This window comes from Tasmannia lanceolata, unplaced genomic scaffold (assembly GCF_043159265.1).
Source record: "Tasmannia lanceolata isolate RefF3 unplaced genomic scaffold, GAP_Taslan_0.1 ptg000018l, whole genome shotgun sequence".
NCBI lineage: Eukaryota > Viridiplantae > Streptophyta > Magnoliopsida > Canellales > Winteraceae > Tasmannia > Tasmannia lanceolata.
Genome location: NW_027518695.1, coordinates 28,318,204 through 28,390,099, shown reverse-complemented (window position 1 = coordinate 28,390,099; position 71,896 = coordinate 28,318,204). Strand labels below are relative to the sequence as shown.

General features: G+C 37.4%; 3 protein-coding genes across 9 annotated transcripts; all 3 read right to left on the bottom strand.

Moving 5' to 3' along the window:
- Positions 1-11,549: 11,549 nt before the first annotated feature.
- Positions 11,550-19,731, bottom strand: LOC143850253 (uncharacterized). Its single transcript, XM_077359518.1, has 5 exons — positions 19,380-19,731; positions 13,372-13,436; positions 13,227-13,282; positions 11,764-13,138; positions 11,550-11,663 (listed from the first exon to the last, which is right to left on the bottom strand). The coding sequence occupies exons 1-5, from the start codon at positions 19,546-19,548 to the stop codon at positions 11,550-11,552; spliced, it is 1,779 nt and encodes a 592-aa protein (XP_077215633.1). The 5' UTR covers positions 19,549-19,731.
- Positions 19,732-32,187: 12,456 nt separating this feature from the next.
- Positions 32,188-71,629, bottom strand: LOC143851367 (uncharacterized). 7 transcript variants are annotated; one of them, XR_013236305.1, is made up of 6 exons: positions 71,199-71,629; positions 61,618-61,682; positions 61,473-61,528; positions 61,274-61,384; positions 32,631-32,797; positions 32,188-32,414 (listed from the first exon to the last, which is right to left on the bottom strand). XR_013236305.1 is itself a non-coding variant. In XM_077360770.1 (5 exons), exons 1-5 carry the CDS (start codon positions 71,365-71,367, stop codon positions 32,761-32,763), a joined length of 438 nt encoding a protein of 145 aa, XP_077216885.1. In that variant the 5' UTR covers positions 71,368-71,629; the 3' UTR covers positions 32,630-32,760. The 7 variants fall into 7 exon arrangements, 1 of the variants encoding a protein (XP_077216885.1); XR_013236307.1 differs by lacking the exons at positions 61,274-61,384; positions 61,473-61,528; positions 61,618-61,682; positions 71,199-71,629 and adding exons at positions 33,068-33,142; positions 33,447-33,545; positions 33,752-33,840; XR_013236308.1 differs by lacking the exons at positions 61,274-61,384; positions 61,473-61,528; positions 61,618-61,682; positions 71,199-71,629 and adding exons at positions 33,068-33,142; positions 33,447-33,545; positions 33,739-33,766.
- On the bottom strand, positions 52,624-61,267 carry LOC143851366 (uncharacterized). Its single transcript, XM_077360768.1, has 3 exons — positions 55,506-61,267; positions 54,729-55,181; positions 52,624-54,512 (listed from the first exon to the last, which is right to left on the bottom strand). Exon 1 carries the CDS (start codon positions 61,153-61,155, stop codon positions 60,001-60,003), a length of 1,155 nt encoding a protein of 384 aa, XP_077216883.1. The 5' UTR covers positions 61,156-61,267; the 3' UTR covers positions 52,624-54,512; positions 54,729-55,181; positions 55,506-60,000.
- Positions 71,630-71,896: the final 267 nt, after the last annotated feature.

Sequence of the window (71,896 nt, the reverse complement as noted above, 5' to 3'; positions counted from 1 at the left end):
GAGCCACAAAAGGGAGAACTTTCTCCTTCGGGAGAATAATGATAATGATGATGGTACCCCACAAGGAAAGAAAAGAAGATCCATTTAGAATCTCTTTCAGAAGACAGAAGAGGGAGAAGACCTTTCTGCTTTGGGAGAAAGATGATAAATACGACGATTCTCTAAAAGGAAAGAAAAGAAGATCCCTTTCGAATCTCTTCATAGAGACTTAAAAGGGATAAGACCATTCTCCTCCGAGATAACAATGATAAAGATAACGATTTCTTCAGAAGGAAGGAAAAAAAGATACCTTTAGATTCTCTTCGTAGAGACTTAAAGGGAGAAGATCATTCTCCTACGGGAGAAAGATCATAAAGATGACGGTTACCCAAAAGGAATGAAATGAAGATCCCTTTAGAAGCTATTCCTAGGGCCTGAAAAGGAAGAAGACCATTCTCTACTGGGAGAAAGATTATAAAGAAGATCCCTTGAGAATCTCTTCAGAATCTCTTCATGGAGAGTCAAAAGGGAGAAGGCCTTTCTTCTCCAGGAAATAGATGATAAAGATGACGGTTCCCAAAAAGGAAGGAAAAGAAGATCCCTTAACAATCCCTTTCCTAGAGACTCAAATGGGAGAAGACCTTCCCCCTTCGGGAGAAAGATGATAAAGATGATGACTCCCCAAAAGAAAAGAAAAAGAAGATCCCTTCAGAATCTCTTAATGGGGACTCAAAAGAGAGAAGGCCTTTCTCCTCAGGGAGAAAGATGATAAGCATGACAGTTTCCCAAAAGGAAGCGAAAGAAAATCCCTTTAGAATCTCTTATTTGAGACTCAAAAAGGAGAAGACATTTCTCCTAACGGAGAAACCTGATAAAGAGAACTGTTCTCTAAAGGAAGTAAAAGAAGTTCCATTTAGAGTCTATTCCTACAGAAGACCTTTCTCCTTAAGGAGATAAAGATGATGGTTCACTAAGAGGAAGGAAAACAAGATCCCTTTAGAATCTCTTCATAGAGACTAAAAAGGGGCAAGACAATTCTCCAATGGGAGAAAGATCATAAAGATGACGGTTCCCCAAAAAGAAGTAAAAGATGATCCCTATAGAATCTCTTCCACAAGCCTCAAAAGGTAAAAGACGTTTCTCCTTCAGTAAAAAATGATAAAAATGATGGTTTCCCAAAAGGAAGGAAAAGAAGATCACTTTAGAATCTCTTATTTGAGACTAAAAAAGGAGAAGATATTTCTCCTAACGGAGAAAGCTGATAAAGATGACGCTTCCCTAAAAGGAAGTAAAAGAAGTTCCTTTAAGAGTGTCTTTCTACAGAAGACCTTCTCCTCAAGTAGAAGATAAAGATGATGGTTCACTAAGAGTTAGGAAAAGAAGATCCCTTTAGAATCTCTTCATAGAGAGTTAAAAGGGAGAAGACCATTCTCCTACGGGAGAAAGATCATAAAGATGACGGTTCCCCAAAAAGAAGGAAAAGAGGATCCCTATAGAATCTCTTCCCCGAGCCTCAAAAGGTAAAACACCTTCTTCAGTAGAAAAATGATAAAAACGATGGTTCCAAAAGGAAGGAAATGAAGATCCCTTAGAATCATTTCTTGCACTCTCAAAAGGGAGATGACCTTTCTCCTCCGGGAGAGTAATGATAAAGATGACGGTTTCCTAAAAGAAAGGAAAAAAAGATCCCTTCAGAATCTCTTAATGGAGACTCAAGAGGGAGAAGGCCTTTCTGCTTAGGAAGAAAGATTGATAAGCATGACGGTTTCCCAAAAGAAAGGCAAAGAAGATCCCTTAAGAATCTCTTATTTAAGACTAAAAAAGGAGAAGACCTTTTTCCCTTGGGAGAAAGATAGATGATAACGATAATAGTTCCGTAAAATGAAGTAAAAGAAGATTACTTTAGAATCTATTCCTTAAGACTCAAATGGGAGAAGACCTTTCTCCTCAGGGAGAAAGACGGTGGTTCTCCAAAAGGAACGAAAAAGAAGATCTCTTTGAATCTCTTCTTAGAGACTTAAAAGGGAGATGACCTTTGTCCTCCAGGAGAAATATGATAAAGATGATGATTCCTCAAAAAAAGGAAGAAGATCCATTTAGAATTTCTTCCTAGAATGTTAAAACAGAGAAGACCTTTCTCCTCCGGGGAAAGATGAAAAAGATCACTGTTTCCCAAAACGAAGGAAAAGAAGATCCCTTCATAACTTCTTCCTGGACCCTCAAAAGGGAGAAGACCTTTTTCCTCTAGGAGAAAGACGATACAGATCACGATTCCTCCGAAGGAAGGAAAAGAAGATCCCCTTAGAATTTCTTCCTGGATCTTCAAAAGGGAGAAGACCTTTTTTCCTCCGGGAGAAAGATAATAAAGATCACGGTTCCCCAAAAAGAAGGAAAAGAAGATCCCTTTAGAATCTCTTCATGGAGCCTCAAAAGGGAGAAGACCCATCTCCTCCAGGAGAAATATGATAAAGGCGACGATTCCCTGAAAGGAACGAAAAAAAGATCCTTTAGAATCTCTTCCTCGACACAAAAGAGGGAGAAGACCTTTGTCCTCCGGAAGAAAGATGATAAAGATGGCAGTTCCCAAAAGGAAAGAAAAGAAGATCCCTTTAGAATCACTTCCTGGAGCCTCAAAAGGGAGAAGACGTCTCTCCTCCGGTTCCCCAGAAGGAAAGAAAAGAAGATCTCTTTAGAATATCTTCCTGGATCCTCAAAAGGAAGAAGACCTTTGTCCTCCGGGAGAAAGATGATAAAGATCACGGTTCCCCAGAAGGAAGGAAAGAAGATCCCTTTAGAATCTCTTCCTAGATCCTCAAAAGGGAGAAGAATAAGATCACGTCTCTCCAGAAGGAAGGAAAAGAAGATCCCTTTAGAATCTTTTCCTGGATCCTCAAAAGGGAGAACACCTTTGTCCTCCGGGAGAAGGATGATAAAGATCATGATTCCCCGGAAAGAAGGAAATGAAGATCCCTTTAGAATCTCTTCACGGAGCCTCAAAAGGGATAAGACCTATCTCCTCCGTGAGAAAGATGATAAAGACGACGGTTCCCGAGAATAAAGGAAACGAAGATCCAGTTAGAATCTCTTCCTCGATACACAAGAGGGAGAAGATCTTTGTCCTCGAGAAGAAAGATGATAAAGATGGCAGTTCCCAAAAAGAAAGAAAAGAAGATCCCTTTAGAATCACTTCTTGGAGCCTCAAAAGGGAGAAGACCTTTCTCTTCCGGGAGAATAATGATAAAGATGATGGTTCATCAAAAGGAAGGAAAGGAAGATCCCTTTAGAATCTCTTCCTAGAAACTCAAAAGCAAAAAGACCTTTCTCCTTTGGGAGACAAATGATAAAGATGGTGGTTCCTTAAAATGAAGGAAAAGAAGATCCGTTTAGGATCTCTTCCCGCAGACTCAAAAGAGAGAAGACCTTTCTCCTAAGGGAGAAAGATGATGGTTCTCCAAAAGGAATGAAAAGAAGATGTCTTTTGAATCTCTTCTTAGAAAATTAAAAAGGAGAAGCCCTGTGTCCTCCGGGAGAAATATGATAAATTTGACAGTTCCCCAAAAGAAAGGAAAAGAAGAGCCCTTTAGAATTTCTTCCTGGAGACTTAAAACAGAGAAGATCTTTCTCTTCCCGGGGAAAGATGATAAAGATTATTGTTCCCCAAAAGGAAGGAAAAGAAGATCCCTGTAGAATCGCATCCTGGACCCTCAAAAGGGAGAAGCCCTTTCTCCTCCAGGAGTAAAATAATAAAGATGACGGTTCCCAAGAAGGAAGGAAAGAATCCCTTCCTAAATCCTCAAGTCCTCAAAAGGGAGAAGACCTTTTTTCCTCCAGGAGAAAGATGATAAAAATCACGGTTCCCAGAAGGAAGATAAAGATGATCACTTTATAATCTCTTCTTGGATCCTCAAAAGGGAGAAGACCTTTTTCTTTCGGGAGAAACTTAATAAAGATCATGGTTCCCCGGAAGGAAGGAAAACAAGATCCCTTTAGAATCACTTGCTAGAGCCTCATAAAGGGGAAGACATTTTGCTTCCCGGAGAATAATGATAAAGATGACAGTTCCCCAAAAGGAAGGAAAGAAGATCCCTTTAGAATCTCTTCCTGAAGACTCAGGAGGGAGATGACCTTTCTGCTCTGGGAGAACGATGATAGAGATGACAGTTTCAAAAAAGAAGGAAAAGAAGATTCATTTAGAATCTCATCCTGGAGACTTAGAAAACCTTTCTCCTCCGGGAGAACAATAGTAAAGATGACTGTTTCTTCAAAAAGAAGGGAAAGAAGATCCCTTGAGAATCTTTTCTTAGAGACTCAAAAGAGAGAAAATCTTCCTCCTCTAGGAGAATGATGATAAATATGACGGTTCTCCACTGGAAGGAAACGAAGATCCATTTAGAATCTCTTATTAGAGGTTCAAATGGAAGAATCGCTTTCTCCTAGAGGAGAAAGATGATAAAGATGACAGTTGTTCAATGGAAATGAAAAGAAAATCCCTTTAGAATCTCTTCCTAGAGACTCAAGAGGGTAAAGACATTTCTCCTTCTGGAGAAAGATGATAAAGATTATAATTCTCCAGATGGAAGGAAAAGAAGAAACCTTTAGAATCTCTTATTAAAGACTCAAGAGGGAGAAAGATGATAAAGATAACGGTTCCCCAAAAGGGAGAAAAATAAGATCCCTTCATAATCTCTTCCTAGGTCTTCAAAAGGGAGAAAAACTTACTCCATCAGAAGAAAAGGGATAAAGATGACGGTTCCCCAAAAGGAAGGAAAATAATATCCTTTAGAATCTCCACCTGGAGGCTTAAGAGTAGGAGTGCAACTCAGGTCGGCTTGAGGCCAACCCGAATCCGACCTGACTTCCAACCCAATGAGGTTCAACCCGACCCGAGGAACCCTTTTTTCCAACCCGAACTCGAACCGACTTCAACCCGATCCAACCCGAGATTTTAAGCTTAGAAAATAAAAAATTATTAAAAATGTAAGGTTTCACTCAGGTCGGGTTGCCCATGCCCTCAACCCGAACCTGACTTGGACTCAACCCGGGTTGAGAAAACTAAACCCGAACGCGAAACCCGAACCTGACGCGAACTCAACCCAACCCGGCTTTTTTTCGGGATGAACCCGACCCGAGTTGCACCCCTACTCAAGAGGAAGAAGACGTTTTTCTCCTGGAGAATCAGGATAAAGATGATGATTCCCCAAAAGGAAAGGAAAGAAGATCCCTTAAGAGTCTCTTCTCAGATTCTTAAATGGGAGAAGACCTTTCTCGTCCCAGAGATAGATGATAAAGATTACGGTTCCCCAAGAGGAAGGAAAAGAAGATCTCTTAAAAATCTCTTTGTAGAGACTTAAAAGGGAGAACACCATTCTCCTCTGGGTGAAAGAACATGAAGATGACAGTTTCCTAAAAGGAAGGAAAAGAAGGTCCCTTCTCCTCTGGGAGAAAGAACATAAAGATGACGGTTTCCTAAAATGAAGGAAAAGAAGGTCCCTCTACAATCTCTTCCTGGAGATTCAAAAGGAATAACACCTTTCTGCTATGGGAAAAATATGATAAAGATGAAGGCTCTCTAAAAAAAAGCAAAAGAATATCCCTTTAGAATCTCTCATTGAAACCCAATAGGGAGAATATCCCATTAAACTCACTTCTTGGATACTAAAGAGGGAGAAGAGCTTTCTCCTTCGGGAGAAAGATGATAAAGATGATGGTTCCCCAAAAGGAAAGAAAAGAAAATCCCATTAGGATCTCTTCCTCTATACTCAAGAGAGTGAATACCTTTCTCCTCTGGGAGAAAGATGATAAAGATGATGGTTTCCAAAATGGAAGGAAAAGAAAATCCCTTTAGAATCTCTTCCTAGAGACGAAGGAGGGAGAAAAAATTTCTCCTCTGAGAGAAAGATGATAAAGATGGAAATTTCCCAGAAGGAAGGAAAAGAAGATCCCTGTAGAATCTCTTCCTGGAGAGTCAATAGAGAGAAGACCTTTATCCTTTTTGGGAGAACAATGATAAAGAAGATTCCCCAAAAAGAAGGAAAACAACCCTTCATAATATCTTCAAAAGGGACAAGGCCTTTCTTCTCCGGGAGATGGATGATAAAGATGACGATTCCTCAAAAGGAAGGAAAAGATCCCTTTAGAATCCTTTCCTAATGACTCAAAAGGGAGAATACCTTTCTCCTTCAGGAAAAAGATGATAAAAATGACGGTTCCCAAAAAGGAAGGAAAACATCTCTTTAAAATCTCTTCTTAAAGACTCAAGAGGGTGAAGGCCTTTGTCCTTGAGGAGAAAGATGATAAACACTATGATTCCCCAAATGGAAGCAAAAGAAGATCCCTTTAGAATCTCTTATTGGAGACTCAAGAAGCAAAAGACCTTCCTCCTTGAGGAGAAAGATGATAAATATGATGGTTCCCCAAGAGGGAGGAAGAGAAGATTCCTTTTGAATCTTTTCTTAGAAACATATAAGGTAGAAGACCTTTCTCATGTGGAAGAAAGATGATAGGGTTCCCAAAAAGGAAGGAATAGGGGATCCCTTTAGAATCTCTTCTTAAAGCTTCGAAAGGGAGAAGTACTTTCTCCTCAGGGAGAAAGACGATAAAGTTGACGGTTCCCCAAAAGGAAGGAAAAGAAGATCCTTTTAAAATCTCTTCCTCGAGGCTTAAAAGGGAGAAGGCATTTCTCCTATAGGAGAAAGATGATAACAATGACGGTTCCGAAAAGGACCAAAAAGGAGAAAGATAATAAAGATGAAGGTTCCCCAAAAGGAATGAAAAGATCCGTTTAGAATCTCTTATTGGAGACTCACAAGGAAGAAGATGATAAAGATGATGGTTCCCCAAACGAAAGGAAAAGAAGATCCCTTTTGAATCTTTTCTTAAAGACTTAAAAGGGAGAAGATCTTTCTCCTCCGGGAGAAAGATAACTAAGATGGCAGTTCCCCAAAAGGAAGGAAAAGAAGATCCCTTTAGAATCACTTCTTGGAGCCTCAAAAGGGAGAAGACCTTTGTTCACTAGGAAAAATATGATAAAGATGACGGTTCCCCAAAAAGAAGGAAAGAAGATCCCTTTAGAATCTCTTCCTGGAGTTTCACAAGGGGAAGACCTTTCTCCTTCACAAAAAAATGATAAAGATGACGGTTATCCAAAAGGAAGGAAAAGAAGATCCGTTTTCAATCTCTTCCTCAAGACTCAAGAGGGAGAGGACCTTTATCCTCCGGGAGAAAGAGGATAAAGATGACGGTTCCCCAAAAGGAATGAAAAGAAGATTCCCTTTAGAATCTCTTCTTAGAAACTTAGAAAACCTTTCTCGTCCAGAAGAAAGATGATAAAGATGACAGTTTCTTCAAAAGGAAGGAAAAGAAGATCCCTTTAGAATCTCTTAGTAGAGACTTAAAAGGGAGAATACCATTCTCCACCAGAAGAAGGATCATAAAGTTGATGGTTCCCCAAAAGGAATGAAAAGAAAATACCTTTAGAATCTCTTCCTAGAGACTCAAAAGGGAGGAGACCTTTCTCCTCCGAGAGAGATGATGAAGATGACTGGTTTCCAAAAAGAAGGAAAATATCCCCTTTAGAATCTCTTATCGGAGATTCAAAAGATAGAAACCCTTTCTCCTCCAGGAGAAAGATGATAAAGATGATGGTTCCCAAAAAGGACGGGAAATAATAGCCCTTTGGAATCTCTTCTTGGATATTCAAGTGGGAGAAGACATTTCTTCTCCGGGAGAAAGATGACGGTTCCCCAAAAGAAACGAAAATAAGATCCCTTTAGAATCTCTTACTGGAGACTCAAGAGGGAGAAGACCTTTCTCCTCCGGGAGAAAAACCATAAAGATGATGGCTTTCTCCAAAAGGAAGGTGTTAAATATAGAAGATCAAATAATACCATCTCCATCAGCTCAAGCTTTTGGAGTAACTGGTCGTTTCGCATGGTATCAGAGCCAATGGTCCTGAGTTCAGACCTCCTAGATAGCAAAAATCCACATGCAATTGCCAACCCAGCCGAAAAGTGGGGCCACATGTGCCACGTGTAGGTCAACCCGTGATAGAGGGGCTACACGTGAGGAGGAGTGTTAAAGTATAAAAGATTAATTAACACCATCTCCATCAGCTTAAGCTTTTGGAGTAACTGGTCGTTTCACATAAGGAAGAGAAGATCCCTTTAGAATCTCTTCCTAGAGACTCAACAGGGAGGGAGAAGACTTTTCTCTTTCGGGAGAAATATGATAAAGATGACGGTTCCCCAAAAGAAACGGAGTGGATTTTCTCAATGAAAACAAGAAAAAATGAATAAATATCTTACATTAGAGATTCTCAAATAGAACAAGGAAAAATGAAAAAAATATCTTACATTTTCTGAAATGTAAGATATTTTCAATTAACTAATCATTCAACTGCGAGCACAGCAATTTCCAACACCAACCAATGTAGATATCAACATGCCAAGCTAGCTCCCACACATGTGCCAACTAGCAATAAGTAGAGATGCAATCATAAAATAGATATAAAAGGAAACAGGGGGGAAATAATCTAGCTATAAGTGATTGAAATCTTAAATTAGGTAGAAATACATAGGGAAAAATGAGCTTGGGAAGCTTCTGTTGTCAAAAAATGACTACACAAACATTTGGAATGGTGCCCAAAAATGAGACTCATGGAAGATTGTACAAGCACATTAAAAGAGAGGACTCCCAACATATTCACAAAAACATATGCTAATATTCGTTAGCAAATGGTCATGACCTCCCAATTGTAAAAATTAAGAGCTAGCATGTAAATGAGTAACTACAAGTCAAACTTGAAAACATAAAGAAAAAATTGAAGAACGAATTTGAAAAACTTTTTTTCTTTAAGCGGGTCAAGAATCAGGTTTAGAGCCTCAGATTCTCTCATTTACACTCTTATCCTAGTAAGGAGCCGTTTGTTTTGGATTTTAAGAATTGATATTGCGTCCAGAACTGACATTTTGGGTCCAATAATCAGTTTTGGACTCAAAATCGATTCTCAAAAACCCAAAACAAATAGGGCCACTGGATTTTGAAAAAGGATTTCTAAGACTGATTATTGAACTCAAGAGTTCATTTAATTTCAAGTCTACTAATCAGTTTTGGACTCTCAATCAGTTCTCAAAATCCGAAACAAATAGGGCTGCAATGGCACAAAATTAATTGATTAGTTCAAAGTGCATAGTAATGCACTGCAGAATAATGTATACTTGCATATAAAAGATGTGCAGGAAAGAACATGTGATGTATGATAAATAACAACTAAATATGTAATATTTGACTAAGCCGCTCTTGAACTGAAACAAGAAATTATCTTAAGAAGAAGTGTTCACAAGCTGTTGACTGAGAAATGCATGCAGGTAGAACTGACGAATGGATTGCTTAATATATTAATAAAGGTTGCAAAGATCAGATAACAAAGAAAAGGGATTTAAATAGAACATTTAGAAATAGGATCATGTCAGATAATAAGAGAGGAAAGAAGCTCTAAACTCCACTACTTGATTTCTCAAGCTTAAAGCAAGAAGGATCTGGTGCTCTAAATTCTAAACACTACCATGTGATTTGTAATGCATCATAATAAATGGTTTCTGTTGCTTAGAGCTATAAAAACAAATTATTAATATTCAAGAGAGAGAGAGAGAGAGAGAGAGAGCTACAGAAATATTATGTCACATACATTCATACCTAAGGTTTCAATGATCATGTGACAAAGAAAAAGGATTTATAAAGAGCATTTAGATCGTAGGAGCGTTTCGCACGGTATCAGAGCCAATGGTCCTGAGTTCAAATCTCCCGGATAGCAAAAATCCACATGCAATTGCCAATCCCAACTGAAAAGAGGGGCCACATGTAGGTCGACCCGAGAAAGAGGGGATACACGTGATAAAAGATTAAATAACACCATCTCCATCAGCTTAAGCTTTTGGAGTAACTGGTCATTTCACAGAAGGAAAAAAAGATCCCTTTAGAATCTATTCCTAGAGACTCAATAGGGAGAACACCTTTCTCCTTCGGCAGAAATACGATAAAGATGACGGTTCCCCAAAAGAAAGGGAGTGAATTTTCTCAACGAAAACAAGAAAAAATGAATAAATATCTTACATTTGAGATTCTCCAATAGAACGAGAAAAAATGAAAAAAAAAATATCTTACATTTTCTGAAATGTAAGATATTTTCAATTAACTAATCATTCAACTGCGAGCACAACATTATCCAATACCAACCAGTGTAGATATCAACATGCCAAGCTAGCTCCCACACATGTGCCAACTAGCAATAAGTAGAGATGCAATCATAAAATATATATAAAGGGAAACAGGGAAAAAATAATCTAGCTATATGTGATTGAAATCTGAAATTAGGTAGAAATACATAGGGAAAAATGAGCTTGGGAAGCTTCTGTTGTCAAAAAATAATTGCATAAACATTTGGAATGGTGCCCAAAAATGAGACTCATGGAAGATTGTACAAGCACATTAAAAGAGAGGACTCCCAACATATTCACAGAAACATATGGTAATATTCATTAGCAAATGGTCATGATCTCCCAATTGTAAAAATTAAGAGCTAGCATGTAAACGAGTAACAACAAGTAAAACTTGAAAACATAAAGAAACAACTGAAGAACAAATTTGAAATTTTTTTCTTTAAGCGGGTCAAGAATCAGGTTTAGAGCCTCAGATTCTCTCATTTACACTCTTATCCTAGTAAGGACAGCTTTGTTTTGGATTTTGAGAATTGATTTTGAGTCCAGAACTGACATTTTGGATCCAATAATCAGTGTTGGACTCAAAATCGATTCTCAAAAACCCAAAACAAATAGGGCCACTGGATTTTGAAAAAGGATTTCTAAAACTGATTATTGGACTCAAAATTTAATTTCAAGTCTACTAATCAGTTTTGGACTCTCAGTCAGTTCTCAAAATCCGAAACAAATAGGGCCGAATTAATTAATTAGTTATACCTGCATAGTAATGCATTGCAGAATAACAACTAAATATGTAATAGTTGACTAAGCCGCTTTTGAACTGAAACAGCAAATTATTTTAAGATGTAGTGTTCACAAGCTGTTGACTGAGAAATGCGTGCAGGTAGAAGTGAAGAATGGATCACTTTTGCAAGATCATATAACAAAGAAAAAGGGATTTACGTAGAAAATTTAGACATAGGATCATGTCAGATAATAAGAGAGGAAAGAAGCTCTAAACACCACCACTTAATTTCTCAAGCTTAAAGCAAAAAGGATCTGGTGCTCTAAATTCTAAACACTACCACGTGATTTGTAAGCATCATAATAAATGGTTTCTGTTACTTAGAGCTATAAAAACAAATTATTAAAATTCAAGAGAGAGAGAGAGAGAGAGCTACAGAAATATTATGAGACATACATTCATACCTAAGGTTTCAATGATCATATGACAAAGAAAAAGGATTTATAAAGAACATTTAGAACGTAGGATCATGTAAAATAATAAGAGGAATGATGCTCTAAACACCACCAGTTGATTTCTCAAGCTTAGAGGGAGAAGGATCTGATGCTCTAAACACTATGAATCAATCATTACAACTGCTCTAAAAATTCCAACAATGGTTCAGTGAGACCTATCCAACTAAAGTTCCGTACTTCCGAAGCAAACAGGATAACCTTCACTCCTATAATTAAGCACTTAGATTCCTACAATTAAGCATGACAGACTCCACTAGATAGACTCCTATCCAGCTAAAGTTTATCCCACCCTACTTTCAAAGAAAACAGTCCCCTACTTCTACCATACGTCCTTCCACTTGGGTCTCTTCACCTCACTAAAAGGCAATGGAGTTGCTACTTTTGGATTATGAAGGCTTTGAATGGGTTTCTTCATCCCACTGAAAGGCAAACGATTCTGAATGGGTTTCTTCATCCCACTAAAAGGCAAACGATCCTGGCCAATTGCCTTTTCAGTTTTCACCACTCCATTCTTTGGCAATGGAGCAGTTACTTTTAGATTCTCAAGGCTTTGAATGGGTTTCTTCATCCCACTGAAAGGCAAACGAACCTGGCCAATTGCCTTTTCAGTTTTCACTACTCCATTCTTTGGCAATGGAGCAGCTACTTTAGGATTCTCACGGATTTGAATGGGTTTCTTCATCCCACTGAAAGGCAAACGAACCTGGCCAATTGCCTTTTCAGTTTTCACCACTCCATTCTTTGCCAATGCAGCTATTTTTTGATTCTCAAGGCTTTGAATGGGTATCTTCATCCCATTGGAAGGCAAACGAACATGGAGAATTGCCTTTTCAGTTTTCACCACTCCATTCTTTGGCAATGAAGCAGCTACTTTTGGATTCTCAAGGCCTTGAATGGGTCTCTTCATCCCACTGAAAGGCAAACGAACCTGGCCAATTGCCTTTCCAGTTTTCACCACTCCATTCTTTGGCAATGGAGCAGCTACTTTTGGATTCTCACAGATTTGGATGGGTTTCTTCATCCCACTGAAAGGCAAACGAACCTGGCTAATTGCCTTTTTAGTTTTCACTACTCCATTCTTTGGCAATGGAGCAGCTACTTTAGGATTCTCACGGATTTGAATGGGTTTCTTCATCCTACTGAAAGGCAAACGAACCTGGCCAATTGCCTTTTCAGTTTTCACCACTCCATTATTTGCCAATGCAGCTACCTTTCGATTCTCAAGGCTTTGAATGGGTCTCTTCATCCCATTGGAAGGCAAACGAACATGGAGAATTGCCCTCTCAGTTTTCACCACTCCATTCTTTGGCAATGAAGCAGCTACTTTTGGATTCTCAAGGCCTTGAATGGGTCTCTTCATCCCACTGAAAGGCAAACGAACCTGGCAAATTGCCTTTTCAGTTTTCACCACTCCATTCTTTGGCAATGGAGCAGCTACTTTTGGATTCTTAAGGCTTTGAATGGGTTTCTTCATCCCACTGAAAGGCAAACAATTCTGGCCAATTGCCTTTTTACTTTTCACCACTCCATTCTTTGGTAATGGAGTAGCTACTTTTGGATTGGGTTCCAGATTTGGTGTCACTAATTTGTACCTTGGAGGATCATTAGATGCTTTCATTGTCTTCCTGATCATGTTTAATATTGCCATCCTTTCCTTGGCAGATTTCGCAGGTGCAGGAAGTGGACGACATCTCGCAGTGCAACTGAAAGGCAAAGGAGATTTTGTCATTGAATTGTTCATGGGAAATTGAAGAAATAATAATAATTCAATGTTTAAAGAACTTAAAATACCGTGATGTTTGTCCCTTTAGTGAGTTTTGAAGTCTTAGGCTCCTCGCTGCCATGACCTGCACGATTTAAGACTCAAGATGTCATGAAGTTACATGAACAACAATATCATCCATTCACGTAGGACAAAGAGTGAGGCATAACATACCCGAAGTTCAAATTTTCTATGGAGAATATCAGGATCATCTTCTTCATCATGCTTTTGGTTGCATCCTGTAACACAATAGCCCAGAAAGCACATCCATAAATTTCATATTTATAATTCAAGAGAAAGCATAAAACTCGAATAAAAGCATTCAAACATTTTAAAATCAGAGAGAGAATTTGAATGGAAGTTACATAGGAATAAGAAAGAGCGTTAGTAAACATGTGCAATCAGTTGAATTTAAGATAAAATCAGAAACTGCATACGGCATCAGTGCAACAGAGTTTCAAGATTCTCTCCAAAGAGATGAGAACGATTGCTCATGCATAAGGAATTACTATGCAGAAAAAGGTAAAAAGGGAAAAGATCAGGGAGAATTCAAAGATTATGTAATAGCTTACAGAGTTGAGGATTCAAATTTTGTCTGTGAACATGATGCCAAAGAGGATGAGTCTCTTGTGAACTATGATGAGACAAATGTCTATTGTGAGAAGGCTCAAGAAGCTGAAAGGAAGAGAAACAAGAACCAATCAAGCTGTCAAGGAAGAAGTTGAATGTGAAGATCAGGGAGAAATTTGGATTGATCAAGAGGAAATTAATTGCAAAGATCACGATCAAGTGGAAGAGGTGAAAGTATGTGGTGAATCAGCTCAAAGGGAAAATGAAGATACCAGAACAAAATTTGAATCTGAGGAATGTGAAGCAGCTGCCCATATCGAGCCTAACAAAGCCTCGGAACAAGAAAATGAGGAAATGAGTGCAGCTATCTGTGCTTGAAATGTCCAAGCTCAAGAAAATGAGGAATTGAGCAATGGCCCAAGTTCCACCAGCAGGGAGGGAATCTGTAGATGATAGTACAGTGGGGATTGAAGATAATTCTTAGATTGAAATGTGCTGCATGGAAAGTCTAAGGAAGTGGAAGGTTTTGGGAGTAGAGAACTTTAACATATGAAGCTCTGGCAGCTGCTGAAAATTCTGCTGCAGCTTCTCCTTTTAAGCTTGAGATGGGTCTAGATAACCAAAACTTTGAGGATTGCAGAGAACTTTCCAGGTTGAAAGCATTTGCTAGAACAAGTTCACAGAAAATTAGTGCGTTGGCATATCAAGTTTCTATCCTAAAATGTAGTGCACATTCCCCATACAAGCAGATTGTAGATCGTTTCACTGGATAAGCATGAAGAATGAGAAAGTAAGGGAGAAAAGTCTTCTAACATAGCATCTAATGGTGAAGCCGATTCTTCAGCCAAATCAAGGGTTAGAAGGCTGGGTTTGGAGTGGTTTGATTTCCTCCTGCCGTAAATTGTATTTTTGTTTTTCTTGTATTTATTCCTTCTGTAATGTCTGTGCCTTTGTGGACCATCTTGGTTCCCTTTAATTCAATATATCACTATTTCAAACAAAAAAAAAACATAGCTTCTAACGAGTTCTGCAACTTGGATACTGATTTGTTTTCAGGACACGATGTAGAAGAGAAAGTGAAAAATTTGGTTTACAAAAATATAGTAGTTGTTGGTTTAACAATGGTAGATGTGTCACCTGTTGAGAGTCATCGCGGACTCTCCACAGTGAAGGAGAGGATGGGTCGGCACGAACGCGGGCCGAGGCGGGCCCATATGGATCTTTCCTATTCTAAACTAGGACTTGTCAAGTTGGTAGTTAGAGTTGATTCTAAATTGGGTTTTGGAAACAAGTAGCTTTAGGATGTTGGATTGTTTTAGGAAACATAATTAGTTACTAATTTTGTTTTGGAAAAGGGTAGTATATAGAAATAGGGAAGTGGTTTAATAGGTTAGTTTCTTATTAGTGTCATGAAATATTCACGAAGATCTGTCATGCAATATCACAACTCGATGAAGAGTCCAAGATTTCAGAGACGGGGATGCAGAGGATTATAATCCGACGATTGAAACCTGAGTACAGTGGTACGGTAAGATAGCGGAGTATCTTGCTACATTCGAAGGGTTGGAGTACAATAGGTTTGTGAAGTTTAGAAATGAACTTAGCATGACTTGCAGAGAGTCAGCAGTGAAGGGGAGTGATAAAAGTTATCGTTGACTCTCCATGGCGCTGGAGGGGATGGGTCGGTGCGGACGGGGCGCGGGCGGACGCGGGCCCACATGGATCTTTCCTAGTCTAAATTAGGATTTGTCAATTTAGTAGTTAGAGTTAGATTCTAATTTGGGTTTTGGAAAGTGGTAGCTTTAGGAGATTGGATTGTCTTAGGAAACATAATTAGTTACTTATTGTGTTTTAGAAAAGGCTAATAAATAGAAATACGAAAGTTTTTTAATAGGTTAGTTTCTAATTAGTGTTTCAAATAGTGTTTTTTGAGGGGGAGTGTTGATGTAGGTTCCATGGATGGAGTGGTGTATTGATGTCTTGTGTTGTCTTGTTGTTGTCGTGTTATAGTCTTGTTGTTGTCTTGTGGGTAGTTGTTCCACATGGAGTTCCTTGTTGGTGCTCCTTTGTTGGTGGTTGTTCTTCCTATTATGTTTTGTCATGGTCTTCGGGTTAGTGTAGTATCGTCCTCCTTGTTGAAGTGTAGTGAGGTTTCCTTAGTTGATTCATTGGTTGGTTGGTTAGTTTCTTTTTTGCATTGTTAGTTGTTGGTTCTTCATGTTGCTAGTTGTTTCCTTCTGCTTAGCGTTTGTTGGTGTGTTGTTGGTGACTTAAGTTGATGTTCTTTCACCATGCTTCGCGTTCTTGGTTAGTTGCTCCTTCTATTTGTTGTTGGTTGGTTGGTTGGTTGGTTTGGTTGGTTGGTTGGTTGGTTTTTTGGTTGGTTTTTTGGTTGGCTGGGTTGGTTGTGGTTGAGGTTGGTTGGGTTGATCGTGGTTGAGATCATTGTTGTTGTGGTTGGTTGGTTCTTCGCGCTTGGTGTTATTGGTGGACTCGCTTTGCGAGTCCTGTTTGTTGATGCTTCTACATGTGTGTAGTTGCCTTGCATAATTTTGCGCATTCATTATTGCTGTAGAGGTTTGTGTTGCAATCCACTTTATTGGTTCTTCTATATAGTGTGTGTAGTTGCTTTGCGCAGTTTTACGCATTCGTTGTCATTGTAGTGGTTTGCGTTGCAATCCACTTTGTTATTGTGGCTATAAGCCGAGTAGTTAGCGTTGCTCTCGGCCTTGTTTTTTTTTTGTAGCTATATGCCCAGTCATTAGCGTTACTTTCAGCCTTGTTGTTGTTGGTGGCTATATACCAGGTCGTTAGCATTGCTTTCGGCCTTATTGCTAGTAGTGGCTATATGCCCGGTCATTTGGGTTGAATTCGGCCTTATTGTTGTTTCTCCCAGGCGACGTGTTGTGTGGCCTTCTTTGGTTGGTTGTTTCCCAAGCGACGTGCTGTGTGGCCATCATTGGTTGGTTGTTGTTGTGGGCTGATTTTCTATCGCCCTGTTGTTGGTTGGTTGTTGGTCCTGGTTGGGCTTCTTCTTCGATATGATGTTCTCTTGATCTCTACTCGTGGTGCTTCGTCGTTGTTCGTGTGCGCGCCTTTGGTGTGCTTATTTTATTCTATGGATCGTTGTTGTTTCCTTGCTGAGGCCCTTTCGTTCGATCGTTATTGGTGTAGATTTGATAGCCGTGCGCTGATTCAGGGGGAGGCTTTGTGTTGATCGCTCTGACAGTAATGCTAATTTAGGGGGAGCTCGTTGTTTTTTTGGCCGTTGAACTCGCTGTTGTACTAGTTGTGGCCATGGTCCTTTTTTGTTATGTTTTTTACTATGTATTCACCACACCAGCTTGACGGGGTGTGTTGTACCAAGCTGGCTATGTCTATGAGATTATTGTTTTTCTGTTGTATGGGTATTATAGTTGTTTGTTTTAGTTTTCTTTGTAGGAATCTGGAGTGTGGAGTTATACCGTATATACACTCCAGCTTGAGGGGAAGTGTTGAAGGGTATCTTAGTCATTATGTGTAGTGTGAGGGGTATTGTAGCCTTTGTACCATGTTTCCCTACTTTGGACCTATATATACATCATATTAATGGGTGGACTCCTAAGTGGAGAATCTCACCATCTTCACCCTCACACTTCTTCTTCCCCTCTAAACCCTAGCCACATTTCTAACATATATAAAAGGAGAGTGCAAAACGTGAAACAATATGTGAGTGAGAAAAAAAACATGAATAGAGTATTGAAGAGAAGTGGTGTACGGTTTGAGTCTTGGAATAGTATATTTAAGATAACTCTCTCTCTTCCTCCCTCCTTTTGTGATTTGTGTTATTTGGGTTTTGCTTCTTTTGCTTTTGATCTTGTTTTCAAAAAACTTTGTGCTTTGATCATTGTTTTATATGGAACATAAAGAAAGTGAAAATGTTGACATTACAGAATGTTTCAGAGAAGTGGCAATTGGAAATTCAAATATAGACCAGTTCTCCGCATTTGTTGATCCAGCATAGTATCAAAACGAACACAAAAAAGAATTTGATTTCTGCACAAGTTACTATTTTAAATAGTCCAGAGACTGCTAAAATACTAGAACGATACAAAATAGAAGATGGGGATGCATGTAGGTTGTTGAGAAGATTTCTCGCAATCAAAGAATCCTGGGTTGACAATGTAAAATTCAGAACTCATTGGAAAACCGTAATTTGAAAGATAAAAGTGGATGTGATCAGCAGTGGTTCAATGAAATGTCCATTTCCACAGTAAAAGCTGAGAAAAGGCCAGCAGAGTTGAAATCAAGCCACTGAGACCAATCAAGAGTTTGAAACATTTTTTTCTCATAGGTCGAGAGCATGAAATATTGGCCGATAGTGACAGATATGAGGCAGAACACTCCAATTCTGAAAACGGAGCAGTTGAGCAACCATAAGGTCGGGTAATTGGCGACACCCATGTTGAGAAGGCAACCCTAGACAACTTGCATAGCAGTAGAAAGAGAGAGGAGGAGAGGGTTCACTTTTTCAACCATTGGTTGAAGGATTGAAATGGTTTGGCAGATAGGTGCTGCACTATATTAGAACAAAGGGTTCATTATTTTGATGACATGTTGATTTCAGATGGATTTTTTTTTCTTACATCACTGCAGAACTATTCATCAATATGGACAATCATTTTGTTGAAGACACAAGTGGAAGTGATTCAAGGGTCTAGCATGCATTGCCAACTTCATTTTTAAATATGGATAACACAAAATGATTGATTTTATATCGCAGGACAATGAAGTGAAAGCAATGACAGGTAGAATCAACCAACACATTGCCATGTTGTGCAACAATTGTACTTTAGACAAGTTCAATTTTTGGAATTTCTTAAATTTCAGTTTCAGTTATGGTATCGGTCATCACGAAAATGGGACCTTTTCAGTTTCGGTCGGACATTTCGGTGGAAATCCGCAGGCAAACAATTGAAAATGATAGAATTTTAACATGAAACTTCAGGAAATGCTACAATAAACACAAATACAAACTTACCACATAAGACAAATATCTATACATAATGTTTTAATAACATAAAATCCCAAAAGACATGTGTTGTCACGCAAGTCCGATAATTCAATACATACCATCTGTAATTCATATAAATATTTATACATAGTACAAACACCGCATTTCACATGCAATTCATAATGAGTCAACTAGAGCCAGCCACGACTATTTTAACTATATATAAAAAAAAAAGATTCAAAAGCAAAGAAACCTTTGAAAACCTTTAGGATTCAATCAATTGAAATTGCAATATTCTATCAAATTCAAACAGAGCAACAAAAATTTGGGTTCAATAAACAGAAAATTGGGTTCAATAAACAGAGAGATAAGCATGCATGTCAGATTTAAAACAAATGTCTATACTCTATAGCAAGAATTGTCAAGAAGATGAAAAGGGCAGAAACAGAGTCGACCCAAGAAAAATTAAGTGGAAGAAAAGTTTCAGTTCCAAGAAAAATTAATTGGAAGAACCATTCAAGAACTTGAACGTGAAGATGAAAAAGACAAGAAAAAGGGGGGGAAACAGACAAAAATGGCAAAAAAAAAAAACATGCAAATGAAAAAAAAAAAAACTTACCGAGGCGTGTGCAAAACCATTCTTTATCATCCTCAACGGATCGATCCGGGTTTGTTAAGTCGACGAACATTGGTGCAGAGAAATTTTCATAAAACTGGTCGAACTCAAATTCGTAAGTTTCATTTGGATTAAAGTGACAGAACTCTTCGTCATAGTGATCAAACTCCATTTCTGTCTGAGAGAGACAGATAGCAAGAAAGATAGATTAGAGAGAGAGAGAGAGAGAGAAAGAAGAGATTGCAAGAAAGAGGGATTAGAGAGAGAAACAGAAGAGATTAGAGAGAGAAAGAGAGGAGATTAGAGAGAGAAAGAGCAAGAGCAAGAGCAAGAAAGAGAGATTAGAGAGCGCGGAGAGCTGAGAGAGAGGGAGAATTAAGAATAGATTGAGAGTCGGTGTCTTTCTTTCCTCTCTCGCTGAAGGAATTTATTTATAGCTCTTTATTTCTATTGGTAAGTGATATATTCACCCCCCCCTTTTTTGACTTGGGGACATCCCCGTCTAGTGTATTTATGACTGTTCTTTTACACTAGAGAGGGCTGTCCCAAGTAACAAAAAAGGGTCGAATTTACCCTTTAAAGGTTCCTCCTCTGAACAAACGTTGAATTGTGGTTGTTCATGTCACTTTTATTTCTATGTAATAAAACAATGGAAAAGCAAAATGTTTTTCTTTTCCAAACTTTTCTTGAAATTTCATGGAATCAAAACAAGGAGCAGAGGAGGCCTGATGTGTCAAGGAGATATGATCATCCCACATAAGTGGAAACAATGGCGGTGGACCGGAACTGTGATCATAGTAGGGGTGCAGCTTGGGTCGGGTTCAACCCAATTTTGAGTCGGGTTCGGTTGGCATTTCCTCGGGTTGGGTTGGGTTGGGTTAGGGATGGCTTTTCCAAACCCGATTTAATTTCAAGTTGGGTTAGGGATGATGCCTTGGCAGCCCGACTCGACCGGCACCCGACCTTTGTCCTCTAATTTTATCTTGATTTTCTTTTTGTTATTGTATTTTTCTATCTGGCACGAACTAAACTTGTCTTTTCTTTTTTAACTACTTGCAGTCCTGTGCGATGCACGGGGCAACGAAAAATTATGTTCTTGAAATAATTTTTACTATAACTTAAGAGCAAAACAGCCCAGAATAGAATACCAGATGTTAAGGTGTAGAATTCCTTTTTTATAGGTGTAGATTGCGAAACATTAGTATAGAATTCCGTTTATAGATATAGATGAGAGATTTTAGCATCTATTTTCTCTTTAAGAGAAATGGAGTACACTAAAGAGGGAATATAGAACGATTTGTTTTTCTAGAAAGAACTTTTGGAATTCCAAAAGTGTAAAACGGTGTACAACATCCCCTTAAAGCGTTTTTAAATTTCAGAATGCAGTGGGGGTGCCACCTGGCGCCACTCCAGCTTACCACATTCAGCTATATATATATAGGAAATTAAAACGGAAAACATTAAAAAAAGTGCCTAAATTCAAACCATAAGGTACGACACAACTGATTGTGGGTGTAGACGGTTTTCATTAGGAAAGGAATTGGGAATTGTGTAACTAATATTAAAAAAGGGAAAATGATCAAAAAATGGGATTTTTAACTGAAAATCTCAAAAAAGGGTTGAGTTGGCTAAATTCGGTGAAACGCATCCCAAGGCATGTTTTAAGACAAAAATGCCCTTGAGTTGCTTGTCCCTCCAAGAAGGTAAGAAACGGATCTCAATGCATTTCACCTAACCTCTACCTTTTTACCTTCTTCTTCCCCACGCCAACTGATGAAACTCCATTGCCTGTTGTAAAACTCCATTGAAATTACATTGCAGACCGATGAAATTCCCCTTGAGAATATCTAGATTTTATTGGATCTCTTTATTTTCTTTGGCTATGAAACCTAAGGTTCTCTAGTAGTCCATTGTCATACATTTGCTTAGGTTTAACATGTTCCTTACAATGCTATGGTGTATTGTCATAATCTTGTTTTGTTTGTTAGGGTTTTGTTAGGCATTTGTTATTGTCATCATCCTCTTTACAATGCTATGATATATTTTCATCATCTCCCTATCTCTCTATTGCCCTCTATGTTTCTATTTAGAGTAAACCCGGATGAAACTCATGTCTATACAATTAGAAGCACTATTTAAATGTGTAGAAGCAATATTTTGTTCTCGGAACCACTATTGATATGTGGGAACCAGTATTTAGTCCTCTCAACCACTAAGTAGTGGTTCCAATGATTTGAATAGTGGTTCTGAATGTGGAAATACAGTGAGGACCCTATGTAGAAGATCAGAACCACTATTTAAACACTGAGGTAATCTATTTATACCGTCCTAACCACCATGTAGACCTCCAAATCACTATATAGTGGTTCCGACAGTATAAATAGTGAGAATAAAAGGTTATGCAATCAAAACCACTATAAAAAGTGACAATCAGTGTATAAATAGGGGATTAAACACTCAGAACCAGTAATTATACGTAGGAACCACTATTTACCACTATATAGTAGTTCTGAGGTATAAATAGTGGTTCTGAGGTATAAATAAAGGTTCACACATTCTACTGGTATTTCATTTGATGTCAAAGTTGCAATGAATTTATGAACAATGGGTTAAATAGTTGTCTAAACACTCAGATCTCATGGTGGTTCATAGTTTAGATGGCCTAATACTTGTTCCTAGAGTTTAAATTGTGAGATTGAAAAATTTATTCACTCAAAACCGCTATAAAAAGTGAGAATGGGTGTATTTATAGGATTTTAAACACTCAAAACCACTAATTATACCTAGGAACCACTGCTTACCACTATGTAGTGATTTCGAGGTATAAATAGTGGTTCCATAGTAGAAATATTGCTTCACACAATCTAATGGTATTTCATTGGGTGTCAAAGTCGCAATGAATTTATGAACAATGGGTTAAATAGTTGTCTAAACACTCAGATCTTATGGTGGTTCATAGTTTAGATGGCCTAATACTTGTTCTGAGAGTTTAAATTGTGAGATTGAAAAAGTTATGCACTTAAAACACTATAAAAAGTGAGAATGAGTGTATTTATAGGGTTTTAAACACTCAGAACCACTAATTATACCTAGGAACCACTATTTACCACTATGTAGTGGTTCCGAGGTATAAATAGTGGTTTCGAGGTATAAATATTGGTCCATACATTCTGATAGTATTTTATTGGGTCTCAAAGATGTCATGAATTTATACACAGTGGTTTAAACACTAAGAACCACATTAAGATGAAAGGAACGACAATTAAATCCTTGCAAGCACTAATTGTGGTTTCAAGATTCATGTGAACCACAATTACAGTCAAAACCACTATAAAAAGTAAGAATGAGTGTATACATAGTGGTTTAAACACTCAGAACTACTATTTATACAGTGAGAACAACTATTTATACCTCGAAACCACTATTTACTACTAAGTAGTGGTTCCGAGGTATAAATAGTGGTTCCAAGGTATAAATAATGGTTCATAGATTCTAATAGTATTTCATTTGATCCATTATCCTTTTTGGAGTGCTTTTGGATCTCAATTTCTGATTCCAGGTCACAATCTATTTTGAGTCGAGTGGGACCATCCATCAAAGTGTCCTAAGTCCGACTTATATTGTACATAGTTAGCGCTTAGAGTTAGAGATCAAGAGAAAGTGAAAAGAAACTCGAGAAGATGGACAATTTTTATCCAAACAAAAATACATAACATAAAATGATGTTTGAAGTTTTGAGTTTGTTTTCCATAGGCTGATCCTCACCCTTGAATCTATAGAGGTTTCCATAATACGAATTTTCTCTATGGATTGGACGGCTAGGATCACCTCCTATGGAAATGATTTTTTGGGCACAACCTATTTGCATTGTGGCCCATCTAATGGACGTTTTGGATCATCCTATGGTGTGACCCGTACAATACTTTTTGAAAAATGCAGGAGTATACGGGTTTACACCTTATAAAAACTCTTTCTCATGAAGAAACAAATAGGTCTTCCCTACCACCAAGTCAAAAGCCAAGCGTATTTATGTAGTTGAACACAATTTCTAGAATGTACAGCCCACACCATAGGATGATCCAAACTGCCCAATTGATGGGCCGCAACATAAATAGGTTGTGCCCCAAAAATAATTTCCATAGATGATCCCAACCGTTCGATCTATAGAAGTTTCCATAATCTGAGTCCCTCTTTAGATGGGATGGTTAGAATCATCCTATGGAAATGATTTTTGGGGCTCAATCTATTTACGTTGTGGCCCATCAATTGGGCAGTTTGGATCATCCTATGGTATGGGCTGTGTAGTCCATTTAGAAAAATATGGGTTGAATTCATCCTAGAAGGGGGCTGTACAATGGAGTTTTACGAAAGGCAATGGACTTTCAATACTTGGCGTGGGAAAGAAGAAGGTTAAAAAGGTGAATAGGGTTTGTGAAATGCATTGGGATCTGTTTCTCAAAAAAGGTGAAGGGAAAAGCAAGTAAAGGTCATTCTTGTCTTAAAACATGCCTTGGGATGCGTTTCATCCCTTCATGAGGATTTAGCCAACTCAACCCTTTTTTGAGATTTTCAGTTAAAAATCCCATTTTTTCTCATTTTCCCTAAAAAAAAAGGTAAAACACATATTTTAAAAAAATCAGGAATATCAAATCGAGGAAAATTTGGAAATATGATCCGTCAGTTTTGCTATTTCTATAGCCATTCTACTTCCGTAAAATATTTTGGTTTGCCATTCTCTGATTTATTGCAAATTTATTAGCTATCGATAGCAGCCCTAAAAGGAATAAAATTGTTTTGTTTTCCATTCTCTGCTTTTTTTTAGATTTATTAGCGCTTAATAGCAGCCTTAAAAGAAACAAAATCATTTGGTTTTCTAATCTCTGATTTATTGCAGATGTAATAGCTATTATTAGCATACCTAAATGAAACAAATTCCTTTCTATACACATACGTTCGGTGTATATTACCCTTTCTCTTAAAAGAGACTATACACAGAAGTTGCTTGTATAGGAGGGGGACACGTGGCAACACCACATTGAACCACATTCAGCTTTACTTATATACTAGTTGCAGTCTCGTGCGATGCACGGGTCGACGAAAAAATTATGATCTTGAAATATTTTTCCTTATAACTTAACTGCAAAACAACCCAAAATAGTTCTTATAAGACATTAAAACAGTAAAAACTAAAGTCCAAAATAGAATGACATTCTCGAAATAGAAAGAATTTAAACAAATTAGAAATTATTTTATATCTACCAATATAATTAAATGAAAATAAGGAAATAAAATCTTTTGAAGAATCTTTAGAAGAATAAGAAAATATGTAAAAAAGATAAAGCATAAACATTAGGCAAAAGAAATAGAGAGATTGTGGAAGAAACAAACCTCGCTTGATAACTTCGAGTCTGCCAAAATATATGGTGGAAAATGTGTTGTCTTCGTCGATCCTAGATTGGACTTGGTCCAACACAACATGCATAGTACAGCATACACATGACTGAAAAATATTCATCAAGACAAATGCCAAAAACAACTAAAAGCAAAAATATGGGTGTGGAAGAAAAAGAAAAGTAACTCACAGATCTTACCACCCTGAAAGTATTTACTTTTCGTATGAGGGAACCTACAGATGGAGGAGAAGAGAACATGAGAATAGATTGAGATTGCAAGCAACACCTTCAATTGAGAAAAATGGCAAGACGGATTGGAGATGATCATGAGAAGCATGCTCAATTGAGAAGGCAATCAGAAACCAATCAATAATCACATAAGAATAAAAATGAAAAGCCAATCAATAATCACAAAAGGCCCAATCCATAATGACATGGGAAAAGATTGATTTAAGGGTTTAAATGCATATGGAAAGGAACCCAAAGGTTGTAGCAAAACTATAGTGTTTGGAAACAAATCTCCAATAATACCTATTAAAGGAGATCCGTTTCTATCAATAATTCAATATGACAGAGGACACCGATTCTCATTTGCAGAATGTTTTGCATATAATAGCAACTGATCTTTCCTATTCCCATCATATGCTATAATTCAGGAGATTTCGTGGAGAAATTTAAAAAATTTTAAAAATTGATTTACAGATAGGGAGTACCAGCGGAGCCCACCATTTACGCCTCAGCGTTTGATTTTGTGGAGCCACCATCTACCTGAACCCATGCATATAGCAAGGGCACCATTTTACACCTCGGACATGTAGCTTGGGTGGGCCTCTAATTTATATCTCATGTTTCGATGGGGTGGGGCCACATTTTACACCTTATGTTTTGATGCCATGGCTCCATCGATATGAGGCTTGCATAATCCGGATATCCTTCTTCTAATGGCCTATGAGTTGTATAAGACATAGCGTGAAAATCTCTCCGTTCAATTTTTTCTAATAATCCATATCTCCTTCATCCAATAGCCTATGACTTATATATGACATAACATGAAAATCTCTCCGTTTAATTGTTTCTAACCATTAGATAGGAACTCTATTACAACCTTATCTTTTTCCAAAATTTGGTGACGTTATTATATGGATTTAAAATAATAAGAAAAAAGATTGGATTTAGAGATAGACGAAATTCTCTCTTTATGTCCTATTTTGTAGGTGTGAATAATAAGCAAAGAGATTATTTAGTGAGAGAGAGGGAATTCTCTCTCTATGCGCCAATTCTGTAGGGGTGAAAGTTTTATATAGGAAACGAAGCGTCAGAATAGGAAACACATGGTACACATGGTATTGATATAATCTATTTAGAAGGTAATTGAAACGAATCGTTCGGTCTTCAAATAAATTCAGGAAAATTAAGGATACGAGAGAGATGATAGGATGGTGATGCATTTTTATAGGGGAAGATATAATTAGATTAGATATTGATGGGCAAGTAGCAAATGATGTCATGCCATATTTCGGTTGATCATTAGATCAATTTATTCATATATTTCGGTTGATCATTAGATCAATTTATTCATATATTTCGGTTGATCATTAGATCAATTTATTCATATGCATCAATTTATATTTTGAATGAGAAATCTATCCTAAATTATCTAATGAAGATTTACACCCACTTTCCATGGTTCCAAAATCTGAATAAAAAAGTAACCCATACAAAATCTGAACATCAGCTTCAGAGGTCACCAAAAAAAAATGAAGGAACAAACAATGCTTTATCTAACAAAGAAACATACTAATAGCAAGAAAATAGGATCAAACCACCAACAGTGAGATTCTCACCCTTTCCGCAAGAACTCTAATCTCATAAGCAATCATATAAACCGATCCCATTGGCGAAGCAGAATGAGTCTGAACTCGAATCTCATAAGCAATCATATAAACCGATCCCATTGGCGAAGCAGAATGAGTCTCCAATACAACGAGTCTCACCTTTCAATCACATTCTATCAGCCGCTTCATATTGGTTGCAGAGGCGCTTCTGTCGCCATGGATGTTAGCACTCTTTCTCACTCGATTCTCTGAAGGTCAGTGTTTTCTTAGTTTAATTTTTTATTTATTTTCATCTGAATTTTTTTCTTGGAAGAAATTAAAAATAGGTTTAGTTACTCATTCTGTTTGGGTTCTGGTGAATTTTTCTACTGGAGGTATTTAAGTTGGCAAGATATATATACGGTGTATGTGTGTGTTTAATATTGAGTAGATTTACCTCAGTATCTGCCAGTTTTTTGAATGGGGTTTTAAAATCTGTGAACCAGCTAACATGTCAGTTGTTAAAGGCAGGTGCAAGCATATACGACACTTGTACATTTTGACACGTGTAGGGATGAGTTTCACATGGGAACACACAACGGGGTGTCATTATAAAAGGTAAGGGGTGTGTTCCATCTGATCAATGTGATTGAAAGGTGAGACTCGTTGTATTGGACGGGTCAGATTAACGATCAGACCAGTTTTGTTGGATTTCCTGACATGCCAAATTGGCTTGTTATGTTTTGCCATACTTTGGAAGCAAGAAAATTGCTAATGAATATCTAAAGGATATTAAAAATGGATCACATGGCAGAAAAACTGGTAGTAAATAAATGAAATAAAAGGCATTGAGAAATATGATTTGATGGATTGGGCGGAGGTATGAGTCGTACATGAATAATGAAATTTCACGCCGGCCATGGGTTTCTAGCGCACCCCATGGTGGCAAATGCATCATCTTTGACCGTGATGTCAAGAGGCAGAGTGGCTAGTAGGCAACATTGTAAAAAGTTCCCACACCCACTACCTGTAGACGAGGGCAGTGGAACGTATAGGGGGCAACAAGCTAAGGGAGCTTGATTGTCTTGCATGAGTCGTCTCAACTCATGCATTATAAATAATAATAACAAAAAAAAGTTTCTTACTTGTAAAACATTGTTTGCCTTGTTAGAATAACTGTTTGACATTGTTTAAATGCCATAGCATGATCACAATTAATGTTTCAGGCTTTCTTTAGAGATGATTGTTATTATGTGCTCACCTAATGAATCAAGTTGTATGCTTTAAATTTAAAAATTGTTTAAGTGTGTATGTTTATTACCGAATGAATCTACTTAGTTTGTTGAACTAACCATATATAAATTTATATAGATCAGACGGTTAAGATCTCCTATCGAGATGATTTTTGGGGTACAACATATTTAAGTTGGGGCTCAACAAATGAATGTTTTCGATCAGGGTCCTTCTATTATGGGTGATGTATTTTAAAAATAAAATTCTTGCAAGAATGTTCTTGATGGGACAGAAACTCTAGGTTGTTTAAGACACCTATACATGTTGGGATTTGCTAGGGACCATCGCAGTGTTGCATGAGAGAGCAACTACCTGAGATGAATTATATGTAAAAAACAAAATCTGTTGAAAAGTGAGCATGTGTTTGCTCTCCCATGCACACATGGTTTTAAATTTCGGTTTCGGCTAAAATTTTGGAGTTATCCGAAACCGAAAATTTAGCCGAAATCCCGAAATTTCGGGCTAAATTTGGTATTGATGCACAAAATCCTGGATTTTAGGGACGAAATTAAATTAGTTAACACAATAAAAAATTATTATTTTAATAGAAATTTCGACGAAATTAACGAATCGAAATTATAAATTTCAGGAATTTCGATTTCCTTACCTTCTCATTTTGGTTCTCACTGAAATCCGAAATTTCAGATTTCGGTCAAAATCGAAAACCATGCTCATGCAACAGCGGTTGCACTAAATGCCTTATGAGATGCTCCCTAGCAAATCCCATATATGTATATTTTCGATAGATTATCTCACGTACCCAATAATTAAATTAAATTAATTAGTGTATTTTACTATAAATCTTACTAAAAGATGGCTCCATTTACTTTGGATATGTTAATGCATGACAACTCTACATATGGTTGCATTTTAATGATTTTTTCTTCTCCAAAACGAGAAAAGAGTATCAGAAGTTTCCTACGAGAGAAAGGCCTCTTAGCAAGAGCTTGATTAAGATCCTGTTTTTTGTTCCATCTCCCACAAATGGACCACTGAGATTATTTATTATTATTTTCTTATCATTTTCTCCATTTCAAGTTAGAATAATAAATAAAATAAATTTACTACTCTCCTTCCTTGATATTTTTGTATTTGGTTGGATTTATATCCACCGTTTTCTTTTTGATCTTTTGTAACTGACCATCTCGGTCCCCTTTTCTAATGAATTCTTCGTCATTCAATTTTTTTTTTTTATAAATTATAACATCGTGACAGCAGGTAGAACAATTGGGTGTCTTTTATGGGAACATATATGTATATCTCTACAGTGTATATATGCTGGCAAGATATATATATACGGTGTATGTGTGTGTTTAATATTGAGTAGATTTACCTCAGTTTCTGCCAGTGTTTTGAATGGGGTTTTAAAATCTGTGAACCAGCTAACATGTCAGTTGTTAAAGGCAGGTGCAAGCATATACGACACTTGTACGTTTTGACACGTGTAGGGATGAGTTCACGTGGGAACACACAACGGGGTGTTATTATAAAAGGTAAGGGTTGTGTTCCATTTGATCAATGTGATTGAAAGGTGAGACTCGTTGTATTGGACGGGTCAGATTAACGATCAGACCAGTTTTGTTGGATTTCCTGACATGCCAAATTGGCTTGTTATGTTTTGCCATATTAGTAGCATGCAATTAATTTAATAATGATGCTATGCCAACAAATAATGAGGTGCTAATCCTCACAAATGATGGTATACTACGATTCCATGTTAAAGGAAAATACTTTGGAAGCAAAAAAATTGCTAATGAATATCTAAAGGATATTAAAAATGGATCACATGGCAGAAAAACTGGTAGTAAATAAATGAAATAAAAGGCTTTGAGAAATATGATTTGATGGATTGGGCGGAGGTATGAGTCGTACATGAATAATGAAATTTCTTGCCGGCCATGGGTTTCTAGCGCACCCCATGGTGGCAAATGCAACATCTTTGACCGTGATGTCAAGAGGCAGAGTGGCTAGTAGGCAACATTGTAAAAAGATGGTACGATGGATGTACAAGCCTTGATATTTAATCCAACAGCAGCTTCTTAACAAGTCAGCTGCTGTTGGATCAAATATCAAGGATGGGATGATGAGTACCCTCTTTTATTGAATCTAGTCAATATTTTACTTCCACAGTTTACCTATTGTAGTCCTAACATTCTGTTCTTTATATGTCTCGGTAAACCTTCGACCAAGAGTGTAGGATGCCTACCATAGATCATTTATAATAAAATTACTAATAAACTAGATCTAAAAGGTTGATAATATTCCTACATCATTTCCAATAAGTAGTGTAGCAACAACATACAAGCTTAAGTCATATTCTTATTTGCCCCTTTCTAAACAAGCTTCATCAACATTTCGTGAGAAGCCAAATATTTTGATTGCCTCCTGAAAATATATGTTGTAACTACAGGAAGCTTATTTTAAGTCCTATATCAACCTCAATAACTTGTATATTTTCTTATTATCATGATTAACAGACTAAAAATCTTAGCCTCCTCTTCAAGAAAAATCTTGCCCCTATTGAAATTATTCATTTTTAGAAGAAAAAAATCCACCAAAAATGAGTTAACCAAAAGTTGAAAAACTTATATTTATGTTTGTTAGTTTGAGGCTTGTAATTCAAAGAATTTTGATCCATTAGATGTTCAAGTCTACAATTTTGATCCATTAGATGTTTGGTGTTTAGGCCTTAAGAATAAAGAGTTGAAAACCGAATGGCGGGTAACCCGCGGGCACCAACGCCTGACCCAGACCCAACCGCGGGTCACGAGTACGGGTTGGGTGCGGGTATTTTTTTTCACGGGTATTGAAATTGGTACCTGTACCCCTGCGGGCCGGGTGTACCCGCGGGTACGGGTCCCATTTTTCCGGGTCTAATTAAGATCTTGTTTTTTGTTCCATCTCCCACAAATGGACCACTGAGATTATTTATTATTATTTTCTTATCATTTTCTCCATTTCAAGTTAGAATAATGAATAAAATAAATTTATTATCCTCCCTCCTTGATATTTTTGTATTTGGTTGGATTTATATCCACCGTTTCCTTTTTTATCTTTTGTAATTGACCATCTCGGTCCCCTTTTTTAATGAATTCTTCATCATTCAAAAAAAAAAATTTATAAATTATAACATCGTGACAGCAGGTAGAACAACTGGGTGTCTTTTATGGGAACATATATGTATATCTCTACAGTGTATATATGCTGGTAAGATATATATACGGTGTATGTGCGTGTTTAATATTGAGTGGATTTACCCGAGTATCGGCCAGTGGTTTGAATGGGGTTTTAAAATCTGTGAACCAGCTCAGGAATAAGGACATGTGAAATAGCCACATGTCAGTTGTTAAAGGCAGGTGCAAGCCTAAACGACACTTGTACTTTGAAAAATTAATATTCCTTGTCAAAAAAATTCGTAGTTGCCAAACATGGCCTTTTTTTCCAGTTAGGCTAATAATCTCAACCATTCATCGAAAAGTGAATGGGCCGATTTCATTTGAACTCAAAATCACATTTGAACAAGGATACTGCTTCGGACAACATTCACCCGACGAAGCAGGTAGTCCTCCAGGGTTTTAATTTTGGTTTGGCAAACAAGCAGGGTATTCGGCTGACGTGGCACCCCAAAACTAACTAAAATCCATGGATTAACCCGGCTTTTAGGCAACCAAAGGAACTTTTGCTGGCGGTTCTAACGGCGGATAAAAGTGTAAAATACAACTCAACTAAGCCTTCGTCCCAAACTAGTAGGGGTCGGCTAATGAATCCCTTAGAAAATTTTCATGAAGTCGGATAAAAGTGTGAAATAATTTTAAAAATAATATTTTTTTAAAATATTTTAAATTAAGAAAAATCCCAAAACTTAGGTACAAAAAACCTGTGTGTTCTATGTCAATCATAACATACACTAGAAGAGCTTTTCTCAGCTCTAAAAATTCCGTAAGGGCCCGTTTGGATACCTCATGCATTTGTATTTTGATTTGGATTTGAGTTTTGGATACAAAATACATTATTCATCTTCATGATCACGTTTTAAGAGACAGACAGAGAGAGATGGAGGTAGGGATGTCTCATCGCTGCTGCCGGAGCAACATTGAGGAGCACACGGTGAAGGAAGTTGCTACAAATATTTATTTCCAAATAATGTCTAGCAGAAAAGATTTGAAAATCAGATTTTTTGGCACTGTTGTAGATGATTTGGAAATCTATGGATCTGATCCAGCTCAAAATATGAACTAAATCCAAATCTAAATCTTGTGGGTATCCAAACGTGGCCTAAGCTAAATGTACACATCATAACATCTAAGGAACTGTTGGAACCATGTTGAAAGAGCTCTTATTTAATGAAACCAAGCAAACTAAAATATATCATCGTACTACAAAACATTATCTAATTTTAGAGGTTAAGTTCAATGCAAACTACAGTAAGGATCCACATTATGATCTACGCAAGGAAGACAAGAACACTGTAGAGGATTTAAAAGTTTGTTGCATGAGTAACACCCCACTTTTCCACTTTGCTCCCCATTTTTTGCTTCCTGAGATGCAACAAAGTTTAAAATCATCCTTCTCATTTCTGACAAAGAGTTGTTATTCCAATTTGTAGAAAATCTATATATCCTACCAAGTGTTGGTAAAAATACACTGGAATTTCAGATTATAATAATAAACAACACAAATAAAGTAATAATCCACATGTAACCAAACCAAAAATAATAGAGAGAATCAAACAGTAAAGAGAGAGAATGACTTACGGTTGAGTCGAGGCACTGATCTAAACCTTAAGGAAAATATTGTCCCTGCATTTGACGAATCAACAGTGCAAATGGATTCTCTAGCATATGCCTCCATGATACAACTCGTCCGCTCTAAGGGGACGTGCACTTAAACAGCCCGGAACCCTTGAGAACATGCCTCACGTCTGTGGAATAAATTGGGAAGAAGAAAAAACTTAAAAGCATGAGTGTATGTACGAATATTTATAGGAATTGAAGATAATACTTAAGATACACTTCTCTTTAATTGTAACTTTTAATAATATATATATATATATATATATATATATATATATATATATATATATATATATATATATATATATATATGACTTTTCGCATAAAGTAAATAAATAAATTTTGAATTTTTAAATTAAAGAAAAAGGTCAACACTAAGTAAAATAAAGATAGATCACCAAATTTTGGACTTGACGATGAACCTCTTCAACATCAATGCCAAAACCTCTCAGATCTCCTTGTAGTTGAACCACCTAAAAAAATGGGGAAATGTTATCAGCACTACTGTATTTTGATGAGGGCACTCCTCACTTTAGGATCTAACCTATGGAAATGATTTTTGGGCCACAACGTATTTAGGCTGTGGCCCATCTAATGGACGGTTTGGATCATCCTATGGTGCGAACCATACCGTACTTTTAATAAAGTGAGGAGTGCCCTCATCAAAATACAGTAGTGCTGATAACATTTCCCTAAAAAAATGGTTACATGAATTTCTAGAAATGTTGATGCTCTGCGTGAAACAGAAAAAAATATCAATTATAATCAGCTACTAACCAATCACACTTCATCTCTTGTAGCAGCATTAAGCACATCACACTCAATTATGTTATTATCCACACGAACAATTGTTGAAGATAAATTTCTCTTGGTAGCCTGAAAAACCATAAGACCTTTGATCTAAGAAAAGGTATAATGCATGAGTGATGCAGGGAAAGTGCGACGGGGCATTGCTCAAGTGTGTAGAGACATGCTCTAATGAGTTTTGATGTAGATGTAACAAAGAAATCATAATCTTGTGGGAGATTCCTTAAGTTCTCAAGTGGATGTGCATAAAGAGGAATTTGACCTTGAAATCTTACTGTGATCAACACAACTCAGCAAACCAATTCTGGATGTAATCTGGTCAGTCATAAACTGGTTTAAATTGGCATGTATAAACTGCCTTTTGTATGATAAAATCCATCTGTCTGCAAGCGAGTGAGGCTTTAGAGCGGCTTCGGATCCCTCTAAGATTCACCATGCAAACTATTTGTCTGTACCTCACTAACAGAGAATAGGATAACAATTTGCTCGATGTCAAAATTCATTTATATGAAACAAACAACACCTATTCGGTTCACCTTCTTTCCAAGAAGCGCTTCCCAACAAAACACGTAGTTCATAAATGGAAGGAAAGAAAAGTTTAATGCTACCAAAATTTTGAAGGTTTCAAATGTCGTTAAAACCTTGGAAGTAATTATCTTCACCTGTAAAACAGCCAACAACCACAAAAATTATAATGTAATAAGAAAAAAAAGGAAAAGATATGAAAATATTGAAAGTTACCTTCTTATGTTCCCGTTTGAAGGGAACAAATCTTCTCTATGGTTCTGGCACATTTGAAAATGGGTGCTTTTTGTAGAGTGGGGAGAGAGAGAGAGAGAGAGAGAGAGAGAGAGAGAGGGACAACCACTTCTTTCAACAAGAACCATTTCATTCATAAACCCAATTTTCAAAATTAATATTAAAATTAGTAACGATATCGATAAATAAATTAGTATTTTTCGAGGCTATTGGATACCTCCTGACATCATCTGATTCCCATTAATTTGTAAATATATAATGACAAAAAAATTTCTATTATTCTAATATATTAATGATTGATAATGACAGGAGATGATGAGAATGAAATTGCAAGAATTGAGGCTAATCTTGGAGTTCGCTTTCAAATGAGATTGGCGTTTTTCTGTTTTTCTCAGGAGTAATTGTAAGTAGTGAAAACAGTTTTAGGTAGTGCTATGTCTAGTTGAGGAGAGAGTGACATAAGGTTGGTGTTTTTCAGTTTTTCTCAAAAGTATTTGTAAGTAGACAGTGTAGGAAACTGTTGTAGTTGGTATTATATGATCGAGAATCATGAAAAGTCAGTGACGTTGATGAATTCTGTGTTGCTCTGTCTCTTGTCTATTTCTATTTGAGTTTTCTTTTTTGGAATGTATGAAAAATAGGAAAACCATGCAAATTGATTCATTAAAAGAAGAGGGTAAAATTTCTAAAATATTGCAAAATGAGATCAAGAAGAAGAGTTTTAAAAATGGAAAAAGTCATCTACAAAACTTCAAAATCTCAATTTTATTCAATTAATTAACAAATATTAACGATAAATTGGGGAAACCAATATTTAATCTTGAAAAATGAATAAATAACTCGCAATATTTATCCACTTTGAACAATAACTTCTATATATTTCCCTGCTAAATGACAAAATGTTAAAAAGAAAAAGAAAAACAATATATATGGTGCTCCGACAAACCCTAACAATGAGTGGATTTTCTCAAATAAAACAAGAAAATGAATTGTTAGATGCATTTCATGTACTTAAGAGTATTTTGGCCATTGTACTTAACACACACACACACACACACACACACACACACACACACATATATATATATATATATATATATATATATATATATATATATATATATAGAGAGAGAGAGAGAGAGAGAGAGAGAGAGAGAGACATATTAGTGAGGGGGGCTGGGGGAGAGCTCTCACTCCAACTCACATTCATCTCAATCTCATTTTCAACATGAATAAATATCTTACATTTTTTCAAATGTGAAATATTTTCAATTAATTAATCAGTCAACTGAAGGCAGAACATAATACCAACCAAGGTAGACATCAACATACCAAGCTAGCAATCAAACATGTAGCAACTAGCAATAACTAGAGATGCAATCAGAAAAATAGATATAAAGGGAAATAGGGGAAAAATAATTGTTGAACTCAAAATTTTACAAAAAAAAAAGAAAATGAAAGGGATAAAGGTAAAATGCCTTGGTAAAAAAAGAAAAAAGAAATGGTGGTTACAGATTACGTCTTTCCTAAAATAAAAGGGATAAATGATGAGGTTTCGTAACTTCCCATAAAAGAGGGATGTTGAAATCGTGGAACGAACGGTAAGGGTGAGCTGATCGTTGGTAACAGCTCTAATAAGAGAAAGTGAAGATCGTGAAATTGAAGATAAGCGATGAGTTAGCATTAGCCAACGACACCAAGAAGCTCTATAAATAGAGGAAAGATACTTTTGAGAGGGACCGGATCATTTGGAGAGAAAACGACGCAAAAGGAAGAGAAGAACCAACCAAAAAAAAAGAAAAAGGCAAAAAGGCAAACAAAACAAGACTTCTCAAACTAGCATTTTTCTTTTCCCTATTTACCGACTTTCTCCAAGAAGCAGATAAGTACTTTTGAGTCTCTCCTCGGAGATTTAAAAGGAAGAAGACCTTTTCTTACGGGAGAAATATGATGAAGATGTTAATCTTAAGATCTTAAATTAATGTGCAAATAGATCCGTGCAAATAAACTAGAATACAAAAGAAAGATTGTGAGACTTACCTCGGTCGGCCATGGTGGTGATCGATCGGGGGGTCTTCTATTGCCTCTCTGGTCCGCCTGGTGGGAGAAATCTCCCTTTGGTCAGTTTAGATGGCAGCAGAGACGAGCCCCTCTATTTATAGAAAAAGACCTATCGTTCCACCCACAATAAATCCTAATTGGCTTAATCTATTTAACCAACGGATGTAGTTGAATCTAGGGCTACATTAATCATCCATGTCTCAATAAGGATGAGATGCACTGATTACCTTAAAATACCCTTCACTGATCACTGTGGAAACAGGTAACTCCAGTAATTTCATATTTAATCTCATTCTTCAATCTAGACTGTCGATCTTAGATCAATGATTGACAATATAAGATCCTACGTTCTCCCACTTGGCAAGCATTGAACATAAGACTAACCTTGATACATATCTAGACTGGAAGACTTCTTGGCCAAATAAGATTAATGTGATGACATCTCAAAAACAGGATCACATCTCACAAGATTCTAACAACGAACCATAGAGGTCAATACTGCATCAAACGGTATACGACCAAGTATGATCACAATTACTAGAAATCTCGTTCACAAATGATCGCCGACAAGCATGGAACGTGTAGTATGGAAATAGCGTGCTTTATGTGATCATTTTACGCTAAATCCAATATTGGTCAACCTTTGTGCTTTTCTCCTGAAGCTCTCATGTGAATAATAATCGTCGTGCTTAACTGTAAAACTTAAGGCACTTTTGCTTCTTACCTGAAGCCCTTATGTGACTATTACCATCATGCTCAAGAATTAATGCTTCTTACATGGAGTCGACTACTACGGTCATGCTTAAGTATGAAACTTAAGGCTTTCATTCTAGGAATATTTCCACAATTATTCTAGGAATATTTCCACAATTACCCAAATGATAACACATTCCTTTACCGATATCAGAATTTTTTATTAAATCAATCCGGCTGCGCTCTAAGTAACTTTAAGAGCTGCCTACGTACCCGGAATTGGGATCAAGCCTGCACGTAGTTCTTGTTATTCTTTACAATATGTCAAAATTAAAATGTGCTCTCAGTAACCAAGTACATTAAAGGATTAATCAACTGAAAATGGTCTCTGTACTTCGATAAATTATTTTTGACCAATTTTTATTAGCTCTAAGAAAACTTTCTCCATTTACTACTTGAAAAGTGACTTCATCTTTAATTTGGAGCCTCGGGCTTGTGAACATCCACTGCTTTTTTCTTCTTTTCTAGCCAAGCTGGATATTGGCGACACTCTATCTTCCTATGTCCCTTCTTCCTGTAATGGAATCATTTAATAACATGGCTATTCTTAGTCTTGGGATCATGTAGCAGCTTCGATGTGTTCAGCTAGAAAGGTTCCTTAAAGTTTGGCTTCTACCTTTGAAAAGTGAACTCTTTAGCTTTCTCATGTTGTATCACGTAAGCACTTTTAGTTCTTTCTTTCTTCAAACGATCCTCGTCTTGGACACATACGGAGATCAGCTCATTCAGCTCCCACTTTTCCCTAAATGCATTATACGTGGTCTTTAGTTGTCCAAATTTTAACGGAAGTAAATTCAAGGCCAAGGTACTATAAATGAATCTGATATGTCTACTCCCAGAGACCTAAGTTTAGATCCCACGTTTATCATTCGTAAGATGTGCTCGCTCACACTTTCGTTTCCATCACATTTCATGTTAATCACGGTATTCATTAAAATTCCAGTCTATGCTTTCTCATATTCAACAAATTTTTGCACCACCACATCCAAGAAATCCTTGGCTCATACTCAGGAATACCACCCCTGATTACCTCAGACATATACCTACACATGATTAGAATACATATTCGATCGGCCATCACCCATCTTTCATACTTGGCACTCGCTTTACGAGAGCAATATTCTCATTGTTTGGGCGGATCATCTTCTCTAAGATCCAAGTCAAAATCCATGATCCCTAGAACAATCGCTGAGTGTCACTATCGATGGTAGTTGACTAGGTATAGATGAAGCGTTGATTACTATAAAAGTCAAATTGAAACTACGTCACCGACGATTTTATCTAGTTTCTTTTAAGAATCCCCTCGAAGTCCTACCACATCCATGTAATCTCTCCTTTGGGATAAGATCATAATGTGCAACGGTCCTGTCTAGAATTTTACAACAATTTCTTTAATCAATTCACTAGAAGTTCAAACTACATCTAAGTAATCAACTACATCTAAGTCATCTCTCCTTTGGGATAAGAACACAACATGCAATAGTCCTTTCCAGAACTTATCGCAATGCCGACCGATGCAAAATACAATAGCTTTTGAAAATATCAATACCTTTGGGTTGAAGAGATCTTCTAGGCTATTAGACTTTCTTCGATTGCATGTGTCGTCTTGAATTGAGCCAAGTAGGGCTTTCCTTTGGGCCAACCATTACCTATTATAATTCAAAATGCAATTTCCTAAAATGATTTGGAAAGTCATTTAGTTTCCGTGAATGGAACACTTTGGTGGTTAACCACTCACTTCAACTCTTTCCAGATCATGTGAATAGGACAATATCAATGCTTCCACTTTTTTAATGATAATTCATCATATAGAGTTTAATTATTGTTATTCACATGCTATAATTCATAGAAGATTTATTTAGCAATAGTAAACCTAATAAAGCAATATTCCATGAATATCCTTGATACTCAACTCAACTCAACTAAGCCTTTGCCCCAAACTAGTTGGGGTCGGCTGATGAATTCTTTAGAAAATTTTCATGAAGAAGGGAGAAAGATCATAAAGATGACGGTTCGCCAAAAAGAAGGAAAAGAGGATCCCTATAGAATCTCTTCCCCGAGCCTCAGCAGGTAAAAGACCTTTCTCGTTCAGTAGAAAAATGATAAAAATGGTGGTTACCCAAAAGGAAAGAAAAGAATATCCCTTTAGAATCTCTTATTTGAGATTAAAAAAGGAGATGACCTTTCTTCTAACGGAGAAAGCTGATAAAAATGACGGTACCCAAAGAGGAAGTAAAAGAAGTTCCCTTTAAAGTGTCTTCCTAGAGAAAACCTTTCTCCTCCGGGAGAAAGATGATAAAGATGATGGTTCTAAAAAAGGAAAGAAAAGAAGATCCCTTTAGAATCTCTTCCTGTATACTCAAGTGGGTGAATACATTTTCCTCTTGGAGAAACATGATAAAGATGATGGTTCCCAAAATGGAAGGAAAAGAAAATCCCTTTAGAATCTCTTCTTAGAGACTAAAGAGGGAGAAAAATTTTCTCCTCTAAGAGAAAGATGATAAAGATGGAAATTCTCCATAAGGAAGGAAAAATAAGGAAATGATAAAGATGACGGTTCCACAAAAAGAATGAAATAAATATCCCCTTAGAATCTCTTCCTTAAGCTTCGAAAGGGGGAAGACCTTTCTGCGTCGAGAGAACGGTGATAAAGACGGTTTCCCAAAAGGAAGGAAAAAACACTTTAGAATCTCTTCAAGGAGACTCAAAAGGGAGAAGGTCTTTCTTCTCCTAGAGATAGATGATAAATATGACGTTCCCCGAAATGAAGGAAAAGAGGATCCCTTAAGAATCCCTTCCTAGAGACTCAAATGGGAAAGTAAGGAAAAGAAGATCCCTTAAGAATCCCTTCCTAAAGACTCAAATAGGAGAAGACCTTTCTCCTTCAGGAGAAAGATGATAAAGATGACGGCTACCCAAAAGAAAGGAAAAGAAGATCCCTTCATAATCTCTTCATGGAGATTCAAGAGGAAGAAGGCCTTTCTCCTCAGGGAGAAAGATGATAATCATGACGGTTTTCCAAAAGGGAAAGAACATCCCTTTAGAATCTCTTATATGAGACTCAGAAAGGAGAAACCTTTTTCTGTTAACTCCTTAGAATCTCTTCATGGAGACTCAAAAGGGAGATGGCATTTCTCGTCCAGAAGGAAGGAAAAGAATATCCCTTCAAAATCTCTTCCAAGAGACACAAGAGGGAGCATACATTTATCCTCCGTGAGAAAGAGGATAAAGATGGCGGTTCATCAAAAGGAAGGAAAAAAAGATCCCTTAAAAATCTCTTCTTAGATAGCTTAAAGGGACAAGACCTTTGTCCTCCGAGAGAAAAATGATAACGATGGCGTCGCCCCCAAAGGAAAAGAATATCCCTTCAGAATCTCTTCCTAGAGACTCAAGAGGGAGAACACATTTCTCCACCGGGAGAAAGATGATGAAGATGACGCTTCCCTAAAAAGAATGAGAAGATCTCTTTAGAACATGTTCCTGGAGACTCAAGAGGGAGAAGACATTTCTCCTCCAGAAGAAAGACGACCAGGACGATGGTTCCCAAAAAGGAACAAAAAGATCCCTTTATAATCTCTTCCTAAAGACTCAGGAGGGAGCATACCTTTTTCCTTCAGGAAAAAGATGATAAAGATGAGGGTTCCCTGAAAGGAAGGAAAAATAAATCCTTTTATAATCTCTTCTTGGAGACTCGAGAGGGAGAAGACCTTTATCCTGCTGGAGAACGGTGATAAAGATCGTAGTTTCCCAAAAGGAAGGAAAAGAAGATTCCTTTAGAATCTCTTCCTGGATACTCAAAAGAGAGAAGACCTTTCTCCTCCATGAGAAAAATAATAAAGATGATGGTTCTAGTTAACTTACTAACTTCTCAAAAAGCTTAAGCTGTTGGAGAAAGGCGTTATTTATCTTTTAAACTTTAACACTCCCCCGCACGTGTGGCCCACTTGGCAAACACGTGGCACATGTGGTCCCACTTTGGGCTGACCATCGCATGTGGATTTTTACTGTCCCGGAGGTTTTAACCCGAGACCTTTGGTTCTTATACCATATTAACTTACCAACTTCTCCAAAAGCTTAAGTTGTTTGAGAAAGGCGTAATTTATCTTTTATACTTTAAAAGGTCCAAATGGGAAGGAAAAGAAGATCCATTTATAATCTCTACGTCGAGACATAAGAGGGAGAAGACCTTTATCTTCTAGGAGAAAAGATAATATAGATGACGGATTCGTAAAAGGAATCTCAGGAAGATCCTTTAGAATCTCTTCCTAGAGACTCAAAAGGGAGAATGCTTTTCTGCTCCGGCAGAAAGATGACAAAGATAATGGTTCCCCACAAGGAAGGAAAAGAAGATCCCTTTAGAATCTGTTATTAGAGACTCAAGAGGGAGAATACCTTTCTCCTTTGAGAGAAAGATAAGAATATCCCGCAAGAATCTCTTCATAGAGACTCAAGAGGGAGACGACCTTTATCCTCCGTGCTAAAGAGGATAAAGATGACGGTTCCTCGAAAGGAAGGACAAGAAGATCCCTTAAAAATCTCTTCTTAAAGACTTTAAGGGAGAAGACCATTCTCCTCCGTGAAAAAGATGATATGATTCCACAGAAGTAAGCAAAAGAGCATCCCTTTAGAATCTCTTCCTAGAGCTTCAATAGGGAAAATACCTTTCTCCTCAATAAGTAAAATGATAAAGATGACGATTCCCCAAAAGGAGGAAAAGAAGAGCCCTTTAGAATCTATTCCTGAAGACTCAAAAGGGATGTCTTTCTCTTCAGGGAGATAGATGATAAAGATGACGGTTCCCCAAAAGTAACGAAAGTATCCCTTTAAACTCTCTTATTAGAGACTCAAGAGGGAGAAGACCTTTCACCTCTTGGAGAAAGATGAAAACGATGATGGTTTCTTAAAAGGAAGGATAAGAAGATCCCTTTAGAATATCTTCCTTGAGAATCAAAAGGCAAAAGACCTTTCTCCTTAGGGAGAAAGTTAATAAAGATGATGGTTCCCCAAAAGGAAAGAAAAGATGATCCCTTTTGAATCTCTTTCCAGAGACTTAATAGGGTGAAGACCTTCCTCCTCCGGGAGAACGATAATAAAGATGACGGGTCCCCATAAGAAAGGAAATGAAGATTTGTTTAGAATCACTTTCTAGAGCCACAAAAGGGAGAACTTTCTCCTTCGGGAGAATAATGATAATGATGATGGTACCCCACAAGGAAAGAAAAGAAGATCCATTTAGAATCTCTTTCAGAAGACAGAAGAGGGAGAAGACCTTTCTCCTTTGGGAGAAAGATGATAAATACGACGATTCTTTAAAAGGAAAGAAAAGAAGATCCCTTTCGAATCTCTTCATAGAGACTTAAAAGGGATAAGACCATTCTCCTCCGAGATAACAATGATAAAGATAGCGATTTCTTCAGAAGGAAGGAAAAAAAGATACCTTTAGATTCTCTTCGTAGAGACTTAAAAGGGAGAAGATCATCCTCTTACGGGAGAAAGATCATAAAGATGACGGTTACCCAAAAGGAATGAAATGAAGATCCCTTTAGAAGCTATTCCTAGAGCCTGAAAAGGAAGAAGACCATTCTCTACTGGGAGAAATATTATAAAGAAGATCCCTTAAGAATCTCTTCATGGAGAGTCAAAAGGGAGAAGGCCTTTCTTCTCCAGGAAATAGATGATAAAGATGACGGTTCCCAAAAAGAAAGGAAAATAAGATCCCTTAAGAATCCCTTTCCTAGAGACTCAAATGGGAGAAGACCTTCCCCCTTCGGGAGAAAGATGATAAAGATGACGACTCCCCAAAAGAAAGGAAAAAGAAGATCCCTTCAGAATCTCTTAATGGGGACTCAAAAGAGAGAAGGCCTTTCTCCTCAGAGAGAAAGATGATAAGCATGACAGTTTCCCAAAAGGAAGCGAAAGAAGATCCCTTTAGAATCTCTTATTTGAGACTAAAAAAGGAGAAGACATTTCTCCTAACGGAGAAACCTGATAAAAAGGACCGTTTTCTAAAGGAAGTAAAAGAAGTTCCATTTAGAGTATATTCCTACAGAAGACCTTTCTCCTTAAGGAGATAAAGATGATGGTTCACTAAGAGGAAGGAAAACAAGATCCCTTTAGAATCTCTTCATACAGACTAAAAAGGGACAAGACAATTCTCCAATGGGAGAAAGATCATAAAGATGACGGTTCCCCAAAAAGAACTAAAAGATGATCCCTATAGAATCTCTTCCACAAGCCTCAAAAGGTAAAAGACGTTTCTCCTTCAGTAAAAAATGATAAAAATGATGGTTTCCCAAAAGGAAGGAAAAGAAGATCACTTTAGAATCTCTTATTTGAGACTAAAAAAGGAGAAGATATTTCTCCTAACGGAGAAAGCTGATAAAGATGCCGCTTCCCGAAAAGGAAGTAAAAGAAGTTCGTTTAAGAGTGTCTTTCTACAGAAGACCTTTCTCCTCAAGGAGAAGATAAAGATGATGGTTTACTAAGAGGAAGGAAAAGAAGATCCCTTTAGAATCTCTTCATAGAGAGTTAAAAGGGAGAAGACCATTCTCCTACGGGAGAAAGATCATAAAGATGTCGGTTCCCCAAAAAGAAGGAAAAGAGGATCCCTATAGAATCTCTTCCCCGAGCCTCAAAAGGTAAAACACCTTTCTTCTTCAGTAGAAAAATGATAAAAATGATGGTTCCAAAAGGAAGGAAAGGAAGATCCCTTAGAATCATTTCTTGCACTCTCAAAAGGGAGAGGACCTTTCTCCTCCGGGAGAGTAATGATAAAGATGACGGTTTCTTAAAAGAAAGGAAAAAAAGATCCCTTCAGAATCTCTTAATGGAGACTCAAGAGGGAGAAGGCCTTTCTGCTTAGGAAGAAAGATGATAAGCATGACGGTTTCCCAAAAGAAAGGCAAAGAAGATCCCTTAAGAATCTCTTATTTAAGACTAAAAAAGGAGAAGACCTTTTTCCCTTGGGAGAAAGATAGATGATAACGATAATAGTTCCGTAAAATGAAGTAAAAGAAGATTACTTTAGAATCTATTCCTTAAGACTCAAATGGGAGAAGACCTTTCTCCTCAGGGAGAAGGACGATGGTTCTCCAAAAGGAACGAAAAAGAAGATCTCTTTTGAGACTCTTCTTAGAGACTTAAAAGGGAGATGACCTTTGTCCTCCAGGAGAAATATGATAAAGATGATGATTCCTCAAAAAAAGGAAGAAGATCTATTTAGAATTTCTTCCTAGAGTGTTAAAACAGAGAAGACCTTTCTCCTCCGGGGAAAGATGAAAAAGATCACTGTTTCCCAAAACGAAGGAAAAGAAGATCCCTTCATAACTTCTTCCTGGACCCTCAAAAGGGAGAAGACCATTTTCCTCTGGGAGAAAGACGATACAGATCACGATTCCTCCGAAGGAAGGAAAAGAAGATCCCTTTAGAATTTCTTCCTGGATCTTCAAAAGGGAGAAGACCTTTTTTCCTCTGGGAGAAAGATAATAAAGATCACGGTTCCCCAGAAGGAAGGAAAAGAAGATCCCTTTAGAATCTCTTCATGGAGCCTCAAAAGGGAGAAGACCCATCTTCTCCAGGAGAAATATGATAAAGGCGACGATTCCCTGAAAGGGACGAAAAAAAGATCATTTAGAATCTCTTCCTCGACACAAAAGAGGGAGAAGACCTTTGTCCTCCGGAAGAAAGATGATAAAGATGGCAGTTCCCAAAAGGAAAAAAAAGAAAAGAAGATCCCTTTAGAATCACTTCCTGGAGCCTCAAAAGGGAGAAGACGTCTCTCCTCCGGTTCCCCAAAAGGAAAGAAAAGAAGATCTCTTTAGAATATCTTCCTGGATCCTCAAAAGGAAGAAGACCTTTGTCCTCCGGGAGAAAGATGATAAAGATCAAGGTTCCCCAGAAGGAAGGAAAGAAGATCCCTTTAAAATCTCTTCGAAGATCCTCAAAAGGGAGAAGAATAAGATCACGTCTCTCCAGAAGGAAGGAAAAGAAGATCCCTTTAGAATCTTTTCCTGGATCCTCAAAAGGGAGAACAACTTTGTCCTCCGGGAGAAGGATGATAAAGATCATGATTCCCCGGAAAGAAGGAAATGAAGATCCCTTTAGAATCTCTTCACGGAGCCTCAAAAGGGATAAGACCTATCTCCTCCGTGAGAAAGATGATAAAGACGACGGTTCCCGAGAATAAAGGAAACGAAGATCCAGTTAGAATCTCTTCCTCGATACACAAGAGGGAGAAGATCTTTGTCCTCGAGAAGAAAGATGATAAAGATGGCAATTCCCAAAAGGAAAGAAAAGAAGATCCCTTTAGAATCACTTCTTGGAGCCTCAAAAGGGAGAAGACCTTTCTCTTCCGGGAGAATAATGATAAAGATGATGGTTCATCAAAAGGAAGGAAAGGAAGATCCCTTTAGAATCTCTTCCTAAAAACTCAAAAGCAAAAAGACCTTTCTCCTTTGGGAGACAAATGATAAAGATGGTGGTTCCTTAAAATGAAGGAAAAGAAGATCCGTTTAGGATCTCTTCCCGCAGACTCAAAAGAGAGAAGACCTTTCTCCTAAGGGAGAAAGATGATGGTTCTCCAAAAGGAACGAAAAGAAGATGTCTTTTAAATCTCTTCTTAGAAACTTAAAAAGGAGAAGCCCTGTGTCCTCCGGGAGAAAGATGATATATTTTACAGTTCCCCAAAAGAAAGGAAAAGAAGAACCCTTTAGAATTTCTTCCTGGAGACTTAAAACAGAGAAAACCTTTCTCTTCCCGGGGAAAGATGATAAAGATTATTGTTCCCCAAAAGGAAGGAAAAGAAGATCCCTGTAGAATCGCATCCTGGACCCTCAAAAGGGAGAAGCCCTTTCTCCTCCAGGAGTAAAATAATAAAGATGACGGTTCCCAAGAAGGAAGGAAAGAATCCCTTCCTAAATCCTCAAAAGGGAGAAGACCTTTTTTCCTCCAGGAGAAAGATGATAAAAATCACGGTTCCCCGGAAGGAAGAAAAAGATGATCACTTTATAATCTCTTCTTGGATCCTCAAAAGGGGGAAGACCTTTTTCTTTCGAGAGAAACTTAATAAAGATCATGGTTCCCCGGAAGGAAGGAAAACAAGATCCCTTTAGAATCACTTGCTAGAGCCTCATAAAGGGGAAGACATTTTGCCTCCCGGAGAATAATGATAAAGATGACAGTTCCCCAAAAGGAAGGAAAGAAGATCCCTTTAGAATCTCTTCCTGAAGACTCAGGAGGGAGATGACCTTTCTGCTCTGGGAGAACGATGATAGAGATGACAGTTTCAAAAAAGAAGGAAAAGAAGATTCATTTAGAATCTCATCCTGGAGACTTAGAAAACCTTTCTCCTCCGGGAGAACAATGGTAAAGATGATTGTTTCTTCAAAAAGAAGGAAAAGAAGATCCCTTTAGAATCTCTTCTTAGAGACTCAAAAGAGAGAAAATCTTTCTCCTCTAGGAGAATGATGATAAATATGACGGTTCTCCAATGGAAGGAAACGAAGATCCATTTAGAATCTCTCATTAGAGGTTCAAATGGAAGAATCGCTTTCTCCTAGAGGAGAAAAATGATAAAGATGACCGTTGTTCAATGGAAATGAAAAGAAAATCCCTTTAGAATCTCTTCCTAGAGACTCAAGAGGGTAAAGACATTTCTATTTCTGGAGAAAGATGATAAAGATTATAATTCTCCAGATGGAAGGAAAAGAAGATACCTTTAGAATCTCTTATTAAAGACTCAAGAGGGAGAAAGATGATAAAGATAACGGTTCCCCAAAAGGGAGAAAAATAAGATCCCTTCATAATCTCTTCCTAGGTCTTCAAAAGGGAGAAGAACTTACTCCATCAGAAGAAAAGGGGTAAAGATGACGGTTCTCCAAAAGGAAGGAAAAGAATATCCTCTAGAATCTCCACCTGGAGGCTTAAGAGTAGGAGTGCAACTCAGGTCGGCTTGAGGCCAACCCGAACCCGACCTGACTTTCAACCCAATGAGGTTCAACCCGACCCGAGGAACCCTTTTTTCCAACCCGAACTCGAACCGACTTCAACCCGATCCAACCCGAGATTTTAAGCTTAGAAAATAAAAAATTATTAAAAATGTCAGGTTTCACTCAGGTCGGGTTGCCCATGCCCTCAACCCGAACCTGACCTGAACTCAACCCGGGTTGAGAAAACTAAACCCGAACGCGAAACCCGAACCTGACGCGAACTCAACCCAACCCGGCTTTTTTTCGGGATGAACCCGACCCGAGTTACACCCCTACTCAAGAGGAAGAAGACGTTTATTCTCCGGGAGAATCAGGATAAAGATGATGATTCCCCAAAAGGAAAGGAAAGAAGATCCCTTAAGAGTCTCTTCTCAGATGCTTAAATGGGAGAAGACCTTTCTCGTCCCAGAGATAGATGATAAAGATTACGGTTCCCCAAGAGGAAGGAAAAGAAGATCCCTTAAAAATCTCTTTGTAGAGACTTAAAAGGGAGAACACCATTCTCCTCTGGGTGAAAGAACATAAAGATGACAGTTTCCTAAAAGGAAGGAAAAGAAGGTCCCTTCTCCTCTGGGAGAAAGAACATAAAGATGACGGTTTCCTAAAAGGAAGGAAAAGAAGGTCCCTCTACAATCTCTTCCTGGAGATTCAAAAGGAAGAACACCTTTCTGCTATGGGAGAAATATGATAAAGATGAAGGCTCTCTAAAAAGAAGGAAAAGAATATCCCTTTAGAATCTCTCATTGAAACCCAATAGGGAGAATATCCCATTAAACTCACTTCTTGGATACTAAAGAGGGAGAAGAGCTTTCTCCTTCGGGAGAAAGATGATAAAGATGATGGTTCCCCAAAAGGAAAGAAAAGAAAATCCCATTAGGATCTCTTCCTCTATACTCAAGAGAGTGAATACCTTTCTCCTCTGGGAGAAAGATGATAAAGATGATGGTTCCCAAAATGGAAGGAAAAGAAAATCCCTTTAGAATCTCTTCCTAGAGACGAAGGAGGGAGAAAAAATTTCTCCTTTGAGAGAAAGATGATAAAGATGGAAATTTCTCAGAAGGAAGGAAAAGAAGATCCCTGTAGAATCTCTTCCTGGAGATTCAATAGAGAGAAGACCTTTATCCTTTGGGAGAATAATGATAAAGAAGATTCCCCAAAAAGAAGGAAAAGAACCCTTCATAATATCTTCAAAAGAGACAAGGCCTTTCTTCTCCGGGAGATAGATGATAAAGATGACGATTCCTCAAAAGGAAGGAAAAGATCCCTTTAGAATCCTTTCCTAATGACTCAAAAGGGAGAATACCTTTCTCCTTCAGGAAAAAGATGATAAAAAAGACGGTTCCCCAAAAGGAAGGAAAACATCCCTTTAAAATCTCTTCTTAAAGACTCAAGAGGGTGAAGGCCTTTGTCCTTGAGGAGAAAGATGATAAACACTACAATTCCCCAAATGGAAGCAAAAGAAGATCCCTTTAGAATCTCATATTGGAGACTCAAGAAGCAAAAGACCTTTCTCCTTGAGGAGAAAGATGATAAATATGATGGTTCCCCAAGAGGGAGGAAGAGAAGATTCCTTTTGAATCTTTTCTTAGAGACATATAAGGTAGAAGACCTTTCTCATGTGGAAGAAAGATGATAGGGTTCCCAAAAAGGAAGGAATAGGGGATCCCTTTAGAATCTCTTCTTAAAGCTTCAAAAGGGAGAAGTACTTTCTCCTCAGGGAGAAAGACGATAAAGTTGACGGTTCCCCAAAAGGAAGGAAAAGAAGATCTCTTTAAAATCTCTTCCTCGAGGCTTAAAAGGGAGAAGGCATTTCTCCTATAGGAGAAAGATGATAACAGTGACGGTTCCGAAAAGGAACAAAAAGGAGAAAGATAATAAAGATGAAGGTTCCCCAAAAGGAATGAAAAGATCCGTTTAGAATCTCTTATTGGAGACTCACAAGGAAGAAGATGATAAAGATGATGGTTCCCCAAACGAAAGGAAAAGAAGATCCCTTTTGAATCTTTTCTTAAAGACTTAAAAGGGAGAAGATCTTTCTCCTCCGGGAGAAAGATAACTAAGATGGCAGTTCCCCAAAAGGAAGGAAAAGAAGATCCCTTTAGAATCTCTTCTTAGAAACTTAGAAAACCTTTCTCGTCCGGAAGAAAGATGATAAAGATGACAGTTTCTTCAAAAGGAAGGAAAAGAAGATCCCTTTAGAATCTCATAGTAGAGACTTAAAAGGGAGAATACCATTCTCCACCAGAAGAAGGATCATAAAGTTGATGGTTCCCCAAAAGGAATGAAAAGAAAATCCCTTTAGAATCTCTTCCTAGAGACTCAAAAGGGAGGAGACCTTTCTCCTCCGAGAGAGATGATGAAGATGACTGGTTTCCAAAAAGAAGGAAAATATCCCCTTTAGAATCTCTTATCGGAGATTCAAAAGATAGAAACCCTTTCTCCTCCAGGAGAAAGTTGATAAAGATGATGGTTCCCAAAAAGGACGGGAAATAATAGCGCTTTGGAATCTCTTCTTGGATATTCAAGTGGGAGAAGACATTTCTTCTCCGGGAGAAAGATGACGGTTCCCCAAAAGAAACGAAAATAAGATCCCTTTAGAATCTCTTACTGGATACTCAAGAGGGAGAAGACCTTTCTCCTCCGGGAGAAAAACCATAAAGATGATGGCTTTCTCCAAAAGGAAGGTGTTAAATATAGAAGATCAAATAATACCATCTCCATCAGCTCAAGCTTTTGGAGTAACTGGCCGTTTCGCATGGTATCAGAGCCAATGGTCCTGAGTTCAGACCTCCTAGATAGCAAAAATCCACATGCAATTGCCAACCCAGCCGAAAAGTGGGGCCACATGTGCCACGTGTAGGTCAACCCGTGAAAGAGGGGCTACACGTGAGGAGGAGTGTTAAAGTATAAAAGATTAATTAACACCATCTCCATCAGCTTAAGCTTTTGGAGTAACTGGTCGTTTCACATAAGGAAGAGAAGATCCCTTTAGAATCTCTTCCTAGAGACTCAACAGGGAGGGAGAAGACCTTTCTCTTTCGGGAGAAATATGATAAAGATGACGGTTCCCCAAAAGAAAGGGAGTGGATTTTCTCAATGAAAACAAGAAAAAATGAATAAATATCTTACATTAGAGATTCTCAAATAGAACAAGAAAAAATGAAAAAAATATCTTACATTTTCTGAAATGTAAGATATTTTCAATTAACTAATCATTCAACTGCGAGCACAGCAATTTCCAACACCAACCAATGTAGATATCAACATGCCAAGCTAGCTCCCACACATGTGCCAACTAGCAATAAGTAGAGATGCAATCATAAAATAGATATAAAAGGAAACAGGGGGGAAATAATCTAGCTATATGTGATTGAAATCTTAAATTAGGTAGAAATACATAGGGAAAAATGAGCTTGGGAAGCTTCTGTTGTCAAAAAATGACTACATAAACATTTGGAATGGTGCCCAAAAATGAGACTCATGGAAGATTGTACAAGCACATTAAAAGAGAGGACTCCCAACATATTCACAAAAACATATGGTAATATTCGTTAGCAAATGGTCATGACCTCCCAATAGTAAAAATTAAGAGCTAGCATGTAAATGAGTAACTACAAGTCAAACTAGAAAACAAAAAGAAAAAATTGAAGAACGAATTTGAAAAACTTTTTTTCTTTAGCGGGTCAAGAATCAGGTTTAGAGCCACGTATTCTCTCATTTACACTCTTTTCCTAGTAAGGAGCGGTTTGTTTTGGATTTTAAGAATTGATTTTGCGTCCAGAACTGACATTTTGGGTCCAATAATCAGTTTTGGACTCAAAATCGATTCTCAAAAACCCAAAACAAATAGGGCCACTGGATTTTGAAAAAGGATTTCTAAGACTGATTATTGAACTCAAGAGTTCATTTAATTTCAAGTCTACTAATCAGTTTTGGACTCTCAATCAGTTCTCAAAATCCGAAACAAATAGGGCCGCAATGGCACAAAATTAATTGATTAGTTCAAAGTGCATAGTAATGCACTGCAGAATAATGTATACTTGCATATAAAAGATGTGCAAGAAAGAACATGTGATGTATGATAAATAACAACTAAATAAGTAATATTTGACTAAGCCGCTCTTGAACTGAAACAAGAAATTATCTTAAGAAGAAGTGTTCACAAGCAGTTGACTGAGAAATGCATGCAGGTAGAAGTGACGAATGGATTGCTTAATATATTAATAAAGGTTGCAAAGATCAGATAACAAAGAAAAGGGATTTAAATAGAACATTTAGAAATAGGATCATGTCAGATAATAAGAGAGGAAAGAAGCTCTAAACTCCACTGCTTGATTTCTCAAGCATAAAGCAAGAAGGATCTGGTGCTCCAAATTCTAAACACTACCATGTGATTTGTAATGCATCATAATAAATGGTTTATGTTGCTTAGAGCTATAAAAACAAATTATTAATATTCAAAAGAGAGAGAGAGAGAGAGAGAGAGAGAGAGCGACAGAAATATTATGTCACATACATTCATACCTAAGGTTTCAATGATCATATGACAAAGAAAAAGGATTTATAAAGAGCATTTAGATCGTAGGATCATGTAAGATAATAAGAGAGGAATGACGCTCTAAACACCACCAGTTGATTTCTCAAGCTTAAAGGCAGAAGGATCTGATGCTCTAAACACTATGAATCAATCATTACAACTGCTCTAAAAATTCCTACAATGGTTCAGTGAGACCTATCCAACTAAAGTTCCCTACTTCCGAAGAAAACAGGATAACCTTCACTCCTATAATTAAGCACTTAGACTCGTACAATTAAACATGACAGACTCCACTAGGTAGACTCCTATCCAGCTAAAGTTTACCCCACCCAACTTCCAAAGAAAGCAGTCCCCTACTTCTACCATACGTCCTTCCACTTGGGTTTCTTTACCCCACTAAAAGGCAATGGAGTAGCTACTTTTGGATTCTGAAGGCTTTGAATGGGTTTCTTCATCCCACTGAAAGGCAAACGATTCTCAAGGATTTGAATGGGTTTCTTCATCCCACTGAAAGGCAAACGATCCTGGTCAATTCCCTTTTCAGTTTTCACCACTCCATTCTTTGTCAATGGAGCAGTTACCTTTTGGATTCTCAAGGATTTGAATGGGTTTCTTCATCCCACTGAAAGGCAAACCAACTTGGCCAATTGCCTTTTCAGTTTTCACTTGAATTGGTCTCTTCATCCCACTGAAAGGCAAATGAACCTGGCCAATTGCCTTTTCAGTTTTCAGCACTCCATTTTTTGGCAATGGAGCAGCTACTTTTGGATTATCAAGGCTTTGAATGGGTCTATTCATCCCACTGAAAGGCAAACGAACCTGGCCAATTGCCTTTTCAGTTTTCACCACTCCATTGTTTGGCAATGGAGCAACTACTTTTGGATTCTCACAGATCTGAATGGGTTTCTTCATCCCACTGAAAGGCAAACGAACCTGGCCAATTGCCTTTTCAGTTTTCAGTACCACTCCATTCTTTGGCAATCGAGCAGCTACTTTTGGATTCTCACGGATTTGAATGGGTCTCTTCATCCCACTGAAAGGCAAACATCACTCTGGCCAGCTTTCAGTAAATTTGAAATAAAAAACTTATAATCATACAAGAAAGATAAATAACTAGAATGAAATACAAATAGTTCTACTCATTGTTTATTGTCCATATGCCCACCCCTGTAGCCGTCCTAGCTTCCCAATGTGCATGTCCCCCCATTTGCCGATTGTTAATGCTGCTCTAATATATCCCCAACAGCTTTGGCAAAAGACATTTGGTCTTCCATCCTAATAACCGGATCTGTAAAAAGCAAACTCCAGTTGTGTCCTTACATTAGAAGATATGTCTGAACTGTTGTTTTCCAGTTATGAAGAAAAAGAGTTCGTAAATTGTTCCGAAGAGAAGAATTCTTGCATGTCAACTGGATTTAACCTGCTACGATTTTCACAAATGTATCAGTTCCATGTCTCACCCCCGTAATCTATATTTTCAACACCAAGTAAAAGTCAGAAAGAACCCACTGAACCTTAGGCATAGCTGCATGAAATCCAAATTCAATGTCAATTACATTCTAAAAATTCATCAAGAATACAGCATATCAAGGCACAATTAAGAGAGGACTTACACTTAATCTTGTACAAAATTTCCTCTGAGACATATCAAGGACACATATAGCATCCAAAAGCAGAGAATGGGTATCGATCAAGTGTGTAAGAGACCATGAATCAAACTACCATGAAATGGGTATTATTAAAGCTTTTAATTGAATGGAATCACCAAAACATTGACAATGAAGAAAATAAATGACAACCATCTAAAGAAAAGGTTACCAAGCAAGAGTTTTTATATACTGTGTGCGTTTGGAGTCCAGTATTTTTCAAAAAGTACAGTGGGCCCCCTTCATAGTTGCCATACATGGCCTGTGTGTGTTTTCCAAAATCAGTATTCACTTTTTTGTGAAGGGCTGAGATTAAAAAACCTTATTTTTCAGTCAGGCTAATAATCTCAACCATTCATCGAAAAGTGAATGGGCTGATTTCCAGGAAATCCACTCTGATTTTTTGTAAAATTCGTTTCAGATTGTGGCAGCCAATTTTGAACCCCTAACCAATTATTAGACTCAAAATGAAATGTAATTTTGGGTACAATAATCTGCTTGGTGCTGACAATCGGTTTTCACAATCTGAAACGAACAGGGACTTATGATTATAACAACCGATTGTGAGTGATAAACTGATTATCATACTCAAAATTACATTTGAACAAGGATACTGCTTAGGACAACATTCACCCGACGAAGCAGGTAGTCATCCAGGGTTTTAATTTTGGTTTGGCAACCAAGCAGGGTATTCGGCTGACATGGCACCCCAAAACTAACTAAAATATATGGATTAACCCGGCTTTTGGGCAACCAATTAGAGCAAAGGAACTTTTGCTGGAGGTTCTAACAGTGTAAAATACAACTCAACTCAACTCAACTAAGCCTTTGTCCCAAACTAGTTGGGGTCGGCTAATGAATCCTTTAGAAAATTTTCATGAAGTCGGATAAAAGTGTGAAATAATTTAAAATATATATATATTTTTAAAATATTTTAAATTAAAAAAAATCCCGAAAATTAGGTACAAAAAACCTGTGTATTCTATGTAAATCATAACATCCACTAGAAGAGCTTTCTCGGTTCTAAAAATTCCGTAAGCTAAATGTACACATCATAACATCTAAGGAACTGTTGGAACCATGTTGAAAGAGCTCTTATTTAATGAAACCAAGCAAACAAAAATATACCACCGTACTACAAAACATTATCTAATTTTAGAGGTTAGGTTCAATGCAAACTACAGTAAGGATCCACATTATGATCTATGCAAGGAAGACAAGAACACTGCAGAGGATTTAAAGTTTGTTGCATGAGTACACCCTACTTTTCACTTTGCTCCCCATTTTTTGCTTCCTGAGATGCAACAAAGTATAAAATCATTCTTCACTTTTCTGACAAAGAGTTGTTATTCGAATTGATAGAAAATCTATATATCCTACCAAATGTTGGTAAAAATACACTGGAATTTCAGATTATAATAATAAACAACACAAATAAAGCAATAATCCACATGTAACCGAACCAAAAATAATACAAAGAATCAAATAGTAAAGAGAGAGAATGACTTACGGTTAAGTCGAGGCACTGATCTAAACCTTAAGGAAAATATCGCCCTTGCATTTGACGAATCAACGGTGAAAATGGATTCTCTAGCATATGCCTCCATGATACAACTTGTCCGCTCTAAGGGGACGTGCACTTAAACAGCCCGAAACCCTTGAGAACATGCCTCATGTTTGAGGAATAAATTGGGAAGAAGAAAAAACTTAAAAGCATGAGTGTATGTACGAATATTTATAGGAATTGAAGATAATATTTAAGATACACTTCTCTTTAATTGTAACTTTTAAAATATATATATGACTTTTCGCATAAAGTAAATAAATAAATTTTGAATTTTTAAATTAAAGAAAAAGGTCAACAATAAGTAAAATAAAGATAGATCACCAAATTTTGGACTTGACGATGAACCTCTTCAACATCGATGCCAAACCCTCTCAGATCTCCTAGGAGTTGAACCACCTATCAAAAAAGAGAAATGTTATCAGCACTACTGTATTTTGATTAGGGCACTCCTCACTTTATTAAAAGTATGGTATGGTATCCGATCTAACCTATGGAAATGATTTTTGGGCCACAACCTATTTAGGCTGTGGCCCATCTAATGGACGGTTTGGATCATCCTATGGTGCGAACCAAACCGTACTTTTAATAAAGTGAGGAGTGCCCTCGTTAAAATACAGTAGTGCTGATAACATTTCCCTAAAAAAATCGTTCATTAATTTCTAGAAATGTTGATGCTCTGCCCGAAACAGAAAAAAAAATCAATTATATTAAGCTACTAACCAATCACACTTCATCTCTTGTAGCAGCATTAAGCACATCACACTCAATTATGTTATTATCCACACGAACAATTGTTGAAGATAAATTTCTCTTGGTAGCCTGAAAAACCATAAGACCTTTGATCTAAGAAAAGGTATAATGCATGAGTGATGTAGGGAAAGTGCAACGGGGAGTTGCTCAAGTGTGTAGAGACATGCTCTAATGTGTTTTGATGTAGATGTAACAAAGAAATCATAATCTTATGTGAGATTCCTTAAGTTTTCAAGTGGATGTGCATAAAAAGGGATTCGACCTTGAAATCTACTGTGATCAACACAACTCAGCAACAAATTCTGGACGTAATCTGGTCAGTCATAAACTGGTTTAAATTGGCATGTATAAACTGCCTTTTGCTATGATAAAATCCATCTGTCTGCCAGTGAGTGAGGCTTTAGAGCGGGCTTTGGACCCCTCTAAGATTCACCATGCAAACTATTTGTCTGTACCTCACTAACAGAGAATAGGATAACAATTTGCTTGATGTCAAAATTCATTTATATGAAACAAAAAACACCTACTCGGTTCACCTTCTTTCCAAGAAGCGCTTCCCAACAAAACACGTAGTTCGTAAATGGAAGGAAAGAAATGTTTAATGCTACCTAAATTTTGAAGGTTTCAAGTGTCGTTAAAACCTTGGAAATAATTATCTTCACCTGTAAAACAGCCAACAACCACGAAAATTATAATGTAATAAGAAAAATAAGGAAAATATATCAAAATGTTGAAAGTTACCTTCTTATGTTCCCGTTTGAAGGGAACAAATCTTCTCTATGGTTCTGGCACATTTGAAAATGGGTGCTTTTTATAGAGTGGAGAGAGGGACAACCACTTCTTTCAACAAGAACCATTTCATTCATAAACCCAATTTTCAAAATTAATATTAAAATTAGTAATGATATCGATAAATAAATTAGTATTTGTGGAGGCTATTGGATACCTCATGACATCATCTCATTCCCATTGATTTGTAAATATATAATGACAAAAAGATTTCTGTCTTTTTAAAAAAGAGTTTCAAAAATGGGAAAAGTCATCTACAAAACTTCAAAATCTCAATTTTATTCAATTAATTAACAAATATTAACGATAAATTGGGGAAACCAATATTTAATCTTGAAAAATGAATAAATAACTCGCAATATTTATCCACTTCGAACAGTAACTTCTATATATTTCCCTGCTAAATGACAAAATGTTAAAAAAAAAAAGAAAAACAATATATGGTGCTCCGACAAAATGTTAAAAAGGAAAAGTGAGCTTGGGAAGCTTCTATTGTCAAAAAATGACTACATAAACATTTGGAATGGTGCCCAAAAATGAGACTCATGTAAGATTGTACAAGCACATTAAAATAGAGGACTCCCAACATATTCACAAAAAAATATGGTAATATTCGTTAGCAAATGGTCATGACCTCCCAATTGTAAAAATTAAGAGCTAGCATGTAAATGAGTAACTACAAGTCAAACTTGAAAACAAAAAGAAAAAATTGAAGAACGAATTTGAAAAACTTTTTTTCTTTAAGCGGGTCAAGAATCAGGTTTAAAGCCACATATTCTCTCATTTACACTCTTATCCTACTAAGGAGCGGTTTGTTTTGGATTTTAAGAATTGATTTTGCGTCCAGAACTTACATTTTGGGTCCAATAATCAGTTTTGGACTCAAAATCGATTCTCAAAAACCCAAAACAAATAGGGCCACTGGATTTTGAAAAAGGATTTCTAAGACTGATTATTGAACTCAAGAGTTCATTTAATTTCAAGTCTACTAATCAGTTTTGGACTCTCAATCAGTTCTCAAAATCCGAAACAAATAGGGCCGCAATGGCACAAAATTAATTGATTAGTTCAAAGTGCATAGTAATGCACTGCAGAATAATGTATACTTGCATATAAAAGATGTGCAAGAAAGAACATGTGATGTATGATAAATAACAACTAAATATGTAATATTTGACTAAGCCGCTCTTGAACTGAAACAAGAAATTATCTTAAGAAGAAGTGTTCACAAGCTGTTGACTGAGAAATGCATTCAGGTAGAAGTGACGAATGGATTGCTTAATATATTAATAAAGGTTGCAAAGATCACATAACAAAGAAAAGGGATTTAAATAGAACATTTAGAGATAGGATCATGTCAGATAATAAGAGAGGAAAGAAGCTCTAAACTCCACTGCTTGATTTCTCAAGCATAAAGCAAGAAGGATCTGGTGCTCTAAATTCTAAACACTACCATGTGATTTGTAATGCATCATAATAAATGGTTTCTGTTGCTTAGAGGTATAAAAACAAATTATTAATATTCAAAAGAGAGAGAGAGAGAGAGAGAGCTACAGAAATATTATGTCACATACATTCATACCTAGGGTTTCAATGATCATGTGACAAAGAAAAAGGATTTATAAAGAGCATTTAGATCGTAGGAGCGTTTCGCACGGTATCAGAGCCAATGGTCCTGAGTTCAAATCTCCCGGATAGCAAAAATCCACATGCAATTGCCAATCCCAACTGAAAAGAGGGGCCACATGTAGGTCGACCCGAGAAAGAGGGGATACACGTGATAAAAGATTAAATAACACCATCTCCATCAGCTTAAGCTTTTGGAGTAACTCGTCATTTCACAGAAGGAAAAAAAGATCCCTTTAGAATCTATTCCTAGAGACTCAATACGGAGAACACCTTTCTCCTTCGGCAGAAATATGATAAAGATGACGGTTCCCCAAAAGAAAGGGAGTGAATTTTCTCAACGAAAACAAGAAAAAATGAATAAATATCTTACATTTGAGATTCTCCAATAGAACGAGAAAAAATGAAAAAAAAATATATCTTACATTTTCTGAAATGTAAGATATTTTCAATTAACTAATCATTCAACTGCGAGCACAACATTATCCAATACCAACCAATGTAGATATCAACATGCCAAGCTAGCTCCCACACATGTGCCAACTAGCAATAAGTAGAGATGCAATCATAAAATATATATAAAGGGAAACAGGGGGAAAATAATCTAGCTATATGTGATTGAAATCTGAAATTAGGTAGAAATACATAGGGAAAAATGAGCTTGGGAAGCTTATGTTGTCAAAAAATAATTGCATAAACATTTGGAATGGTGCCCAAAAATGAGACTCATGGAAGATTGTACAAGCACATTAAAAGAGAGGACTCCCAACATATTCACAGAAACATATGGTAATATTCGTTAGCAAATGGTCATGATCTCCCAATTGTAAAAATTAAGAGCTACCATGTAAACGAGTAACAACAAGTAAAACTTGAAAACATAAAGAAACAACTGAAGAACAAATTTGAAATTTTTTTCTATAAGCGGGTCAAGAATCAGGTTTAGAGCCTCAGATTCTCTCATTTACACTCTTATCCTAGTAAGGACAGGTTTGTTTTGGATTTTGAGAATTGATTTTGAGTCCAGAACTGACATTTTGGATCCAATAATCAGTGTTGGACTCAAAATCGATTCTCAAAAACCCAAAACAAATAGGGCCACTGGATTTTGAAAAAGGATTTCTAAAACTGATTATTGGACTCAAAATTTAATTTCAAGTCTACTAATCAGTTTTGGACTCTCAGTCAGTTCTCAAAATCCAAAACAAATAGGGCCGCAATAGCACAAAATTAATTAATTAGTTATAACTGCATAGTAATGCATTGCAGAATAACAACTAAATATGTAATAGTTGACTAAGCCGCTTTTGAACTGAAACAGCAAATTATCTTAAGATGCAGTGTTCACAAGCTGTTGACTGAGAAATGCATGCAGGTAGAAGTGAAGAATGGATCACTTTTGCAAGATCATATAACAAAGAAAAGGGATTTACGTAGAACATTTAGACATAGGATCATGTCAGATAATAAGAGAGGAAAGAAGCTCTAAACACCACCACTTAATTTCTCAAGCTTAAAGCAAGAAGGATCTGGTGCTCTAAATTCTAAACACTACCACGTGATTTGTAATGCATCATAATAAATGGTTTCTGTTACTTAGAGCTATAAAAACAAATTATTAATATTCAAGAGAGAGAGAGAGAGTGAGCTACAGAAATATTATGTGACATACATTCATACCTAAGGTTTCAATGATCATATGACAAAGAAAAAGGATTTATAAAGAACATTTAGAACGTAGGATCATGTAAGATAATAAGAGGAATGATGCTCTAAACACCACCAGTTGATTTCTCAAGCTTAGAGGCAGAAGGATCTGATGCTCTAAACACTATGAATCAATCATTACAACTGCTCTAAAAATTCCTACAATGGTTCAGTGAGACCTATCCAACTAAAGTTCCGTACTTCCGAAGAAAACAGGATAACCTTCACTCCTATAATTAAGCACTTAGACTCCTACAATTAAGCATGACAGACTCCACTAGATAGACTCCTATCCAGCTAAAGTTTACCCCACCCTACTTTCAAAGAAAACAGTCCCCTACTTCTACCATACGTCCTTCCACTTGGGTCTCTTCACCCCACTAAAAGGCAATGGAGTTGCTACTTTTGGATTATGAAGGCTTTGAATGGGTTTCTTCATCCCACTGAAAGGCAAACGATTCTGAATGGGTTTCTTCATCCCACTAAAAGGCAAACGATCCTGGCCAATTGCCTTTTCAGTTTTCACTACTCCATTCTTTGGCAATGGAGCAGTTACTTTTAGATTCTCAAGGCTTTGAATGGGTTTCTTCATCCCACTGAAAGACAAACGAACCTGGCCAATTGCCTTTTCAGTTTTCACTACTCCATTCTTTGGCAATGGAGCGGCTACTTTAGGATTCTCACGGATTTGAATGGGTTTCTTCATCCCACTGAAAGGCAAACGAACCTGGCCAATTGCCTTTTCAGTTTTCACCACTCCATTCTTTGCCAATGCAGCTATTTTTCGATTTTCAAGGCTTTGAATGGGTCTCTTCATCCCATTGGAAGGCAAACGAACATGGAGAATTGCCTTTTCAGTTTTCACCACTCCATTCTTTGGCAATGAAGCAGCTACTTTTGGATTCTCAAGGCCTTGAATGGGTCTCTTCATCCCACTGAAAGGCAAACGAACCTGGCCAATTGCCTTTCCAGTTTTCACCACTCCATTCTTTGGCAATGGAGCAGCTACTTTTGGATTCTCACAGATTTGGATGGGTTTCGTCATCCCACTGAAAGGCAAACGAACCTGGCTAATTGCCTTTTCAGTTTTCACTACTCCATTCTTTGGCAATGGAGCAGCTACTTTAGGATTCTCACGGATTTGAATGGGTTTCTTCATCCTACTGAAAGGCAAACGAACCTGGCCAATTGCCTTTTCAGTTTTCACCACTCCATTATTTGCCAATGCAGCTACTTTTCGATTCTCAAGGCTTTGAATGGGTCTCTTCATCCCATTGGAAGGCAAACGAACATGGAGAATTGCCCTCTCAGTTTTCACCACTCCATTCTTTGGCAATGAAGCAGCTACTTTTGGATTCTCAAGGCTTTGAATGGGTCTCTTCATCCCACTGAAAGGCAAACGAACCTGGCAAATTGCCTTTTCAGTTTTCACCACTCCATTCTTTGGCAATGGAGCAGCTACTTTTGGATTCTTAAGGCTTTGAATGGGTTTCTTCATCCCACTGAAAGGCAAACAATTCTGGCCAATTGCCTTTTTACTTTTCACCACTCCATTCTTTGGTAATGGAGTAGCTACTTTTGGATTGGGTTTCAGATTTGGTGTCACTAATTTGTACCTTGGAGGATCATTAGATGCTTTCTTTGTCTTCCTGATCATGTTTAATATTGCCATCCTTTCCTTGGCAGATTTCGCAGGTGCAGGAAGTGGACGACATCTCGCAGTGCAACTGAAAGGCAAAGGAGATTTTGTCATTGAATTGTTCATGGGAAATTGAAGAAATAATAATAATTCAATGTTTAAAGAACTTAAAATACCGTGATGTTTGTCCCTTTAGTGAGTTTTGAAGTCTTAGGCTCCTCGCTGCCATGACCTGCACGATTTAAGACTCAAGATGTCATGAAGTTACATGAACAACAATATCATCCATTCACGTAGGACAAAGAGTGAGGCATAACATACCCGAAGTTCAAATTTTCTATGGAGAATATCAGGATCATCTTCTTCATCATGCTTTTGGTTGCATCCTGTAACACAATACCCCAGAAAGCACATCCATAAATTTCATATTTATAATTCAAGAGAAAGCATAAAACTCGAATAAAAGCATTCAAACATTTTAAAATCAGAGAGAGAATTTGAATGGAAGTTACATAGGAATAAGAAAGAGCGTTAGTAAACATGTGCAATCAGTTGAATTTAAGATAAAATCAGAAACTGCATACTGCATCAGTGCAACAGAGTTTCAAGATTCTCTCCAAAGAGATGAGAACGATTGCTCATGCATAAGGAATTACTATGCAGAAAAAGGTAAAAAGGGAAAAGATCAGGGAGAATTCAAAGATTATGTAATAGCTTACAGAGTTGAGGATTCAAATTTTGTCTGTGAACATGATGCCAAAGAGGATGAGTCTCTTGTGAACTATGATGAGACAAACGTCTATTGTGAGAAGGCTCAAGAAGCTGAAAGGAAGAGAAACAAGAACCAATCAAGCTGTCAAGGAAGAAGTTGAATGTGAAGATCAGGGAGAAATTTGGATTGATCAAGAGGAAATTAATTGCAAAGATCACGATCAAGTGGAAGAGGTGAAAGTATGTGGTGAATCAGCTCAAAGGGAAAATGAAGATACCAGAACAAAATTTGAATCTGAGGAATATGAAGCAGCTGCCCATATCGAGCCTAACAAAGCCTTGGAACAAGAAATTGAGGAAATGAGTGCAGCTATCTGTGCTTGAAATGTCCAAGCTCAAGAAAATGAGGAATTGAGCAATGGCCCAAGTTCCACCAGCAGGGAGGGAATCTGTAGATGATAGTACAGTGGGGATTGAAGATAATTCTTAGATTGAAATGTGCTGCATGGAAAGTCTAAGGAAGTGGAAGGTATTGGGAGTAGAGAACTTTAACATATGAAGCTCTGGCAGCTGCTGAAAATTCTGCTGCAGCTTCTCCTTTTAAGCTTGAGATGGGTCTAGATAACCAAAACTTTGAGGATTGCAGAGAACTTTCTAGGTTGAAAGCATTTGCTAGAACAAGTTCACAGAAAATTAGTGCGTTGGCATATCAAGTTTCTATCCTAAAATGTAGTCAACATTCCCCATACAAGCAGATCGTAGATCGTTTCACTGGATAAGCATGAAGAAGGAGAAAGTAAGGGAGAAAAGTCTTTTAACATAGCATCTAATGGTGAAGCCGATTCTTCAGCCAAATCAAGGGTTAGAAGGCTGGGTTTGGAGTGGTTTGATTTCCTCCTGCCGTAAATTGTATTTTTGTTTTTCTTGTATTTATTCCTTCTGTAATGTTTGTGCCTTTGTGGACCATCTTGGTTCCCTTTAATTCAATATATCACTATTTCAAAAAAAAAAAAAAAAATAGCTTCTAACGAGTTCTGCAACTTGGATACTGATTTGTTTTCAGGACACGATGTAGAAGAGAAAGTGGAAAATTTGGTTTACAAAAATATAGTAGTTGTTGGTTTAACAATGGTAGATGTGTCACCTGTTGAGAGTCATCGCGGACTCTCCACAGTGAAGGAGAGGATGGGTCGGCACGGATGCGGGCCGAGGCGGGCCCACATGGATCTTTCCTATTCTAAACTAGGACTTGTCAAGTTGGTAGTTAGAGTTGATTCTAAATTGGGTTTTGGAAACGAGTAGCTTTAGGATGTTGGATTGTTTTAGGAAACATAATTAGTTACTAATTTTGTTTTGGAAAAGGGTAGTATATAGAAATAGGGAAGTGGTTTAATAGGTTAGTTTCTTATTAGTGTCATGAAATATTCACGAAGATCTGTCATGCAATATCACAACTCGATGAAGAGTCCAAGATTTTAGAGACGGGGATGCAGAGGATTATAATCCGACGATTGAAGCCTCAGTACAGTGGTACGGTAAGATAGCGGAGTATCTTGCTACATTCGAAGGGTTGGAGTACAATAGGTTTGTGAAGTTTAGAAATGAACTTAGCATGACTTGCAGAGAGTCAGCAGTGAAGGGGAGTGATAAAAGTTATCGTTGACTCTCCATGGATGGAGTGTTTTTTGAGGGGGAGTGTTGATGTAGGTTCCATGGATGGAGTGGTGTATTGATGTCTTGTGTTGTCTTGTTGTTATCGTGTTATAGTCTTGTTGTTGTCTTGTGGGTAGTTGTTCCCCATGGAGTTCCTTGTTGGTGCTCCTTTGTTGGTGGTTGTTCTTCCTATTATGTTTTGTCATCGTCTTCGGGTTAGTGTAGTATCGTCCTCCTTGTTGAAGTGTTGTGAGGTTTCCTTAGTTGATTCATTGGTTGGTTGGTTAGTTTCTTTTTTGCATTATTAGTTGTTGGTTCTTCATGTTGCTAGTTGTTTCCTTCTGCTTAACGTTTGTTGGTGACTTAAGTTGATGTTCTTTCACCATGCTTCACGTTCTTGGTTAGTTGCTCCTTCTATTTGTTGATGGTTGGTTGGTTGGGTTGTTGGTTGGTTGGTTGGTTTGGTTGGTTGTTTGGTTGGTTTTTTGGTTGGTTTTTTGGTTGTTTGATTGGTTGGCTGGGTTGGTTGTGGTTGAGGTTGGCTGGGTTGGTTGTGGTTGCGGTTGGTTGGGTTGATCGTGGTTGAGATCATTGTTGTTGTGGTTGGTTGGTTCTTCGCGCTTGGTGTTATTGGTGGACTCGCTTTGCGAGTCCTGTTTGTTGATGCTTCTACATGTGTGTAGTTGCCTTGGATAATTTTGCGCATTCATTGTTGCTGTAGAGGTTTGCGTTGCAATCCACTTTATTGGTTCTTCTATATAGTGTGTGTAGTTGCTTTGCGCAGTTTTACGCATTCGTTGTCATTGTAGTGGTTTGCGTTGCAATCCACTTTGTTATTGTGGCTATAAGCCGGGTAGTTAGCGTTGCTCTCGGCCTTGTTTTTTTTTTTGTAGCTATATGCTCGGTCATTAGCGTTACTTTCAGCCTTGTTGTTGTTGGTGGCTATATACCAGGTCGTTAGCATTGCTTTCGGCCTTGTTGCTAGTAGTGGCTATATGCCCGGTCATTTGCGTTGAATTCGGCCTTATTGTTGTTTCTCCCAGGCGACGTGTTGTGTGGCCTTCTTTGGTTGGTTGTTTCCCAAGCGACGTGCTGTGTGGCCATCATTGGTTGGTTGTTGTTGTGGGCTGATTTTCTATCGCCCTGTTGTTGGTTGGTTGTTGGTCCTGGTTGGGCTTCTTCTTTGATATGATGTTCTCTTGATCTCTACTCGTGGTGCTTCGTCGTTGTTAGTGTGCGAGCCTTCGGTGTGCTTATTTTATTCTATGGATCGTTGTTGTTTCCTTGCCGAGGCCCTTTCGTTCGATCGTTATTGGTGTAGATTTGATAGCCGTGCTCTGAGGGGGAGGCTCTGTGTTGATCGCTCTGACAGTAATGCTAATTTAGGGGGAGCTCGTTGTTTTTGTGGCCGTTGAACTCGCTGTTGTACTAGTTGTGGCCATGGTCCTTTTTTGTTATGTTTTTTACTATGTATTCATCACACCAGCTTGACGGGGTGTGTTGTACCAAGCTGGCTATGTCTATGGGATTATTGTTTTTCTGTTGTATGGGTATTATAGTTGTTTGTTTTAGTTTTCTTTGTAGGAATCTGGAGTGTGGAGTTATACCGTATATACACTCCAGCTTGAGGGGGAGTGTTGAAGGGTATCTTAGTCATTATGTGTAGTGTGAGGGGTATTGTAGCCTTTGTACCATGTTTCCCTACTTTGGACCTATATATACATCATATTAATGGGTGGACTCCTAAGTGGAGAATCTCACCATCTTCACCCTCACACTTCTTCTTCCCCTCTAAACCCTAGCCACATTTCTAACATATATAAAAGGAGAGTGCAAAACGTGAAACAATGTGAGTGAGAAAAAAAACATGAATGTATTGAAGAGAAGTGTTGTACGGTTTGAGTCTTGGAATAGTATATTTAAGAGAACTCTCTCTCTTCCTCCCTCCTTTTGTGATTTGTGTTATTTGGGTTTTGCTTCTTTTGCTTTTGACCTTGTTTTCAAAAAACTTTGTGCTTTGATCAGTGTTTTATATGGAACATAAAGAAAGTGAAAATGTTGACATTACAGAATGTTTCAGAGAAGTGGCAATTGGAAATTCAAATATAGACCAGTTCTCCGCATTTGTTGATCCAGCATAGTATCAAAACGAACACAAAAAAGAATTTGATTTCTGCACAAGTTACTATTTTAAATAGTCCAGAGATTGCTAAAATACTAGAACGATACAAAATATAAGATGGGGATGCATGTAGGTTGTTGAGAAGATTTCTCGCAATCAAAGAATCCTGGGTTGACAATGTAAAATTCAGAACTCATTGGAAAACCGTAATTTGAAAGATAAAAGTGGATGTGATCAGCAGTGGTTCAATGAAATGTCCATTTCCACAGTAAAAGCTGAGAAAAGGCCAGCAGAGTTGAAATCAAGCCACTGAGACCAATCAAGAGTTTGAAACATTTTTTTCTCATAGGTCGAGAGCATGAAATATTGGCCAATAGTGACTGATATGAGGCAGAACACTCCAATTCTGAAAACGGAGCAGTTGAGCAACCATAAGGTCGGGTAATCGGCGACACCCATGTTGAGAAGGCAACCCTAGACAACTTGCATAGCAGTAGAAAGAGAGGAGGAGAGGGTTCACTTTTTCAACCATTGGTTGAAGGATTGAAAAGGTTTGGCAGATAGGTGCTGCACTATATTAAAACAAAGGGTTCATTATTTTGATGACATGTTGATTTCAGATGGATTGTTTTTTCTTACATCACTGCAAAACTGTTCATCAATATGGACAATCATTTTGTTGAAGACACAAGTGGAAGTGATTCAAGGGTCTAGCATGCATTGTCAACTTCATTTTTAAATATAGATAACACAAAATGATTGATTTTATATCGCAGGACATGCTCCTACTTTTAATTCCACAAAGAAAATGTCCAATCAAGTGAAAGCAATGACAGGTAGAATCAACCAACAATGACAGGTAGAATCAACCAACATATTGCCATGTTGTGCAACAATTTTACTTTACACAAGTTCAATTTTTGGAAAATCTATTAATTTAAATTTCAGTTTCAGTTATGGTTTCGGTCACCACAGCAATGGGACCTTTTAAGTTTCGGTTGGACATTTTGGTGGAAATCCTGTAAAATCGCCGAAACGTAGGCAAACAATTGCAAATGATAGAGTTTTAAAATGAAACTTCAGGAAATGCTACAATAAACACAAATACAAACTTAGCACATAAGAAATACAGATATAGATAATGTTTTAATAATATAAAATACCAAAAGACATGTGTTGTTGAGCAAGTCCGTTCAGTTTTGGTATTGTTTCGATGGGGATGGGGATGGAAACATATCAGTCATTTGTTTCATTGGAAATTTAAAAACATGTTACTAAATCCAACCAAGTAAAACAATGCCAAACATAATCACCAAAACCAACCTATGTTGTGTAAGGATTCAGCTTTAGATAAGTTTTGTGAGTAACGTGGTTCCAGAACCATCAAAATGAGTCAACTAGAACCAGCCACGACTATTTTAACTATATAAAAAAAAAGTTTCAAAAGCAAAGAAGCCTTTGAAAACCTTTAGGATTCAATCAATTTAAACAAAGAGATATGTGTTTTCGGAAACATGCATGTCAGATTTAAAAGGGCAGAAACAGTGTCGACCCAAGAAAAATAAATTGGAAGAAAATTTTCAGATCCAAGAAAAATTAAAAGGAAGAACCATTCAAGAAGTTGAATGTGAAGATGAAAAAGGCAAGAAAAAGGGAGGGCAAAACAGGCAAATATGGCAAAAAAACAACAACATGCAAATGAAAAAAAAAACTTACCGAGGCGTGTGGAAAAGGGTATTATATAGAAATAGGAAAGTGGTTTAATAGGTTAGTTTCTAATTAGTGTTTCGATAGTGTTTTTTTGGAAAGTAGAGGGGATTGTATAGCATGGGTAGTTTCAATACGTGTTTGAGTGCCTTTGCTTATATGCAGAGAGAGAGAGAGAGAGAGAGAACATGAATGAAATAATGAAGTGAGAGTAAACATGAAAAAGTGGAAAAAAGAGAGGAGTGTGAAACGTGAACTCTTTGTTATTATGTGTATGGTTGCTGCCATCAACAGTATTCAAGAAAAATTCTCCCTCTCTCCGCTCTTTCTCTTCCCTCTTCTCCTTTTGTTGTGATCTTTTGTGTTGTGGGTTTAGTGCTTCTGCTTGATCTTTGTTTTTAACAAGTGGTATCAAAGCTTTTGTGCTTTGATCTTGATTTTCTACATCAGCAAGCAAAGGTGAAACAGCTAGAGAAGTTGCACCAGTGATCATTGGACAGATTTTAGAATAGGAACATATTGGAAAAGAAAGGTTACTATTGTGTGTGGCTGTGTGTTCTGAAAAGGTCACGGTCCTAGCGGACATGGGTAATGGGAAGTGTTAATGGGCTTTTTAGTCTTTAAAAGTAGTTTTGATTTAGAAAGTGTGGTTTCTAATTAGTTTAAATGGGTTGGGCAAATCGAAAAAGAAACATGCTAATATGGTAGTTTATATTATTTTTATTTTACGGTTAGTTTTAAATGTAACTGTTGAAGGGTATTATAGTCATGGTTTTAAATTTCGATCGGATTTCGTCGGGACCGAAACGAAATTGCACCGAAACCGAAATTCCCGAAATGTACCAAATTTCGGTCGAAATTTCGGTGAAATAATAGATAAAATAATATTATTTTAATCCTTTACCAAATTTCGACCGAAATTTCGGTTTAAAAAATCGATATTTTGAGAGCTTTTACCAAATTTCGGCCGAAATTTTGGTTTTGGGAAAGACCGAAATTTCGCCCGAAACCGAAATTTAAAACCTGCGCAGCTGCGCTAGGAGTTATCTGCACATTAGTGGCTTATAAAGCCACCGATTGGTTCGTATGGTGGGTCCACCTTTGCGGGGTCCAAAAAAGCGACCAATTGGTGACTTTATAAGCCACTAATGCACAGGTAACTCCCTGCGCAGCTGCGCACGAACACTTTTCTCTCTCTCTCTCTCTCTCTCTCTCTCTCTATATATATATATATATATATATATATTATATGGGAGCTCCCTAAGGAGACTCCATATTCACTCTTCTTCTTCTTCCTTATCAACAATAACATGGTATAAGAGCTGATCCAATAAACAAAATTCAAAAAAGGAAGGAAACCTAGCCGCATCTCTCCACCTCTCCCGCATCTCTCTCCTTGTCGTAAAATCTTGCTAAGGAAACCTTGCCGTAAAACTCTCGCGCGCGCGCATCCCTTTCATTCACATACAAAGGGACTGCTCCTAGCATAAGCGGTAAAGAAGGAGGTAGACTCAAACAAAGTGACGTCGGTGGAAACAAATATCGGCGAAGTCGAGGACGGTAACTCCGATCACTTTTCTGGGTACGAAAGTAGCACAGAAAGACACAACGCTCCGCCCGAGGATCCAATTTATCTAGCCCTGGGGTAAGGGTGTGAACAAAGCAAACACAGCCAAAGACTCTTGAAACAATATGTGAGTGAGAGAAAAAGTGTTAATAGAGTATTGAAGAGAAGTGGTGTACGGTTTGAGTCTTGGAATAGTATATTCGAGGGAACTCTCTCTCTCTCTCTCTCTCTCTCTCTCTCTCTCTCTCTCTCTCTCTCTCTCTCTCTCTTTGTGATTTGTGTTATTTGAGTTTTGCTTCTTTTGCTTTTGATCTTGTTTTCAACAAGTAGTATCAAAGCTTTGTGCTTAGATCTATGCTTTCCACAGAACATAAAGAAAGTGAAAATGTTGAGGTTACGAAATGTTTCAAAGAAGTGGCAATTGCAAATTCAAATATAGACCAGTTCCTCTCAGCTGGATCAATGTTTCAAAGAAGTGCCAATTGCAAATTCAAATATAGATCAGTTCCACGCATTTGTTGATCAAGCATAGTATCAAAATGGACACAAAAAGAATTTGATTTCTGCACAAGTTACTAATTTAAATAGTCCAGAGACTGCTAAAATACTAGAACGATACAAAATAGAAGACGGTGATGCATGTAGGTTGTTGAGAAGATTTCTCACACTCAAAGAATCCTGGGTTGACAATGTAAAATTCAGAACTCATTAGAAAATTGTAATTTGGAAGATAAAAGTGGATGTGAACAGCAGTGGTTCAATGAAATGTCCATTTCCACAGTAAAATCTGAGAAAAGGCCAGCAGAGTTGAAATCAAGACACATACCAATTGAGAGTTTGAAACATTTTTTCTCATAGGTCGAGAGCTTGAAATATTGGCCAATAGTGACTGATATGAAAGAGAACACTCCAATTCTGAAGAGGGAGCAGTTGAGCAACCACAAGGTCGGGTAATCAACGACACCCATGTTGAGAAGGCAACCCAAGACAACTTGCATAGCAGTAGAAAGAGAGAGGAGGAGAGCGTTCACTTATTCAACCATTGGTTGAAGGATTGAAAAGGTTTGGCAGATAGGTGCTGCACTATACTAGAACAAAGGGTTCATTATTTTGATGACATGTTGATTTTAGATGGATTTGTTTTCTTACATCACTGCAAAACTGTTCATCAATATGGAAGTGATTTTGTTGAAGATACAAGTGGAAGTGATTCAAGGGTCTAGCATGCATTGCCAACTTCATTTTTAAATATGGATAACACAAAATGATTGATTTTATATCGCAGGACAATGAAGTGAAAGCAATGACAGGTAGAATCAACCAACACATTGACATGTTGTGCAACAATTGTACTTTAGACAAGTTCAATTTTTGGAATTACTTAAATTTCAGTTTCAGTTATGGTATCGGTCATCATGAAAATGGGACCTTTTCAGATTCGGTCGGACATTTCGGTGGAAATCCGCAGGCAAACAATTGAAAATGATAGAATTTTAACATGAAACTTCAGGAAATGCTACAATAAACACAAATACAAACTTACCACATAAGACAAATATCTATACATAATGTTTTAATAACATAAAATCCCAAAAGACATGTGTTGTCACGCAAGTCCGATAATTCAATACATACCATCTTTTTCACCTGTAATTCATATAAATATTTATACATAGTACAAACACCGCATTTCACATGCAATTCATAATGAGTCAACTAGAGCCAGCCACGACTATTTTAACTATATATAAAAAAAAAAGATTCAAAAGCAAAGAAACCTTTGAAAACCTTTAGGATTCAATCAATTGAAATTGCAATATTCTATCAAATTCAAACATAGCAACAAAAATTTGGGTTCAATAAACAGAAAATTGGGTTCAATAAACAGAGAGATAAGCATGCATGTCAGATTTAAAACAAATGTCTATACTCTATAGCAAGAATTGTCAAGAAGATGAAAAGGGCAGAAACAGAGTCGACCCAAGAAAAATTAAGTGGAAGAAAAGTTTCAGTTCCAAGAAAAATTAATTGGAAGAACCATTCAAGAACTTGAACGTGAAGATGAAAAAGACAAGAAAAAGGGGGGGAAACAGACAACAATGGCAAAAAAAAAACATGCAAATGAAAAAAAAAAAAACTTACCGAGGCGTGTGCAAAACCATTCTTTATCATCCTCAACGGATCGATCCGGGTTTGTTAAGTCGACGAACATTGGTGCAGAGAAATTTTCATAAAACTCGTCGAACTCAAATTCGTAAGTTTCATTTGGATTAAAGTGACAGAACTCTTCGTCATAGTGATCAAACTCCATTTCTGTCTGAGAGAGACAGATAGCAAGAAAGAGAGATAAAGAAGAGATTGCAAGAAAGAGGGATTAGAGAGAGAAACAGAAGAGATTAGAGAGAGAGAGAGAGAGAGAGAGAGAGAGAAAGAAGAGATTGCAAGAAAGAGGGATTAGAGAGAGAAACAGAAGAGATTAGAGAGAGAAAGAGAGGAGATTAGAGAGAGAAAGAGCAAGAGCAAGAGCAAGAAAGAGAGATTAGAGAGCGCGGAGAGCTGAGAGAGAGGGAGAATTAAGAATAGATTGAGAGTCGGTGTCTTTCTTTCCTCTCTCGCTGAAGGAATTTATTTATAGCTCTTTATTTCTATTGGTAAGTGATATATTCACCCCCCTCTTTTTTGACTTGGGGACATCCCCGTCTAGTGTATTTATGACTGTTCTTTTACACTAGAGAGGGCTGTCCCAAGTAACAAAAAAGGGTCAAATTTACCCTTTACCATATTATTAAAATCTACTGATAATAGCACTACTGTGCTTGATTAATTGCACGAACTAAGCT

Excerpts from the sequence above, each read along its gene's own strand:
- LOC143851367 (XM_077360770.1), bottom strand. The coding sequence starts at position 71,367 with ATGGAGTTTGATCACTATGACGAAGAGTTCTGTCACTTTAATCCAAAT. Across the intron at positions 61,683-71,198 it reads ATGGTTTTGCACACGCCTCG|GATGCAACCAAAAGCATGAT; the intron begins GTAAGTTTTTTT and ends ATTGTGTTACAG. Across the intron at positions 32,798-61,273 it reads GCATCTAATGATCCTCCAAG|ACGTGAGGCATGTTCTCAAG; the intron begins GTACAAATTAGT and ends TTTATTCCACAG.
- LOC143851366 (XM_077360768.1), bottom strand. The coding sequence starts at position 61,155 with ATGAAGAAACCCATTCAAAGCCTTAAGAATCCAAAAGTAGCTGCTCCA.
- LOC143850253 (XM_077359518.1), bottom strand. The coding sequence starts at position 19,548 with ATGGAGTTTGATCACTATGACGAAGAGTTCTGTCACTTTAATCCAAAT. Across the intron at positions 13,437-19,379 it reads ATGGTTTTGCACACGCCTCG|GATGCAACCAAAAGCATGAT; the intron begins GTAAGTTTTTTT and ends ATTGTGTTACAG. Across the intron at positions 13,283-13,371 it reads ATAGAAAATTTGAACTTCGG|GTCATGGCAGCGAGGAGCCT; the intron begins GTATGTTATGCC and ends TAAATCGTGCAG.